This window comes from Theobroma cacao, chromosome 7 (genome assembly GCF_053813885.1).
Source record: "Theobroma cacao isolate CCN51 chromosome 7, ASM5381388v1, whole genome shotgun sequence".
Classification (NCBI taxonomy): domain Eukaryota; kingdom Viridiplantae; phylum Streptophyta; class Magnoliopsida; order Malvales; family Malvaceae; genus Theobroma; species Theobroma cacao.
In genome coordinates, this window is record NC_142645.1 from 4,150,452 (window position 1) to 4,220,787 (window position 70,336).

A 70,336-nucleotide genomic window follows, 5' to 3' on the forward strand; every position below is an offset into this window, starting at 1 on the left:
AGGCAGATTATGTTGTATTATAAATCCCTCCCCATAACGATGATTGACTATATATATATATATATATTGTAATCTAATTTGAAATGAACAAGCCTCAGTTCCCCTATGACTTGCAAGGAAATATTAGACTCAGCTTATTATTTGGGAAAAACTAATATTCACTTACTTTGTTCTTCTAGTTCAGCTTAACAATTGGATATGGTGTGTTGAGCTGATTTTTACCAAAAATCCAACAAAAAGACTAAATAGTCACTTAACTTAGTCTAGCAATGCCAGATAAATATTTAGAGAACTATAAAGGTATGTTAGCGTTAGTTTGAAAGCACAACATAGCTTATCAGTCTAAAATCATGGCTGAGCTGAGACAAACTTGATCTAAACACATCAAATATTACAATCACAATCAAAGAATAAGTTTTCCCAATTATGAACTAAACAGATATTTTCACCTCGAATATATGTAACTGAACAAACGATCCAAATAACTTAGCAAAATTGAAAAAATACCATCTTTCACATTATGTTTCAGAAACAAAACATTGATATAATAAAAACTAAAGATATAGTCAAAATGAAATCCAAACTAAGTAGCTCTACATGTACTTCATCATGTACTTCAACTATCGGAATTTAAAGCACAAGAAAGTGAGTAGCTAAAAATGGATTTGATGCTGAGACTATGTTCTCAACATGGTGGTAGCCTTATCACTTTAAGCTTACATGTTTTTAATTCTTCTTTTCTCTTTAAGCTTACAAGTTTTTAGTTCTTCTTTTCTATTATCCTCTTTTTATGCTTAGCCTATAACCTTATGAGCACTTTTACTAACTATTTGCTACATACTTGTAAGCTACTATAAGTAAATGCTTTGATAACTCTATTATATGGAGTTATCTTATGCATCTTTGGAACCTAAAATTGATCTAAGTCCTCTAGTTTTAAGTAATCCATAGGTAATTTTATGCTTAGTAGTAGTAATTTAATATATGTCATGGCATTTATCATTTATGCAATTTCAATGAATTTCTTGTTAAAATCCCTCATTCCAGCCTCTAATTAATTGATTTTCTGATATTGAAGGATGTGCAAGGACTTGGAACTCAAATGGCAAAGGATGGTGCAAGTAGCTTAAGAAAGGCCTCCAACCATGCTGCAATGTTTTGAGTATAACTCAAGCTACAGAAATCCAATTGATACAATTATTAGACTTACAGAAAGCTAAGAGGAAGAGCTACAACTTTTATGTTTAGCATTTCACCCAGTTCAGAATGGATCATAGTAAAAAATGCAAAGGAAGTTGACTAACTGGAACAGACTGCAGTCAGAACATGTTGACAGAAGCATGGGCACCTAGCCGTCAAATGCTCTGTCCAGCATGTTAAAACAAGCCACAAAACAGAACCTTGGGCGCCTAGGCTCCGACACATAATTTTGCACATTTTTGGCCATTCGATTTCACATCAAAAGGGGTATAAATACAATCATTTTTTAGGGCTGAAAGGGTGGACTTTTGAGGAGCAACTTTAGAGGCAAAAAGGAGCTTTCCACAAGGAGAAAAGAAGAGGAAAAATCTTGAAGAAAAGCTTAACAATGCTGCACCAAAAGAGTTTTCTCTCACTAGTTTTATTTCTCTCTCTCTAAATCTCCTTGTATAAATACTTAGTTTTGCTGAAATTTTGTTGTGGGCTATTGAAATGTTAAACTAAACTTTCATTGCAAGGATTATGGTAGACATTAATGTATAGTTTGGATGTTTGATTAACTATTAATTGTGTTTGTGGAATATTTAGGGTTTATTCAAATCTACACTTATTTCCCATTTTATTGATTGATCACCAATAAGATGTGTATGGGTTTTCAGATAATACTTGACAAAGTTTATCTAAAAAGACCATGGTTTGAGTACTATATGATCCTTGCAATTAGGAATTAATTAGGTGATTTGTTACTAGGGTAGATATACATCTAGTAACCATATACAGTCAATTATAGGACTTACACTTAAGGAACTTAGCTTAATTAATTAGCTATAGATATGTAGAGAATTAAATTAAGTTAAGCCATTGTACGATATCTCAATGGAGAATCGTACATGCTTAAGGATCCTAGGCTAGCATTAGTTTTTCGTAAAAATAGGTAATTAGTTAATCTTAAGTCCAAATGAAACATTAATTGAAATCATAATCCTAGGCACTTCCCAACTGTTTTCCAACTCAATTTACTAGCATTTTTTTTAGCTTAGTTCACTAGTTTAGCCTTGTTACTTTAATTTTCATTTTCAATTAATTTCCATACTAGATTTCCTTGAATAAGATTAGATTGCCCAATATTAGTAATTAGCAAGAATTTAGATACAATTCCTGGTGTAGACGATAACTCACTCAATACTATATTACTTGTTGACCATGTGCACTTGCATGATGTTTTGCTAATTTGATAAAAGTTTTAAAGCAAATTGCCTTGATAAATTAGCAAGCAACATGCTTAGCACTCTATTTGTATCCTTTACTGCATTGAGCAGATTACTAATAAAAACCACTTTATTAGCTGAGCAAAAAAAAAAAAAAAGGTGAGAGTAAGTTTAGGCTACTTACTAAGTTCTAACAACTTTATTTGTGTTTGCCTTACTTTGATCACCGCAAATTGTTCTTGTCATTCCAAAGTCTGAAATCTCGGGGTTCATATCATTGTCTAGTAAGACATTGTTAGCTTTGAGATCTCTATGTATAATCCTTTGTCTAGAGTCTTGATGAAGACAAAGAAAACCTCGAGCAATTCCACCAATGGCATGCATATGCATTTTCCAATTTAGTAGTTTGCTTTTGTTTGATCTGATTATGTCTGAACAATGTGAGTGCATTGTCTAATTGAATCTTACAGAAAAACTGTAAAAGAAAAAAAAAGAAACGAATGCTATGATTTGAGGATCAAACCAAAAATCAAGTAGTCCAAGCTTTTGTTGGGCATGTGCTCATAGATCAGCATCTTGCCATCTCCTTGAATGCTATAGCCAAGAAGCCTCACAAGGTTTCATTAAAAAATTTTGGAAGGTTGGTCATTTGATGTTAGATATTTAGCGTGGACTTACATTATTTAATTTTTTTTTCTATAAATTACTTATATATAAAATTTTATCATTACAGCTTTTGACAACTTTGTTAGCAAATTGACCTTATTTGCAATAATGCTTAGAAAATCAAAAGACCTCTCCTTCACACTATGTATCTTTCTGATACATATATAGAACCAAGGCCAAGAAGCCTCACAAGGTTTCATTAAAAAATTTTGGAAGGTTGGTCATTTTTATGTTAGATATTTAGCGTGGACTTATATTATTTAATTTGTTTTTGTATAAATTACTTATATATAAAATTTTATCATTTCAGCTTTTGACAACTTTGTTAGCAAACTGACCTTATTTACAATAATGCTTAGAGAATCAAAAGACCTCTCCTTCACACTATGTATCTTTTTGATACATATATAGAACCAAGGAATCATCATACAATGCTCAAAAACTGCTATATGTTAAGCCTCTTTACTTGGAAAGTAAGCAATTTATCTTTTAAATTGAAGTATATGGGATACTTGAGGATAACATGTGGGTGCTTGTTAAAAAACAAGTTCACTGAACATGACTTGCTATGAAAACTCCAATTGGTATTTCATTCAAGTGTCTATAGAATATATTCTCATTTGATAATTATGCAATTAGTCCTCAGACTTGAAACATCAAGTCATCTTGTATGAGGAATGATATATTTTCATTTCATCCTTATGGGTCTAGAAATGACCAGATGCCTAAACAGGGTGGTTTTGGATATGTCATGAAGCATGCGAATGTAAATGCGTAGTCAAGAGAGGATTCATCACCCTAAGTGATATGAGGAGATGTATCTCATTTGTTATTAATTCTTGATTAACTTGTATAAAGTTTTTGGCCAAAGTATGATGAATTTGAGGAAAGTTAGTTTCCTAAATTCAATAGGTTAGTCATGAATTATGATAACCAATATGGAATGTTATAAGTAGACACTAAACCATGCTTTGTGTTATATCCGGGATATTTAATGAAACGACCGTATCACACTGAAAAGCTTATCACTAAAGGGCTTTGTCAAATTCTTTAATTAATTCTTTAACATTTAGGTGGTCATGATACATTACCAGATGTAGCTCATGATCTATAAATATAAATTAATTATCAAATTGATATTTGATTATAATTTATATTTATTGTCAATATGTTAAAAGCCTAATAGGTCACACATATTAAGTGACATGATTAGAATTAAATAAGGATAATTAATTAAGTTGGATTTAATTTAAACATACCAAAATAAAGTGAAAAAATTAATTAAGTTCATAAGGATTTAATTGAATTAAAATATAACTATTGTATCTAGAGTGACAACTTAGTTTAACTATATATATATGTTGTGTTCGTCAACTAAAATTTTAAGCTTTTAGCCACTTCTTAGTCATTTCATAAAAATAAAAAAAGAAAAATAGTTTTCTTTGTTTGATAGAAACAAGATTTGGTAATAATTTTTGGTCTTTTTATTTTAGAAATAAAACTTTTTAGCACAAGTAAAATCTTACTTTTGAGAAGGTCTTATTTGGTCATTGTGTGGATTACTGTTAGAAACTAAACATTTGGGTGGCTGAAGATTTGACAAATCTTAAACGTAAAGAAGCAAAAATTTCGACCGTAGGATTTTAGACTGTCTTATTCTCTTTTCGAGTTACTTGCTTCATCACAAGTGTTTTAAGATTTAATTGACTATTGATTACGATATTTAAAGTAGGGTATATAACTCTTAAACTTATAAGAGTTCATAATTAATATGAAAATTACATGAAAAATACAAACATTGATCTTATAGGATTTGGTTGTTTCTCTGATTAAATGTATAGTTTATTTTTTCCACTGCGTTATATTTTAATTTCAATTAAAATTTAGAAGTGTTGGGGTATTTTATCCAAAATTTTATCATTTCAGCCGTTGACAACTTTGTTAGCAAACTGACCCCTTTGCAATAATGCTTAAAGAATCAAGAGACCTCACCTTCACACTATATATCTTTCTGATACAGATATAGAACCAAGGAATCATCATACAATTTGAAATACAACTAAGAAACAGAAAAATATCATCTTACTTCAGTTACTGAGATATTATGGAAAAATGAATTAAAGATCATAATAGGAAGATTAAAAACTTTAGCGAGCTTCCAAGACTAAGAATTTTACATCATTTAGAGAGCAGATTGTTAAGGATAAAGTAGGATCATACTCTCATTGTTAAGGTTGAAACAATCTCAGTCATGGTTGGTCTATCATATCTCATTGCCAAATGTGTATGTACTTCCTCCAGCAATGGATCAATCAAGTTTGATGCACAAATCACATGCCTACAGTAGCAGGAAACATTAAAAATAAGAGCAATCCGTTTGTAAATTTATTGAACAAATCAGACCTATAAAAACCAGTTGACTTAAGAATGTAATGCAATATTGCACATTTTCAAACAATCAGTAACGTGTGTGGAACAAACCTTGTTTTCTTTTGTTTGATCATAGAAAATCAAGGATAATGCCCCGTATGCTTGATATAGAACATATCCACCGGCTGAAAATATAGGATAAGAAACCTTTCCCTTGGTACATTGTTTACGACATTAGTTCATATTGAGTTCTTTCCTTCTGGCTCTTTCATAGAAATGGGTGAAGTTATTATTTATGCCTAACACGTAAAGTTTAATTGTTTTTTCTAGTTGACTTCAAGTCTTCGTCCAAAAAAAAAAAACACACATAAAAGTTTAACTGTTTTCCCATTGCCTCGTATTTTCCAGGGAGCGGGCGGGGCAGTAGCTTTTTGACCGTTAAAACTGCTAAGCCAGTGGCCTATATGATCCAACCCGCACAATTCACCTGCCCAGCCCTTGCATACTTTGCTAATTAATGGGACATTTTCAAGTAGATAATGATAATAGGGACTCTCTTTACAAGTTCGATGGTTTGGGTAATGTAATGATGGAGAGGTCAATAAGCATCAAGAACGGTGATTCCGATTATAAACTGCATGGAACAGTTCAAATAACAGAGCCCACCATAAAGCACCATAAATTGGTGATGTCGCTTTCTCCAAAGCCCGTTGGTGAACTTGATGCTGCTGCAACTACGATACAAAAAGTCTACAAAAGTTATAGGACAAGGAGGAGTCTGGCAGATCTGGCAGTTGAGGCCGAGGAGCTCTGGCTTGTCTCCTAGTGATATCAATTTCCTGCTACCTTTTTGTTGGTTGCTTTCTGGTTTGTATAATTTGGTTTTTATATTCACTCAAACATTGTAGGTGGAACTTGATGGAAACAGAAACTGCATCTAATTACAATTTGTCGTCGAAACCGAATGAAACCATTGTTCCTAATGGCCATATCTTGCCGAGTCCAACAGGAAAGATACTGATGGTTGATGAAATTGATTTCCAAATGAAAGGTTCTCGACAGGAAATATCACTGAAACCAGAAACTTCCACACCACGGCTGCCACCTGCTGAAAGTGCCAAGGTGCATTATGAAGCTGTTACTAGTCTTTAACATGTGGTCTCCTTGGGAAGTGATAGAAAATCCTTTTGTGTTTGTAGGTTCGGAAAGGTTTGTCTAAGAAGGATCAAAACCACATCAGACATTGGCTCCAAGATGTAAGTATATGATTCTTCCAAATCCTCCCTGTTTCAATTTGTACGCTAGCACACATTAGGTTGCTTAGAAGTAATTGTTTTGCTAATTCAAGTTTTATGTAAGAACTCAAAACTTGGAAGAGTTTTCCATTCTTTCCTTTTCTGTAAATTCCAGAAACAAGAAAACTGAAATAATACATTTATATTCTCTGGAGTCTCACTGTAAACCCTCCGTAATTGAACCTGGTTCATGAACCTGTTGATTTTGATATACATCAGTCTGTGCTTTCAGAAAATTTGGGTCTTGAACTGTAGCAGATAGCAAATCAGATTTTGACGAACAAATTAACGGGACTACATTTTTGCAAGCTTTTAATTCTAGATTTAATTTTGAATACAAAAATGGTGAATTTGGGTTGGATGCATAGGTCTTCCTTGACACCAAATTGATACTGCCTTCATTGATATCTTTTCAGTGCAAGATTGTTTCTAAATTAGAATAATGTCCATTAGTAACTGTTCTTTTTTTATGTTCTTGCAGGTTGACCCGCGCCATCGTAATGGACACGATTCATGGCCCCAATATGACGCCTGGTATGAAAGCCAGAGCACAGAACCTTTCTTCTACTGGTAATGCACTCCTTAAAACTGATCTTTTTTCTTTTCTTTTTGGGCCAAGCATAAAACTGACTTGAAAAAGTTGGAAATTACAAAAAAGAAGCCTTGTTTAGTGCTATGCTGATTCAAAATTTTAATTTCCACCCTGGAATTGAAGGTTGGATATTGGTGAGGGCAGAAAACTTAATCATGGGAAGTCTCTGAAATGCATTAAATATGCTGGACCTGTAAGTTTCATTAATCAATACTCAATCCCATGTGAAATTCACAATTCTTTTTCTTTAAAGTTTTTTTACATTAGGTATCTTACCGCATGCTGGAAGTGCCAAGTTACATTATTAAGCTGTTACTGGTCTCGAACATGTAGTTTTCTTGGAAAGTGAGTATAAAATCCTTTGGTTTGTAGATTTGGAAGCTTTTTGCTGTGTTTGAGAAGGATCCCTTAAAAGTAGCCCTCCAATGTTGGCTCAAAACTGTAAGTATATGCCCCTTCCATTAGAATTCTCCCAATTTGATTTGTTGCAACTCCAGCACACAGTAGGTTGCTTAGAAATAATTGTTTTGCTAATTCAAGGTTTATCCAAGAACTCAAAACTTAGAAGCATCCCTTCTTTTCTTTCTGTAAATTCCAGAACCAAGAAAACTGATATGATATTCATATCCACTAGAGTCCCACTTTAACCCTCTGTAATTGAACCTGGTTCATGAACCTTTTTTTTGAGTTTTGATATGCATCAGTCTGTTCTTTTTAAAGATTTGGATTGGAACTATATATTGCAGATAGAAACGCAAACCTATTTTTGAGTTTTTACTTCTAGATTTAATTTTGAAGACAAAAGTGGTGACTCTTATCGAAATTTCCATGGTTTGGTTGGATGCATAGGTCTTTCATTGACACCAAATTCATATTAGCTTGATTGTTATCTTTTCAATGCAAGATTGTTATTTTGTTGGTCGTACTAAATTAGAAAAATGTGCATTCGTAACTGTTCTTGAGACATGATAAGCACATTTGGTCTAAAAATACAGCAGCTGCTACGAGAGCTTAGCCACTCAAACCCTTTTATTTCAATTTTGTAGGTCAATTCGGAATGTAGCTTTATGCTCATTAATATAATTTTAGAGATTTTGTTGGTGGCTTTGGAGCAATGTGCCTCCCCAAGGAAACTTCATTATTCACTAATCGCCATGGTTGTGTCTCTTGTTGCCATGTTCATTTGCATCATGGAGCTCTTTGACAGGGGAAGTAAAGCAAAACTTGTTTTTAAGCGGCAGGGCATGAGATGTTGGTTTCAGCCCCCATCTTCAACCGCCAAGCCTCTCTATTCCTTCATCGACATGTTTGCTTTGATTTGTGCCATTGTTCAATATATTTTCTCAGTTGTTGCATATAGTTTTCATCGGCAGCACCGTGAGAATCCCATCAAAGTATCTATTGTTTCTGTCATCTTCATCATATGCATGGCCTTCATCATAATAGTGGAGATGGTGTAGCACTTCCCATTGAAGGGAACGGTAATGTATAATTATTCTTCAAAGTAAAACAGTATCATGACACTTGATTTTGTAAAATTTACTTGTCTTTTTTCAAAAATTGAAAAGAAACAAATACTGTCCTGGTCAAAAGAACCTGGAACGTATGTATCGAGAGTGAGACTTGGATGACAGACCCTCATGCACCCTTGCACATGCTTGTGTCGGTCATTTTTTTGGTTTACTTGTTGCCTTTGTTTTGTGACAGTGACATGCAGCGTATGCATGCACAGACAGGATTTATGCCTTCTGCATTCTGTTAAAGAGTATACCAGAAGAACTAATGATGCTTTGTTTGAATTAAGTCTTCTGTTGCATACTGCTTATGCAGAGATGTATACATGCTTTCAATTAATGAAATTTAATTGAGTTAGTTCCCTTTTCTCAGTTCTTCTTTCTGTTCTTTCTGTTAGCTTACTGCCTTTAAACGTTTAATGTACTTCATTTTTCGAAATATAACTGATATTTAATATCATTGACTGCTCAACAGAATGCCAAAACCAAAGAACTGACAGGACTGCAGTAACAAGAAGACAATTGACAGGATTTTAACTTAATGTGGTTGTATTTGTTTGTGAAGCTAAACCAAAAAGAATGACAGGATTGACACTTCAATGTCAAGATGCCAGTTTAAGAAAGGAAAATCCGAAAAGTAGGCAAGTGCCAAAGGGTCAAGTTTATCACAAAAAGCACTGCAGACTGCCCTACCAATTCAAGCTGCAACTACTTATACAAACAAAACTAACTCTCTTTCAAAATGAAGGATTTTAGCATGTTTGATTGAAATTCTTTTGGCAAGGATATTACAGTTTCTGCAGCATACTAATGCTCCTATTGTTCTTAATGTCATCTGACAACAAGCAAATCCTCAACATCAATTATTATCCTAATAAACCGTTTAACATTCTAACATAACTTTTTTTTCATTAGTATTATCTTTTGTTGGATACCACCACACTGAAATGTCAAATACCCTCTGCTCTAGATAAGAAACCTGCAATGGAAGCTCTGATGTGAATACTACTAGTATTAGGCATCCCAATTCCCAATCAGAAGGAAATTCGAGTAAACAGGATCCTACTCCAACTTTCTACTGAAAATTTATTTGATAACAAGATATCTGAGTTCCTTCCAAGTCTTTTGAATTTTCAGAATTATTTTAGAAGTGTTCATTGAGTAATTTCTTAACTACAACTTACTGGAAACCAAATTGATGATCTAAGCTAAAAAAGCTTAGGTTTGTTCATTTCCCTATAATGCTCACTTGGCTACAGGGAAGAAGGAATTAATCCTTTATTAGTTTTATTATGCTTTACTGAGACATGGATCAGAACACTTCCTGCGTCAAACCACGTTATCAAACTTTGTTGGTCGATTCTATAAAAATCTATCTTTTACTTATGCAATATAAATATGCTCAAGTTGAATGCAAATTGTAAGCAAAGATTTCATGCAAGCGTACACGGTCGCAACAAGTAGTAAGTGATGAGTGAGTTGACGATCCTCAAGGAGTTGGTCTAATAATTGATGCTAACTACCAAAATTAACACAAGCTAACCTTATCCAAGCAACTAATTTTGAACTATGATAAAAAAAAAATGTAATCTAAGTAACTAAGTCTACTCTAAGTGATGCAATTGATAAATTGAAATGGGATCAATGGTCTAATATTCTAGGATTATGGTGTCCTCTAATACTTCATTTGGAATTTGGCTTGGTTAGTTACTTAATCTCAATAGAATTTGATATTAGTTTAGGATCTTAAGTTAGGTGTAATCCTCCATCGAGGTATTACACACTTGCTTAACCTATTTGCATCCTTATATGTCTATAGGAGACAAATAATTTAAGCTCTTTTAAGCTAAGGAATTCCAAATTAACTAAGTGTGGCAATTAGTTGTATTTCTAACCTAACTACACATCAAAGTACTAAAATTCATTTTTTCAGTGTTTTGAACAGACCTTACTCAAGTTTAGGTCTAAGTTAGGTTAACTTTTTCAAGTGTCATCTAAATATTTAAACACATTTAATCTGTGATCAATCAATTAAATGGACAATGAATTCCAACTTTGAGTAAACATCAAAATTTGCATTAAGACTAAGCAACCAACCCAACAATATCCAAATTACATAATAGAGTTAACCACAATCCTAGATTACTGAGTTTAGCTCAACATTTCACAAGGAAGAGTACACAATACAGCAAACAAGAGCATTGCTTACAAAATGAGATAGAGAGAGAAAGATTCAAATCTAGAGAAAAAGAAATGTGTTGTTGTAGCTTTACAAGCTCCAACCCTTGAATCTTTTTATCTTTCACGTTTTTGCTTCAGCCTCTTCTTGCCCAAAGTGACTCATCCGAATCTCCTCTTTTTCTGTGCAAAAAATTCTATTTATAATCCCCCTTTATTCAGCCCAGGTTGTGCACAAAAAGTGCCTCATCTTCTTTCCCTTACTATATCGAAAATATAATTGTATCTAATTTGAGGTAGGTTAATCCCTCTTTCTAGAATTGGGGATTTATGTAGCAAAGATTGTGTGTGTCGGTGTAAAGCCTCTGCTAACACAAATTTTGTCCTATCAAACCCCACACTACCTATCCTAACTCTCTTGGAGGCCATGGTATTCTTCCAAATTCTCACTTCGTAATTCCTAATTTGAACTATCACTACCTAATACCCACTAATCAACAAATGTTGATCATAATTGAAACCAATCAAAAACTCAATCAAAATCCCCTTCCAACAACCTTAGAGTCTCACCAATTCAAATAATTCTTTAACAACCTAAAATGTGTAGCACCTTGAAATTAACTAATCCCAATCAACAAACCTAAAATGACAGAACTCCCAATCAACAAACCTCAAAATTAACTAATCCTATCACAAAAACTCCATCAATTCCTACCAATTGTACCACTACTCATAGAGTTAAGCCAAACCCAATAGAATCAATCACCAAAATTTCCAACACAAGTAATTTCTTCTAAACTGAAAAATGTAGGCAAAAACTTACCCAAACCTTTATTTTTTATGAAGAACTTTGCCTAAAACCTCAAAAATTGGATTTGGTGACAAGAATTTGGTGTTTTGTGAGGATTTGAGCAATGGGTGAGAGGGAGATTTGAGAGTGTGAGAGAGGGTGCCAGGAGGATTTAGGGTTAGGGCTGAAAATTGGGAGAAAATGGAAGAAAGGGGAATAATCGGGCCTTTTATAGTGGGGGAGGCCCGACATCTCACTATAGCAAAAAAGGGTTCTCGCTGTTGCGAGAATTTCAGGGGTCAAAGGGGGCACAATCTCGCTACAACAAACTAGAGTTCTCGCTGTAGTGAGAAAGTTTTTGGAATTAGGGGTAGAATCTTGCTGCAGCGAATTTGGGATCTCGTTGCAGCGAAAAAGTCTTTGGAAAAAGGTCAAAATCTCGTTGCAGCGAACTCTAGTTCTTGCTGCAACAAAAAAGTTTCTGGAATTTTGGTTTCACACAAGCCAAATCTTGTTGCAACGAGTTTGGAATCTCGCTGCAATGAGAAACTTTTTGGAAAATGGGACCAAATCTCGCTTCAGCGAGCTAGAAATCTCGTTGCAGTACGAAACTTTTTGGAAATGGGGTTCAAACTCGCTGTAGCGAATTTGAAGTCTTGATGCAGCGAAAAACCTTCTAGAATTTTAGTCCCAATCTTGCTGCAGTGAGCTTGAACTCTCACTGCAACGAGAAACTTTCTGTTTCTCGCCTTTTGCTCCCATTTTTCTCGCTAGAGTGAGTTTGGGTTTTTGCTACAGCGAGAAACTTTCTGTTTCTCATTCTTTTCTCTGCCTTAATTTCCTTTGATGCCCCCCTTCTATCTGTCAAACAAAATTTAAAAAGAACTCAATTAAACTATAGTGTTTTGTATGAAAATGGTAAGTAAATGAGACTAAAAATGGTAACATCAGTGTAAAAATGTAAGAAAGAAAGTATATAAATGTAAAGTATTCTATAACCTAATGATTAAATCTTAAAAACAAGAGACTAAGGAGTAAAAAACTTGGGTTGCCTCCTAAGAAATGCTTGCTTTAAAGTCTTCAGTCAGACTTTTTGAGAGCTTAGTGAGGGTCAGCTAAGTGGATTGATGAGCATTGACGATCAACGTTCCCTCCAAAATAGTGCTTCAAACGTTATCCATTAACCTTAAATGTTTCATTTGTCTTGATGTCCATCACTTCCACAACACCGTGTGGAGAAACCTTTGAAACAACGAATGGCCCTGACCACCTCGACTTTAGCTTTCTCAAGAATAATTTCAAGCGAGAGTTAAATAGCAGCACCAATTGACAGGGCTCAAAGCTTCGTTCCACTATCTTCCTATCATGCCATTGCTTTGTCTTCTCTTTATACAATTTGGCATTCTCGTAGGCTTAAAGGCGAAACTCATCAAGCTCATTCAATTGCAACAACCTCTTCTCCCCCACTGCTTGTAGATCCAAATTTAATTTCTTCATTGCTTAATATGCCTTATACTCATGTTCCACCAGTAAATGGCAAGCTTTTTCAAAGACTAACTTGTATGGAGACATGCCAATTGATCAATGTAGCAATAGGATTCACCTAATCGGTGATCAATAGGTTAAATGGACAATGAATTCCAACTTTGAGTAAACATTGAAATTTGCATTAAGACTAAGCAACCAACCCAACAATATCCAAATTACATAATAGAGTTAACCATAATCCTAGATTACTGAGTTTAGCTCAACATTTCACAAGGAAGAGTACACAATACAGCAAACAAAAACATTGTTTACAAAATCAGGTAGAGAGAGAGAGATTCAAATCTAGAGAAAAAGAGATGTGCTGTTGCAGCTTTACAAGCTCCAGCCCTTGAATCTTCTTCTCTTTCAAGTTTTGCTTCAACCTCTTCTTGCCCAAAGTGACTCCCCCGAATCTCCTCTTTTTCTGTGCAAAAAAATTCTATTTATAGTCTCCCGTTATTCTACCTTGACCTAGGATCTCGAGCCCAGAATATTCCTCTTTTCTGAAATATTCTCTCTGCAGCGAGTTCGGATTCTTGCTACAGCGAGCTAAAAGCTAACCTGGTGTTGAACTGTCTTCATTTTTGCTGCAGCGAGATTGGATTCTCGCTGCAGTGAAAATCCTTCTGTCTCTTGGTGCCCCTATTCTTGCTGCAGCGAGAAAGTTTCTGCGAGGACCATTTGTTGCTGCCACCTTGAGCTTTTTGCTGCCCTATTTTCCTCCTTCAAGCCACCTAGTGCAGAGTTGTTGAGGTCCATTCTTTAGCTTCACTTTCAGCCACCATTCCTTCAAAATTCAAAAAGGTTAAATGATCAAAAGTTGTATTGAGGGGATTTTTGACAAAAGAAATGCATCTAAAAGTAGCTAAAGGACACTAGACACCCTAAGAGTTAACTTATCCTAAAAAAAAATGAAAATTTTCTAAGGACTATGCTAAATACTAAAAGAAAAAGTAGAATTTATGCTCCACAGAACTGTATGATAACTCTATGTAATAGGGTTATCAAACTTTGCTTAGGATGTTACTTAAGTCTCAGTCTCAAACAATTTTTTGTAAAGGTCATAAACAATTAAGACAGAGTTGAAAGGCAATTCAGAAAATAGCCAAACAACAGAAGTCAGAGTCAGTTTTACTGTAAAAAGTCCATTGACGAAGCAACTGAGTAGCTCTATATGTTCTTCATCATCGTATAATCTAAGCAGGTACAGATATCCTCGGAGGGTTGGTGAGCACAAGAATTCTGCTAGAATTCCAACATCATATTCTTCATAAACATTTTATTGCAAATCCTAGCTAGCTCACTGAGATGTGGTGTAGACTAATAATGCAGCTGATAGCGCTCTGATTAATAGGCTTTATTTTGATCAGGTTCGACTCTGATGTACTGTGGGCAAGTTTTTAGTGTTTCAGTAAAGAGAATGGAGTCATTGTACTTTTGCAACTTAAAAACAGTAGTAGACAACTGAAGAGCTTGTAGAGAAAGAGATAAACGGATATCAACTAAATCAGGTAACACATTTCTTAGCTCATTATTGCCAAGAAAATTGCATATCTTCAGCCCATCATGGGGTGAGTGCAGTTATATATCTACAAACCTGCTTAATTAAAATCACTATAGCTCTTTAGATAGACAACAGACAGGGACAATATTCTACCCCGGAAGTTTGTAGGCTATTCATGTCTTCTTATCCATTTAAACCATGCAATGCTTCATTCCTTTTGTCAAGGATCTATCTTCTATCGTGCCTGTACCTCTGAGATGGTAACTTCATTTACTGAAGCTGATTCGTGATGGCTTGATGAGTAAGATTCTGATTCAGGCAGATTCCTTTCAGTGAAAAAACCAGGCTGTTTTGGTGTAGGTAATGGATTCTCACTACCTAACATTAGAACTACGGATGACATGTTTGGCCTATTCTCTGGTCGTGTTTGGACACATAGCAGAGCCACATGAATACATCGCAGAACTTCAGACACCGCAAAACAATCACCCAAGTTGCTGTCAATCAACTGCAATGGCCTCTCTTCCGTCCACAGTTTCCATGCCTGCAACATTAGGATCACATGTGAAATGGTTTTTTAACAGTAAATTCTAAAGAATATTTTGTTCCTTCCTGCTTACATGTCCAAGAAGATTATGGCTGTGATCTGGGTGGAAGAATCCTCTGTTCTTCTTCCCACTTATAATCTCAAGTACTAACACACCGAAGCTAAAGACATCAGATTTTATTGAGAAGAGTCCATCTACAGCGTACTCAGGAGGCATATAACCACTGAAAGAAAAAGAACAACGGAAACAAAGTAAAAGTTTAGAAATAACAGACGATGGTTATAGCACGGTCTGGTATTGGCTCAAGGCTTCCAAAAGCAAGGCAAAACTAAAATTTAAGTGCAACTCAGAGTATGTTTAGGCTGCTTACTAAGTTCCAACAACTTTATTTGTGTTTGCCTCAGTTTGATCACCCCAAACTGTTCTTGCCATGCCAAAGTCTGAAATCTTGGGGTTCATATCATTGTCTAGTAAGACATTGCTGGCTTTGAGATCTCTATGTATAATCCTTAGTCTAGAGTCTTGATGGAGATAAAGAAGTCCTCGAGCAATTCCACCAATGATATGCATCCGCCTTTTCCAATCTAGCACTTTGCTTTTTGTTTGATCTAATTAATGTCTAAACCATGTTAGTGCATTGTCTAATTGAATCTCAGAGAAAACATGGAAAAGAACAAAAAGAAAAGAATGCTGTGATTCGAGGATCAAACCAAAAATAAAGTAGTCCAAGCTTTTGTTGGGCATGTACTCATAGATCAACATCTTTTCATCTCCTTGAATGCTAAAGCCAAGAAGCCTCACAAGATTGCGGTGCTGAAGCTTTGCAATCAATCCAACTTCATTTTTGAACTCTTCCAATCCTTGCCCAGAACTTTTGGAAAGTCTCTTTACTGCTATCTCTTGCCCCTCTGGCAATGTACCCTGCAAATCATTGCTTACAAAAGTTGACATTCCTATTTTTCTCATCTGAAAAGCATAGCTAATCCAGTTAGCATTTTCTTAAATTTACCTTGTAAACAGGTCCAAAACCTCCTTGTCCTAGCTTATTGTTGTTTGAAAAGTTATCTGTGGCTTTCACTATAGTGTTTAAATCAAATATTGGTAACTCCATGCCGTCCTTTCCACCTTCAATGTTGTAACTGTTTCTCCTATTGTGTTCTTTTCATAAGACAGTAGGAGAATACTTTAAGAGTTAGTCAAAATGAAATGATAATTCTATGATGAGCAACTACCTTGTTTGAAAATAACATAATATCCACAAAACTTTGGTAGAGTTTCATTTCTATTGATCAAAAACCATTGGTCATGATCAGTAAAGTTAGTAATTACCTTGCTTTCTGAGTTTCTTCCACATCATCCAGAAGATCAATCCTCCCAAAATCACTCCAACTAATATTACTGGGATGACAATAACTGCCACTTTCTTCTTCTCACTCGAGTTTTTGCTTAGAACAAGGGGACCTGCAACATCAAAAATGCTTTTAGTTTATGAATCCCCCTCTTTCCTTCACACTGTCTTTTCATTTCCTTCAGGAAAACAACAATATCAGAATAACTAAACAATTAGCTTCTTGGAAAGTTCAGATGAAAAAGTAAGTGATCGATTTAAATTCCCTGCTTCATTATATAATTGCTAGGGAGATACCTGATGTTGAATTGGCCATCCGTATGTAGAGATCTTGTCCACCACTGGTGAATACTCTCATATCATTAAGGTCGTCAAACCAAAGCAAGCATCCACTCCCTCCTTGTCGGATATCTGAATTTGCGTACCCCATGCAAGAGCAGTTCCTTAAGCACTCTTCTTGGCATTCTGCAAGGCTCATGCTTGTGTTAAAAAAAGAATGTGATGTGTCTGGCAATTTCAACCCGGGGCGCTTTGTAAACACAGAACTTCTGCAATCAAATGGAGTCCTTCGAACGCACCCACCAGACCATTTTGAATTGTTCCAATCCATAGGGGACTTTGGTTCAAAGTCATCCAAGCAAGCACATAATGGGGAGTTACCGGTGATGCAGATAGCATATACACCACATACTGCATAATAGTCACATTCATCACGAGGCGCAGAATAGATCCCAGCCCATAAGTTTGATTGTTTCGTTCTTACAAAGCGCTCCAGAAAGCCTGATTGATTCACAACTAACCTTGACAGCAGTGAACTATAGGGCTCACCTTTGTAGTACACCTCATTCTTATTCAATTCAAATTCAAATTTGAACAAATTAGAAGATTCAACCTGTTCCAGGTCGGGAGTCCCCGTGAAACGTTTTCCATTCCATGACCCTCCTCTATAAAGTATTACACTTCCATTTCTAACAACTAGCTGAGGAAACCCCTGAGGATCTATCAACGCCGAAAACTGACCTCGAGCAGGATCATTTGGGCTCTTCCATGATGTTAGAGACCAGTTCCTGCCAGTAACAAAATTTTTTCCAAGCTTCATTGCAGGCAGTAAGGTGTCACAAGGATAATCAAAACTTTGCCATAAGAAGTTTTCTGAGCCACTATCATTTCCATCTTTTACAACAAGATTTCCGGAGTCCAAGAGCTGCACAACTGGGTTTTCAGCTGTTCTTATTCCACTGGATGACCAAATAATGCTAGGTTTTTTATCCAGGATAATAATAGTACCCTGGTTAGTGACATTTAAAACTCCAAAATGATTGGCAAGAGGAGCCTCCCGGTTGGCTACCCAAACTACTGTCTCAGGAGAAACTTTGTACCATATTCCTAGGTAACGCTTTGTTGAATTACCTGGACTGAAAAATCCCAATTCGAAACTTCCATCACCTGAAACTAGAGTTTCATTGTCTCGGATAGATTGGTTTGGAGTAATATTGTCTGCTGCAGCAGAGGCTCCCAAGATAAACAGTAGCATACAAGCGCACAAAAAACACATTCGGAAGCCTTTAGTTGATTTTCTCTCCATGATTCAATTTGGAATGTTTCAGGAAATCAGGAAAACCTAAGCGTGTCTCAACTTGAAGGTACAACGTCAACAATACTTGACACTGAGGTTGACTGTACTGGAATTGATATTCATTGTGGACAGTATCAACTTGTGGGAGTTAGGTGATATGGCATTTAATAAATTTCTCAATCTGCATATCCAAATCAGTATTAGTTTTGCACTCCTTACAGCTAAGCTAACCACATGGACTTGACTCATTCTTGAGCAACTTTTTCAGTCCAATTAATGAACCCTAGCATGCAAGGAATTTTCATAAGAATAAAACCACTCTTGGAGATTTACACAGTGTGTTTTATCATTCATGTAACAACTCAATTAAGCTTATGAGAGTGTTAATTATTCATGGTAATCAAGTAAATTGTCAACAAAAGAAAAATTAATATTTGATGTACTGATAATGTATAACTTCTATACATTGTCACGTCATTAAATCCTAACACCTTGTTTAAAGGGGTAAAAAATAAATATTATTTTGAAAATAATAATAATAATAATAATAATAATAAAGTATCAAAACGGTACTAGATTTTCATATTTAACCTTTTATTTTTTTCAAAATAATATCCACTTTTTACCTCATTAATAAAGTGTCGGGATTTAGTAACTTGATAATATACACGGTCAATCCATCAATATTAATTAAAAAAAAGTCATGATAACTAGCCTTCGTTAGCACAAACCATTCAATTCCTTGAACAAAACAAGATAAATTTGTTTTTTGCTTTTAACTTTTGATGTCAAAGCTTTGCCAATCATACAAACATGCAAACTGAACCAATAATGGGCAATGGGGGGCTTATAAAGGACAAGGAAGTAGGAAAATAGAATCCGAAACCAGTCTATTTTGCTGTTAAATGGATTCTGTAGATGGTTGCAAGACTTGACTAGATACCATAAGTCCTTGACCTGGCCTATGCAGAAGTCAATTCCATCGGCTAACAAGATCTCAGATTTGTAAAGTAATTGCTGTAAATAATAATGTGGGGTAGATGTTGCAAAAAGTAACATAGTCTAATAAGGTAATTGTCATGCCCCAAATTCAAGGTTTAGGAATCTTCCAGACATCACATACTCATGAGATGAATTTTATAAACATGTAAGGCAATAAAATCATAATAAATCGAATGTAATATCTCCAAAGTCTCCAAATTTTACACTTTACAAAATTTCAAATCTCTAAATATAAAATATATATAATTCACCAAAAGATACAAAATTTTCATCTAACTAACATCTTTTTACAAACTAAAATCAAATACTCACATCAAAACATATAAATATCCAAAAGCATATGCTAATTTTGCTAACCAAAATTCTCACCAAGCCAATCCAATTAATTCCCAAACATGCAAAAATGTCAAAATCAGTAAAAATGATAAAAATTAAAAGAATGAGTATAATCACTTAGCAAGTAATTGACATCCTTTCAGTTAAATTAAGCATGCTCAAAACATTTGGTCAAAATTATCATTAATTATATAGATATCAAAACATAGTTTTGGGTAATCTTATTCATAAACATGTTCAAAATCATATTTTCATATAATAGAAGTCAATACAATTTTACTTCAAATAATAGAGCGAACAAAATTTCAAAACTTTTAGGTAACATAACAAAACATAATTTCACAATACATTTTAAATTTTATTGGTCTCCTGTAACATACTACAATCACACTTAACTCTTGTGGTATAAATCAAAAATAAAATCACAATTAAACCTAGTGTCATGGGTCAGAATTCGAACCACAATTAGCCCTAGTGACATGGGTTAAAAGTATATCAGAAACAGTCATTGGCTACATTGAACAAAGATAACCAAAATTGCTATTTTATAATCGATAGTGCGATCTAAACAAATATCACAAATACCACTATTCTATAACCAAATGTACGGTTGAGAGATCGATCTCTAATCACAAAATACATGTTAACATGATTAAAATTTAACCCTCATTGGCAAAGTCAAAACAAAGCCATACTAGAAGATAAAACAAAACATATTTTTAAATTACCTAATTTCACAAAACAATCTATCACTTCCCAAAACACATTTCGTGCACATTAAAGCATATTCATTTCAGATTAAAATATTTTATGTTTTTGTTTACAAACACATATATGCATACATTGAACAAAAATCACATTTCAAACAAAAATCAAGATTGTATTCCAAAAATCAAAATAGAAATCATATATATATATATATATATATATATATATATATTAGTATGTTCACCTAATTTAACAAATCATAGGATAAAATATCATATATCATACAAATTTACATAGAGGTTAATTTTTAGGGTGTAAAAACACTAAAGGAATATCAGACACTTGTCTGATTCGCTAAACCAAAACCAAATGACAAAGAATCAGAATCTTCTTCAAGCATTATTAATTCAAAATACTCAAAATTAGAAAGCTAACACTGTTAACTTATCAAAACAAACCATGACTCCATGCTTATCATTATAAGGTATTTAGGGTATAGCACCCTTTTTGCTAACCGAAACTAATTTTGATTCAAAATTAAAATTAATATTTTTTAATAATTTACATAAAACATTCAAAACTTAAAAACTCATATACAAAATCAGTAACAATGTGAGATTGGATGAAAATATTTTAAAAACAAATCAAAATTTAGATTTGAAGATTTCTAATAAATTTTGCCAACACTTGCTAATTTAAAAATAATTTATTAGATAAATATTTTTTCATAGAAAAATTTGGTAAAATTCAAATAGCTTAAATTTTTGAAGTTTTTATCAAAATAGGTTGACTATAGGCCCAGAATAATTTTTGAAATAATTAAAAATAAAATTTGAAATTATAAATTTTCATGGCCATTTAGCTTATTTTGAACTTTTATAACTCTTAGCCCAAATTGTTTCCTTTGATAAACTCAAAACAAATTTGAATTATTCATGTCATACTATAACATTAGAGTTTGTTTTGGTGAAAAAGACTGAAAAATTCACAAGTTACCAAAGCCAAAAATTTAAAAATAATCACAAATATACTTAGATTTCTAAGTTTCTAGTATCAATGAACCAATTTTGAACTTTTGATTCCCCTAACACAAAAAGTCCCTAACAGAGCCATTGGCACCAAATTAATATCACATTTCATTCTACAAAAAATTCTAAATAAACAACTCAATACATTACCGGAATGTGGAGCTCCGATAACTCAAAGTTGAGTCGACAAAATTGTTAAAAATGAGTTTTTCAATCAACTACAGGAATTCATATCTCTTAATTTACATAGTCAAATGAGATGCTACAAAAACCATTAGTAAAATTTTTTTAAGACATTTTCATTGGTACCCATCATACTGCTGGAAAGCTATTTTAATAATATCAATCTTAAACGAAAATTGAAAAAATACAAACTAAACTTAAGATTTTTATTTCGAACTATGCAAAAATACAATTTTCATAAATTAAAGCCTAATAATCTTAACCACTATTTTCTTGAATAGATTTTTCATTTTTTTGCCTTTCTCCTTCTTATCCAAAATTAGTTTCTTACAACCTTTTTTTTAAGCTAGATAATTTTTAAACATGATAATGTAAAACGTTTGATAATATAAGCGAAACTACAAAACTACTCTATTTGTTAAAAGACCGTTCTTCTATTATCTTTTTACTAGTGAATCCAAAGTCATAAATACAATTGTAAAAGATTAAATTCTTTTTTTTGTGTAATTGAGAAAAAGATATTTGAATTTTATTTTTTTAAGTAAAAAGATTATATATTAATCAATAAGTCAAATATTCAAGTGTTATTTAAATTTATATTATTATTTTATTTAATATAGACTATAATCTAATAAATATTAATTTTTTATAACATAATTAATTAAATAAAATATTTTTGAGGAATATTACGGTAATAAAAGAAAAACAGGCTATACGTGAGACAACTTGACTGTCTGTCAATTTCAATCAACTATAGCAAGAAATCGAAAAGTCATGACCTGTCAGGCCCACCACCAGTAACATTAGGACACGCATTCAATTGATTAAAAAGATAGTGTTAGTCAAGTCTAACTTTGTTTTATTTTTCGAGAAGCAGCAATGATAATGCATCTTTCGGCGTTGGGTGGATGCATGGAGACACTGTCATGTCAGGCTCCATGATCTGGGGCTTATGTCCAAATTTGAGTGAAAGTGTAACACGTTTCTCACGTAAAATGGGAAAACAATCTTACATGGAAATAATTAGAATGAGATAAAGTCCTAAGTGAGGCTTGAACCTTTCAAAAATTTTTCAAAAAATGCCCTCAATTCAAAATAAAAAATTCATTAATATTTAATATCAATTTCGAATTAAAATTAAATAAAAAAGACTCAAGTTTAAAATTCTTTGTCTTGAGTCCAATCCGAAGTAGACGTGGCTTGCCACCTTGGACAGACCAACATACTCCTAGTCTAATCCGTAGCCTACGCCCAGTATGATGAGCCCATGTCACTTTGATCTTAAGAAGTCTGTGCACTTAGCCGTATTTAATCGAGTTAAGTTGGATGTACTCGACTATTTAATTTATTAATTAATATATTATTTTTTATTTAAAGAACATAATTTAAATTTTTTGTTCTTTAATTATAAAAAAAAAAATTAAATCAAGCTAGCTAGTTTACTTTTCAACATATTTTTAATTACTATTTGTATATATAATTTTCATAATTCGTATGTATATAATGGTGATTAAAAATGTATTGAAAAATACTGAACAAATTAATAATTGAGATCAGATCAATCCATGTGTTGACCATCTCCACAGGGTTGTACGGATCGTTTCTCTCTTATCTTTTTCTTCATGTGGTGGCCATTTCTTTTATTGGTGTTTTGCACGTGGTTCAACAGGACGAGCTAGCGAGGAGATACCAAGGGGCAGCTAAGCTTATGCTACAGATTTCCCCACCTCAGCGGCTGACACTATCATCTCCTCCATCAAGCGGAAGGCCTATGCTCTGGATCCCTTCGATGTTGGCTTTCCCGTCTTTCCTTCAAGGTTTTGGTGGATCTTGTTTATTCTTCTTGTCGATTGTTAGGTGACTCTGATTTGTGAGCGGCAGAACTTTGTTTTGTGTCTGCCATGAGGGGGTTTTTGTGCTTACTTTCTTGAGTTTTTTGATTGAGTTTGCTCATCTAGAACCCTTGACTATGATGTTACCTTTTTTTTTGTAAGTGGCTGGATCCTTTTGACAATTGTATAATTACTTTCATACTCACGTGTTATCAGAGTTTTCTACTATTCGATACATAAATGACATGATGGTGGTGATGAGATTAATAAAAACAGCTTTTTTTAAAAAAAGAAAATCAATCTGTAAGTGCATGGCAACTCCGGTTCTAGTACGAGAAGGAAAAAGGAAAAATTGCACGGAGGTATGCAGTCCTCTTGATCTAGTTACCATGTACCACGTATCTAAGTCAATTTTTTTAAATAAAACGAAAAAAAGAAAACAAATACTTACATGCTCAGCTGTACGTTCTATCTGCAACGTCAAACTTAGATGTTTCGAAAATTGTTGCAATCTATGAGCTAACAGTATAACATTCAATCACTTGATAGATATGATAGGCATCAGTATTGTATCCGAAGTGCAGCATTTAGACATCCTTTTATCTAGCTTCCAACATTGTTATAGTCACTGAATTTTTAGTGCAACAGATTCTATCATCAGTCGATGTATCTGTATCACGGGCACGCCTTTCTGTGAAAAAACCAGGCTCTTTCGGTTCAGGCAATGTGACCTCTTCGTTGCCCAACATGACTGCTACATCTGACATAATTGGCCTATTCTCTGCAAGTTTTTGAGCACAAAGCAAACCCACTTGTATACACCTAAGCACCTGAGATTCAACACATGAATGCCTCAAGCATGGATCCAGTAGCTCTAAAGCCCTGTTGTCATTCCACAGCAGCCATGCCTATAACAAATGTCAATTTTGCATAAAATGTTGAAAGTTGAAATTTCAAGAAAAGAGAAGTGCTTAACAATGTCTCCTTACATGTCCCAAAAGATTATGCTGATGATCTTGGTGATTAAACCTTCTGTTACATTTGCCACTCACTATCTCTAGCAAAAGAACCCCAAAACCAAACACATCTGATTTTACTGAAAATTTTCCATTGATTGCATACTCCGGGGACATATAACCACTACAAGAAATTATTGAACATAAATAATTTTAAATTTAAAGATTTTCTGATTCTTCTGAAGTTTTAATATATCAACTTACCATGTCCCTGCCACTTGCTTTGTTTCTGCTTCAAGTTGGTCACCTTCAACAATTTTAGCTATGCCAAAGTCTGAAATTTTGGGGTTCAAATCATTGTCTAGTAAGATATTGCTGGACTTTAGATCCCTATGAATGATTCGCAAACTTGAATCATGATGGAGGTAGAGAAGTCCTTGAACAATTCCCATTACAATGTCAAATCGCTTTGGCCAATTCAGGAATGTTCTTTTATCCTGATCTGCAAAAGAGTTCCACCCACTTACAATTTAGGACTCTATTTAGAAACGTAAATTTCATTTCAGATTGAAACTTAGGCAAAATCAAGTGGAGATTCACAGAAACATACCAAAAATAAAGTAGTCCAAGCTTTTGTTTGGCATGTACTCATAGATTAGCACCCTTTCATTTTCTTCAATGCAACACCCTAGAAGTCTGATAAGGTTCGTATGTTGAAGCTTAGCTAATATTATAACTTCATTCTCAAACACTTCAAGACCTTGCCTAGAATTACGTGAAAGTCTCTTGGCTGCCATATCTTGTCCCTTAAATAGCACACCCTGCTAATCATTAGATGTAAGCATTGCTGTACACCCTATACTTCAATAAAATATGTGGCGTCTTACCTTGTAAACTCGACCAAAACCACCTTCTCCTAGTTTGTTTGATTCAGAGAAGTTACCCGTAGCAGATGCAACAGCTACAAAATCAAATAATGGCAACTCATGGTATTTTTTATCCATTTTTGATCCTGTGAAATGAAAATGTATGTCAATCTACTAAAATTGGAAGAAAGGAATGAGTCAAAAGGATTAACTATCTGCTTTGCTTGCCTCACAAGTCACAGCAAACTAAGAGCATATGGTTATGGAGTTCTAGCTTAAACAAATAAAAATCACAGCACGTCCTCAGGCTTAAAATATACCAGACACTGCTTTGCAGAATCGCAGCAAGGATAGATGAGTAAGTTCACCTCTTTTCTTTCTCCAGTTCTTCAGTATCATATACCAACATACGAAACAATGAATAAGCATTGCGGATACTGTCGACAGGATTTCTATAATCACTACTTTTAAATGCTTCCAACTTGAATTGCCTGTTGACTCCAAAAACCAACAAATTGATCAGTCGAAAAATTTTCATGCTGCAATGGTTATTGATCCAGTATGTTACATTTAAGTTAATCACAAATCCCTAAGATTAGTCATAAACAATCTTCGGCCTGTAGAAACTAAGATGATGGATTCATCAGTTGCAATTAATTATCTGCAGTAGAAGAGAAAACTGAAAAGGAAACTAGAAAGAGAAAGAAGACCAAAGCAAGACTCTTCATATGCATTTGTCAAGGGGAAGGCTAGAGAGTAAATGAATTAACCTCGCATTCTAGCAAATACAGCAGCATCAATCAGTGGAAAATTTAGATAACATCCGGAAACAGATTGTAATACAAACTGAAAACATCAGTTTAAAAACCATAAAAATGGTTCCTGTTGCTGATGTCAACATACGTTTCGACATGTCAGCTGCAACTAGTGACTCAGACTTCTGGGGAGATTACTCACAAACTACACGGTATGTTTTCACTTGCAGTAATGAATATAGCAAGAATCACATGACAAAGACTCGTTTGATTGTTGAGGAATATACATGTGAAACGGAGGGCCGCATATGCATCTATGCATTTGGTCATTGAAATGCATCTACCAAAGTCTTGGTACCCACAGATTTTGAAACTAGTCGTTTCTGGTTTGCTTGGCAAAAGGGTGATCAAATAGTCAAGAATTTGACACAAAAACCAGGTATAGATAAGTGATTGTTTTGGTTCCAATACAAAGATTTCCTGATGAAAGAGGGGGAACAAAGTTAAAGTACAAGGAAATTATAATTTTTAATTTGAAATATTAATTAATTATGAGAAAATTATTAGTTTGTATATGTCAGCTACCAATGGAGTTTTTAGATTTTTAAATTGCGTTGGATGATTATCATATGTTTATTTACAAATTAAAATTAAGTTATTATTTTAAAAAAGTCTCTTAAATTATTTTAAATAATCAATAAACGTTTATTATTTTATTGTATTCAATTAAGGTTTTATATTTTTCTTTTGAGTCAAATAAGCTCTTTGTCACGCTCCAGACCCTAGGCATAACAGACGTCGCACACCTGCAAGATAAACCCTACAAGCATGCAAGGCTCAAAACTAATATCTTAACCAACTAACTAAAATGGGTCAAATATATTTATGAAATATAATAATTCTCAAATCTATGGTACTGAGATAAAATCCTGAATAAACAATTTAAGGTCACAAAAGGTTCATAACATCTAAACAATGTTGAAGCGAACTAACACCATATGCTAGCCTATGAAACGTCACTCCCCGAAGTTTCTCACGTGTTTGATCAAATCACAACCTGAAAAAAAAAAGGTGAAGGAAGGAGTGAGTCCAACAGCTCAGCAAGTGACTAACATCCCTTCAACCGGATTAAACATGCACAAAACATTTAGGCCAAAAACTTTTATTCTCATATAAAAATCAAAAACAAAATTTTGAATAATCTAATTCAAATAACAAAAATATCTTAATTCCAAAATTTTAAAATAATGGATAAAATATGATTTCACAACTATTGTAGATTTTTAATGTCTCCTGTAACATACTATGGCCATATTTAACTCCTATGGCATAGGTTATAATCATAACAGAAATCACAATTAACCCTAATGGCATGGGTCATAAAAATCACAATTAACCCCAGTGGCATGGGTCATAAGTATATCGGAAGCAACCATTGGCTACTCTGAATAGATATCACAAGTACTACTATTCTGTAACCGATGGTGCGGTTGGGAGATCAATCTCTAATCACATAATACATATCGACATGGCCAACGTTTAACCCCCATTGGCAGGATCATAACATAGTGGTATTAGGAGACAAAACAAAATATATTTTCTGATTGCCCAGTTCATAAAACGATAATATTCACTTTCACAAAACTCATATCATGCACATTAAAAGCATATTTATTTCAAACTAAGTACTTATATATATAATCATAAAGATAATCATGTATTCACAAGTTAGATAAAATCATATTTATATTTCAAAATCAGAAATCGTAGTTCACAAAAATTCACATTCTAAAATCCAACATACGAAAATCATATATATACATTTTGCATGCTCAACTTGAATTTTACAAATCATAGGACAAAACATAAGACAAAACATATTACACATAATATATGAAATTCAACTTCACATTGAGGCTAATTTTTAGAGTGTGAAAACACCAAAGGGATATCAATCACTTACCTGATTTTGTCAATTTCACTTTCAAGTAGTAAATCAGAAAATCCTCTTAGTAGCCTAATATTTCAAGAAATACATATAAAAATCAGAACTAAATTTGTAAACAAATCCTACAAGGTGACTTTTCGTTGACCATCCTAAACACTTAGGGTGTATAGCAACCTCTATTGCAATTTAAAAATATTTTCAATTAAATAAGTAACATATTATTATTATTATTATTATTATTATTATTTAAATTAATAAAGATCAAATAAAATTTGAAAATTAAATTTAAATCATAGAATTAGTAAAGATTTTAATTTCTGATATAAGATAACACTAATTTCAATCATAAAAATCATATTTAAAATTTTTCATAAATTTTTGATATTTTAGGAAAATTTATTAATTTAATAAATAAATTTATAAAATATTAATATATGTACTTTTAGATATAAAAAATACAGTAAAAATCACATATCCAATATTTATGAAGTTTACAACAGAATTTATCATATATTAATTAAAATCGAATTTTTAAAAGAATTAAAAAGGAATTTTCTATTTTCTGGAATTTTCAGAATCTAGATGGCCATTTGGCCTACTTTGAGCACTTGTAACTTTTAACTCGAAAATTTTCCAGTGATGAAATCAATACCAATATGAAGTATTGTCTTAAATAATCACATATTTGTTGCTGAGAATTCTATGCATCCCTACAAAACCTGAAAGCTTTCAACTAGATGTACATGGGATCTTTGTCTTCCACTAGCTAGTTTATTAACTAGGATGAGTGCATAACCCTCGGGCTAGGGCAGGCTACTCCAAAAAATGAATTAATTTAATCAAAAATGAATATCCTGAAAAATCGTCACGCTGGCCTTTTTCATGTCTTCAGCTTCTTTAGGGGTTAATCAGAATCCTCACCGCATCCAACTCTAGAACGTGTCGTCCCCTGATTTGCAGTGGGAGCCTCCCTATCCTGGAGCATCATAAATACCGCAGAATTAGGTTGTATTCCTTGGTTTTACAAGATGAAAATTAAATAAGATGCTAACAGTTATTGTGAATTCCTAAATGATTAAACAACTAGAACAATGCAACGGCAAGTTGCAATGCCAAACAACCTTAAGTGTGGATGCTGAAGCAGTAGGCCTACTACTGGATCGCTTCCCAAGCTCAATTTGCACTGAGATGCTGGCATGTGACAAATCCACTCCAGAAGTCTGCAGTGCTTGTGTTAGAGTATTCAACAACCTGTCAAACACCATGATCAATTAATAAATCATGTATTCCTTAAAGATGGACTACAACACCAAAAATTTTTCCGATTAAAAAGAGCACAAAATTCCCAAGTTTCGAAAGCCAAAATTCTCAAAATCGTCACAAAAATACCCAGATTTCTGAGTTTTCAGTATCAACAAGCCTACTTAAGGCTTCAATTCTCTTAACACAGGAAGCTTCTAACCGAGCCATTGACGCCAAATTAAACACCTAACTTCATACTACAAAAGCCCTCAAAGAAACGACCAAAAACGTTGCCGGAATATGGAGTTCTGGTGACTCAAAGTCGGGCTGTCAAAACTGTTAAAAATAAGATTTCTAATTAACTTCAAAAATTCATACATTCCTAACCACAAGGCCAAACGAGATGCTACAAAAGCCATTGGAAAGATCTTTTCAAGACCTTTCCATTGGTTCCCATCATGCCGCTGGAAAGTCATAGAAAAATCAATGCACATACGCCATGTTCCATCTTTTTTTGGAACTAATAAAGTAGGAACAGCACAAGGGCTAACGCTTTCTCTTACTAGGTCTTTTTCCAAAAGTTGTTTGACTTGATGTTGTAACTCCTTATGCTCTTGCAAACTCATGCGATAAGCAGGCTTGTTTGGAATTATAGAACCAAGGATGAAATCAATGGCATGCTGAATATCTCGCATTGGTGGTAGTCCATGGGGTATCTCTTCAGGTACAACATCACAAAACTCTTCAATTATGGGTTTGACATCTTTGGACAAGGGTGAAGATACTTCATTCTCCTCACAAACTAATAAGAGGTATAAAAGACTTGACTTACGAAAAGCTTTGTTTAAACCAGACATAGTGATGAGTGCTTTATCTTTCTCTTGTTTCTTTGGGCAATCTTTTGGCTTTAATGGAGTCAACATAATTTTTGCTCCATCCTTAATGAATGAATAAGTATTTTTGTATCCATCATGGTGAGCTCGACGATCATATTGCCATGGGCGTCCTAACAACAAGTGGCATGCGTCCATTGGAATAACATCGCACCAAACTTCGTCTTCATACTTATTTCCAATAGAGAATTGAACACAACAGCGCTTTGTTACCTTAACTTCGTTTCCTTTTCTCAGCCATTGTAGCTTGTAAGGATGAGGATGTACTTCAGTTTGAAGTTTCAACTTTTCCACCATGTAGTTGGCAATAATATTTTCACAGCTTCCACTATCAATAATGACATTACAAACCTTCCCTTGGGATGTGCACCTTGTATGGAATATATTATGACGGAGCCAACTTTCATTTTCTGTCATCATAGCAGTGTTAGGGTTACGACGTACAACCAGAGCTTCTCCATGGTTAGCAGAGACTTCTTCTATCTCTTCGCTGTTGAATATTTCTAGCTCATCATCTACTTCTTCAAGGCTAGGTTCTTCCATGACTTCTTCTTCAACTAAAGAGATAATTCTTCGATTTGGACAATCAGAAGCAATATGCCCAAATCCTTGGCATTTGAAGCACTTTTTGTTGACATTAGGAGCACGAGTAGAAATAGTCTCTTTATGATTTAGAGTTTTGGAAGAGTTTACCTTTGGAGGTGGAATGGTTGCCGAACTCTGTCTCCCACGGTTTGAAGTGGAATCTTTCTGTCTAGATGAACTCATTGAGCTTTTTCGTAATTGTTGTTTCTCAACCTTTAATGCTAATCTGATGACATCATTTAGGTTCCAATATGGTTGCAGTTGAACAACATCTGTAATTCCAACATTAAGACCCCCAAGATAACAAGCTACAGTTTGTTCTTCAAGCTCATGGACATCGCACTTCATGTGAAGTTGCTCGAACTCCATTGTATATTCTTCCACCATCATTGTTTTTTGCCTCAAGTTATGAAATTTGATAAAAATTTCTTGTCGATAATGCTCAGGAAGGAACTTACGCTTGAGTTCTCTACGCATCTTATCCCATATTCTGATATTGTAGCGGCATTCTCTTTCTCGTTGTTTTTTGAGATTTTCCCACCAAATAGAAGCGTGTTTCTTCAATTTAATTGCCGCAAGCTTCACACGTTTTTCATCGGGAATATCTTTGAGCTCAAAAACTCTTTCTACTGTGTAGAGCTAGTCAAGGAAGTCATCAGGATGAAGTCTTCCTTCAAACTCAGGAATGTCGACTTTGATTCCCAAATCTCTGGCAGCAGCAGTTCTCAGGCGACGAATAGGTACTTCTTCATCAGAGGACAAATTTTGATGAAATGGGTTGGTGTCATTCTCTTCATCACTAGAGTTGCTATTGTTTATTTAAGCATCACGTCTTGCGAGTTACTCTTGTAATTCTTGAATTTGCTGACGTAATTTTGCAATCTCAATCTAGTGATCATCTCTTTGACGATTTTGACGTCTTGGCGGCATTTTATTTTATTATGGTGATGTAGAAAAAAAAAATGATGATATAACTATAAAGAAATAAAATTACCCGTACAAGGAGTATCGAAACTTGACAGTGAATCTGAACTTATACAGCGAATAATAATCCTCTCGCTTTGATACCAAACTGACGTCGGAGCGTTGTAAAGACACCTAGGCGTTGAAAACCCCACTAAGGTGAATCACCAATCTTGGCAAGGTTGAAAACCCCACTAAGGTGAAAAATAACCAAAATCCCACTTTGGTTGGCTAGGCCAAAGATAGTAAAACCTCTTACTCTTTAAAAGAGCCTAGAGAAATAAGCACTCATACTTAAGAAAATATTATTTATTAACTCTCAATTCTGAATGTCTCATAACTAACCCTAAGGGTCCTATTTATAGTATTATAGGCCCAAATCTTAATAAAACTCTACTCCTAGTTATCTAATACAATTAGAATAATTAATAAGAGATTTAAATAAAATAGGTGTTCTATTCCTAAATAGAATATGACTAGCTTAAAATCCTAACACAAGTAAATGAAGAATTTTAATATACCTATAATTCCTAAATCAACTAAAATTAACAAAAATTAAATTAAATAAAATATAATCCTAAACGCTCCTATGTCAATAATTTTTTTAGTTAAAATGATATGATTTAATTAAGTGCATATATATAATGTATTTAAAAAATTATAAAACTAAGTTTTTTTATGATATAAATGACAATTTAAATTGTACGATTTAATCTGTTCACATTGAATATTCCATGGAAATTTATAATATAATAATAAACTCCACGCCGACTTCATTGATAAATTTTATATCTAAAAAAGTAAGGATGGCCCAATTAGAAAACAATTAATATTGACCACACATATGATTGGATGAATGAAAATTTTGTCAGCAATTTTGGTTGGCAGAGTGTGTACACATGTTATGATACAAAAGATGTTGTTTGACGTATAGTGTGTTTCACAATTTCCACACACGACACACCTACGTGGATCCTTCCACACGCTGGGTTTCATTTCATCTGTTTGGTTTGAAAGTAGGAAACACCATGTGAACTTGTCAAGATATCAACTTCAATTAGATCAGAACATAAAGACCAAAGACAGGCATACCCTTAGCAGAAAGCAAAAAGGGTCCTCTTCTTTTTGAGGCCTTGCAAGAGAATCTATGGTCATCGATCCAGGGGCCATGTTAAGAAAACATTGATATCGACAGCTTTGTCCATGTTAGTTATGGCAATAATTAGTTAATTTGTTATAAGTGGGAATTCCACGGGACAAGGTTTTACACCTGTTACCTGTTTTTTTTTTTTTTTTAAGTCAATTATAAAAATTTTATTAATAGTCATTTAAATTCCAACATGGAATACTTGTGAGATCTCTTGGGCAAAGGAGAGTACCTCCAAAGTCACCCGGAGTGCCATACATTCTTACGTGAAAAAAGCACAAGCATCCATAACATGATCACAAATAAGGACTATCATACATTATAGCACAAAGACTCAAACAAAACAGTGCATACATATCACCACCACATCGAAAACATAGATGCTTTATCCACACTAGATTTCACTAGTTGATCTGTGAAAAAGTTGATCTCTTTCAAAGTATGCACAAATGTGACCATATTTATAATTTGTTTTAAAACATCTATCTTATTGAAAATGAGCCATTTATCCCATGGTCTCTAATCAATACTGTTTGTTCAAGATAAAACCACCATAGAGTTAGATTCAACAATTAAATTAATTTTTATAAAAAAAGGGAATTGAAAAAATCTAAAAACATGCAATGCAAGATTGTTATAATCTCTGCATAGTTTCATGCTTATTTGATTGCATATGTTAACTTAATAATAATTTTGTGATAATTTTCATATTTATAATCAAATAAAGATTTTGAAATTTGGACTTGCTGGGAAAGCCCAAAATTAACCAAAGATCCTAATAAATTTACAAACCAACTCAAACCAAAATATCAAAACTGAAGTTTCCATTTTGGTTTAAGAACCTTGTCCAATTTGAACCAAATTACATAGAATTATGGACATATAGTACCAGTTGATATGAAACATGCAGAGGGGTTAGACTTCAAGCCATAATCCCTGTATATGCATTGTCGTATTTTTAAAAATAAAAATCCTCAACAAAGAAGCTGAATAAGATAGCAGGAATTGTCTATCTAGCTTCTAGCACGGTTATGGTAACTGCATTTCCTGTCATTGATTCTTCTTTAGTAGTTGTTGTACCACTAAAATTTGTGGAGCTTTTCCTTTGAATAAAGAAACCAGGCGGTTTGGGTTGAGGCAATGTTGCTGCTGATTCATTTGTCAGCATGAGAAGAACGGATGACATTGCTGGCCTGTCTTCTGGGAATTCTTGAACACACAACAAACCAACCTGAATACACCTAACCACTTCAGGCCTAACACATGATTCTTCCAAGCTGGTGTCAATTAGTTCCAAAGCTCTATCTTCATTCCAAAGCAGCCATGCCTACAGGGATGGTGCTTAGTCAGTTATACTCAGTAGAATAGCTAGAGGGAGATCAGGGAGGAGGGGGAGAAGAAATGAGATTTCATTGTTATGACTTACATGACCAAGAAGATTGTGGCGGTGATCAGGATGAGAATATCCTCTATTCTTTTTACCACTTACTATTTCTAACAGAAGCACACCAAAGCCGAAAACATCAGATTTGACTGAAAATGTTCCATCAATTGCATACTCCGGAGCCATGTAACCACTGCAATTACAGCATATTATATAACATAGCCTCTTTTAGTTTAAAAGATGATGAAAAGAGGTAGTAGTAACTTACTATGTCCCAACAACTCTATTTGTTTTTGTTTCCTCATCATTGTCTCCAAAAATTCTTGCCAAGCCAAAATCTGAAATTTTGGGGATCAGGTTGCTGTCTAGTAATATGTTGCTTGCTTTGAGATCCCTGTGGATAATCTGAAGTTTCGAATCTTGGTGGAGATAGAGGAGCCCTCTTGTGATCCCTAGAACAATATCAAACCGCTTTTGCCATGATAGTTGTGCTTTTTTTCTATGGTCTGCACACATAATTTCTTGTAAATCTCAAAATTCTATTTGATATATCGGTTTGACCTCAAATATAATGTGTTGGAAATTAATTCAACTGATAATAGATAAAAGGTCAAGAGTCTCAAACCAAAGATGAAGTGATCCAAGCTACTGTTGGACATAAACTCATAGATTAACATCCTTTCATCTCCTTGAATGCAGCAACCAAGCAGTCCAACAAGATTCCTGTGTTGAAGTTTGGCTATCAAACCTACTTCATTGCTGAACTGTTCAATACCCTGCCCTGAGTCCTTTGACAGCCTCTTTACTGCTATTTCCTGTCCTGTTGGAAGATTGCCCTGCATATTGTCAAAGCACATCAGTATAGTTTTTGCTATGTTCTAGTAGTCGCCAGCAACATTACCTATTCCATGTTTCCTTATCTTGTAAACAGAGCCAAAGCCACCCCCTCCAATTACATTGGCATAACAGAAATTATTAGTGGCATTTTCCATGCTAGAGAAGTCGAATAAAGGTACTTCTGCTTCCTCTTTCCCACTTTCCGCTCTTGTTAAATGAAGTAATCCATCTGCAATTCATTGAGTTTTAATCTCTACATTACAGCCTTCTGTTTGAAGAAAATCAGTAAGGTTGGATGAGTATGCTTACCTCTTTTCTTTGATTTCTTCCAAATTATGCAGGACACCAGCCCCAAAATAATCGTGCTAGAAATGATTGACACCAGTAGGATAACCTTTGATCTGTTCTTTGTACTTGAATCATGGGTGGATCCTAGAACAGACAGAGTCAATAATCTGGTTTCTTAACCAGCATTTGTCTAATTTGTACTAGTACAAATTCAATTTTTTAAAATAATCTTTTCAAGGGCAAAAATGGATAAACAATTGTGGTGAATATAGATAAAAAAATTGAGTAACTCAATTCAATTTCTGCATTATTTTGCTTTGTGTTATAATTCCCTATTTCTTCCTTTCTACCCTCTTTTCAATCTCCATGATGGGTCCATAACAAGTAAAATGCCCTAAAACAGTATGAAAACTGAACATTTAAAAGGTAATGCGCTTAAACAGTATGAAAAATGAACCTTTAAAAGGTATGCTTCAATGAATCTGGATTTACCATTCTGAGGATATATTGTCAATGGATTTCTAAATAGTTTTGAAGTGAAAGGAGGAAGTTTTATGAGAAAGTTGCACCTACCTAGACTTGAAGCCGGCAATCTTATATAGACCTCTTCTCCTCTGTACACTTCGGAAAGTTCTCTGATGTCAATGAGATCACCAAACCACATCAAACAGCTACCGCCTCCAGTTATATTCAAATTAGCATAAGCTGCGCAAGAACAGTTCTTCAAGCATTCAGCCTCACATTTCTTGAGGCTCATACTCTTATTCAGCTGAACTTTTAACAAGTCCGGCAATTTAACCCCCACAAGCCTTAGAAAGCCTTGTCCATTTTGACAGTCTAGTGGTGATTCTCCTGCACAGTTCAGAGACAAAGACTTGTTTGTGCCTCTTTCTTGTTGTGATTTGGGAATGAATCCGGTTAAACACTCACAGGTATCTGTTCTCCGAATGCTACATATACTATTAGCACCACAGAGTCCATAGCTGTCACACTGATCAAATGGAGCTGAGTACAAAATACCCCATTCGCTTCTCCCCTCATTCAATATAAAACGCTGTAAAAAACCTGACTGATTCAACCATAATCTCATGGTAATAGCATTGCTGACAGCCTCATAAGAGTAATATAACTCGTTATCATTGCAGACAACAGTCGGTTTGAAGACTAAATTTGGGACTGCTGGAGCACCTCCAAATCCAATTCCATTCCATGGTCCTGTACGGTACATTTTCATTGATCCTCTGTCAATGGCTAACTGAGGTAACCAATTTATGTCAAGTCTGTAAGTGAAGAGTCCGGGGGATGGATCGTCAGTACTTTTCCATGATGTTAAATATCTTTCCTGACCTGTCTTTTAAGTTCCATCCTATCTTCATGCCAGCCAAAAGTGTGTCAAACGGGTAATCAAAGCTTTGCCACAGATAGCTTTGAGACTGTAATACCCCTCACAAAGTATTTATTATAAAAAAAAATTAAATTAAAATTATTAAGTTATAGTTTTATAAAGATAATAAGTAAATATTATTTTAATATTTTATTTATTTACAATTATGATATTGGGTGTCTTAATAATTGAAATAGAAGAAGGGGTTTTTAAATAAAAGAAGAAGTTTAATTAAGTCAGTTTTATTATCACGTTTAAGTTAGTGGGATTAAGGATCAGTTTATTTATCTCATTTAAGTTAATGGGGTTAGGTAGTTTATAAGTTTTAAAAGAACAGACAACAACTTACGTTAGTTCATTCATTAGATTCAAACAACAGACAGTTAGAAAAGCTTAATATCGGGGAAGAAGAAAGACAGAGGAGAGGGAAAGAGATTGCTGATTAAGGTATGTTTGGGAATTATATTTTCATAATTTGGGTACAAAAACTCTAAATTAGATATATTTTCTTATTTTTTATTTAAATCCGGCACTTTTCTGTTGACTTTCCGGTAGCATGATGGGTACCAATGGAAAGGTCTTGAAAAGATCTTTCCAATGGTTTTTGTAGCATCTTGTTTGGCCTTATGGTTAGGAATATATGAATTTTTGAAGTTAATTAAAAATTCGGTTTTCAACAGTTTTGACAGCCGGACTTTGGGTCACCGGAACTCCATATTCCGGTGACATTTTTGGTCGTTTCTTTGAGGGCTTTTGAAGTATGAAATTAGATGTTTAATTTGGCATCAATGTCTTAGTTAGAGGCTTCTTGTGTTAAGAGAATTAAAGCCTCAAAATAGGCTCATTGATACTGGAAACCCAGAAATCTGGGTATTTCTGTGACGATTTTTTGAATTTTGGCTTTCGAAACTTAGGAATCTTGTGGTCTTTTTAATCGAAAAAAATTTTGGTCTTGTAGTATGATATGCATACTTTAAATTGGTGTTGATTTCATCACTGGAAATAATTCGGGTTAAAAGATATGAGAGCTCGAAGTAAGCCAAATGGCCATCCAGAGTCTGAAAATTTCAGAAAACAGAAAATTTCTTTTTTTAAATTTATTTTAAAATTTAATTTTAATTATTATGTGATAAATTCTATTGTAAATTTCATAAATATTGGATATGTGATTTCCACTGTATTTTTATGTCAAGAATTATGTATCTTTATATTTTATAAATTTATTTCTTAAATTAGTAGATTTTATTAAAATATCAAAATTTTTGAAATTAATTACAAATATGATTTTTACAAGTGAAATTAGTATTATTTCTCTATCTGAAATTTAAAGTCCTTACTGATTTTATAATTTAAGTTTAATTCTCAACCTTATTGGAAATTTTGTTTAATTCAAAAATATAAATAATAATAATATATTACCTTATTAACAAAAAAAAAAGTTCATAAATTGTAATAGGAGTCGCTACACACCCTAAGTGCTTAGGATGGTCAACGAAAAGTCGCCTTATAGGATCTGTTTGCAAATTTAGTTCTGATTTTTTTGTGTTTTCGAAATACTAGGCTATTAAGAGGATTTTCGGATTTGCTACTTGAAAGTAAAATTTACGAGATAAAGTAAGTGACTGATATCCCTTCGGTATTTTCACACCTTAAAAATTAGCTTCAATCTGAATTTGTACATGAGATATAATATTTTGTCCTATGATTTATTAAAATTGGGTTGAGCATGCAAAAATGTATATGTATATAAGTTTATATGTTAAATTTAGAATGTGGTTTATGCAAAACGTGATTTCTGAATTGAAAATTTGTTCATGACTTGGTATAATGTATACGTATATGTTTTTGTGAATATAAATATAAATATTTAGTTTGAAACGAATATGCTTTTGAGGTGTACGAGATATGTTTGAGAAATTTGATATATTGTTTTATGAACTTTGGGTAATCTAAAAATATATATTTCTGTTTTGTCTCCTAGTATGACTATGCTCTGACCCTGCCAATGGGGGTTAAATGTTGGCCATGTCGACATGTATTCTGTGATTAGAGATCGATCTCCCAACCGCACCACCGGTTACAGAATAGTGGTATCTGTGATATCTGTTCAGTGCAGCCAATGGTTGCTTCTTCTGACCCATGCCACTGGGGTTAATTGTGGTTCTATTTCTGACCTATGCCACAGGGGTTAAGTGTGGTCGTAGCATGTTACAGGAGACCATTAAAAGTTAAATATTGTGAATATATTTGTTCTGTTATTTGAATGCGTAAATTTTGAAGTATGTGATTCCAAATAAGATTACCCAATATATTTGTCTTGGCATTTGTAAATGATATTTTGCCATAAATGTTTTAAGTATGCTTAATCCGACTGAAGGGATGTTAGTTACTTGCTGAGTAGTTGGACTCACCCCTTCCTTCAAATTTTTTCAGGTTGTGATTTGGTCAACCACGCGGGAACTTTGGGGAGTGATGTTTAATTTAGTAGCACTTAAATTATCTAGGATTTATTTAAATATTATGAATATCGTACTATCTTAATTAGTATTCAAACTTTTATCTTGACTTAGTAGCTTTATGGTTTTGGAGATTTAATTTTGAATATTGTCGAATTATGATATTTGGAAATTCTGTCAACAGATATAGTTTATAAATCACTAAATTCTTCAGGTATATCAGTCTCTTTTAGTAATGGTTTAAGATATATATTTTAGAGCCTTGCATGTCTGTAGGATTATACCTTACAGGTATGCGGCGTCTGTCATGTCTCGAGTCTGGGGCGTGACAGAGACATGCTTTTATTGTCCTTGAGAACAAGGTTTCCACTATCTAACAGCTGTGCCACAGGATTTTCCGCTGGCCCTGACACATTGGAAGACCAGATGACATTCTTTGCCTGGTTCAGAAGGACAAGATTTCCACGGTCGCTTACGGTTAAGACCCCTTTCCCATCAGCAATTGGATTTTTTCTGTTTGCAACCCAAACAACTGCTCCAGGGCTGTTCTTGAACCATATTCCCAAGTACCTGTTTTCTGATTTTCCAGGTGAAAAGAAGCCTAGTTCAAAGCTTTGGAATGAGGAAACCAGTGTCTCACCATCACTAATAGACCCTTCCACAGTTAAAATATCTGCTTCCTCTGACAAATCCAGGATGAACAAAATTATCAAAGAGCAAAACAAAGTGATTAGAGGAGCCCTCTCCATGTTTAAGTCTAGCTTTATTCCTCTAAACAAGTTCCCTCATGGCTTGCATAGAATGCAATGGTGTCATGAAAAAGCCTAACATTGACTTGAACTGTTGAAACTATAGATTTAGGTTGTTTACAGTAGTAATTCAACATGTTTTAGAGTTTTATGGAAAAATAAAAGGGGTGCCTGAAATCTTGTTAATAATCTCATTCACTATAGCTGAAAATCAATTGTAATAATATGACAGTTCATGTATGACAGTCAATGCCAGAATATTGTCTTACTAAAATTACCAATGGCATTAGAATAGAGAAAATTCTGTTGATTAACTACAGTACATTTCCTTTTTTATTGATGCCTCAAAGATATATATTTTAAGTTCATTATTAAGACCAGGAAATCTTGCAATTACTGGGAAAACATTGGAAGTCTACCACGTAAATGCAAAGAGAAAATAATTCTTACTTCCCATAACTGCAGTTGTGACTTGTGAGTAAATGCCAAATTAAAAGCCATTTTTTTGACTATTTCAGACACTTGTCTGCGTCACCTTGAAAGGAAAATTAGACTTTTTCTTGCTTCCAAGAACATTACAATTCTTCCTTCACAGCCATGTGATGCTTGACTTCCATGTCTTGCAAATTTTTTACGTCTATTCTCTCAGACTGATTCTTCATAGTCTCCTTCTCCAGCCGGCACTTGGAAAACGAGGTTTTAATTATCAATAGCTGTTTACTCCGACATGTTAGCCTCACATTCATTTCTTCTAGAATGCCTTGTTGTCACATTTACTGACCTAATAGCAACTTCTGTATTCATCCATACGGCATGAGAGTTAAAGCTGGTTGTTAGTGTTAGAAAGGTGATCTTTATTTGGTTAATGAAAAGCTGTGAGCTGTGGAAGAAGAGAGGATCAGCTGGCGGGCTGCAACGACAAATTGAAGTAGCTGCTGGAGTCAAAACGCAGCAAGCAGGAGTCGTTTTGTTTTACTGATTTGTTTGTTAGTGAAACGGTGCAGGAGTCTGTCGTTTCACTTAGTTTTCTTTTATGTTTTATTATTACGGTGTCGTTTATATTTCTTGTAAGCCTTTAAGCCAAGTCTGTTTCAGTTTGTTGTTCCGGTTGCTTGGGACTGGTTTTCATGGCGAATGTGAAGCTGAGTTCAGGCTCGATTCATTTGCTTGAAAGCCGTCGCTATATTTTAGGATCTAGGCAGTTTTTGAATTTCAAATTTCTCATATAAATACTGAAAAATGTACCAAGCAATGTGATGAATTCCAGAACAAATTTTCACTACTCTGTTTAAGAGCTTTTATTCTCCTTCCTCTGCTTCTTCTTCCTTATTTTCTGGAATTCATAAACACTTACAAATTTGAACAGTTAGATCTTCAAAGCTTCAACGAGTCATCTATGTGAGCCTTAGATCAGAGATGTCAATGGATAGGATTATGTTTTCAATGTCCTAACTCAGAACCCTATATTACCCGATTAAATTTTTGAATTTCTTTCCAAACCCGTATCTTAATATTCAAAACATTACTCAATGAATACCCAGTTAAGACATATCTCATTGTCTGCATATTAATTTCCCAGGTTATTCTCCTTGATTTTTATACTTTTCTAATGAAATCATATCATGGACATATTTTTTTAAAGAGGGAGTTTTTCCAAAAAAAAAATTTTTAAAGAGGGAGTAATTAATGTGGAAAGAAAGTGATTAGCAATCTCAGCACAATTGAGATGAGAAAAACAGGCTGATGTCTTAGAATTTGAGAAAAGATGATATGTTCTGAAAGAATAACTACACAAGTTTAAAGTTTCATCGAGCATTCAAAACTGATAGTGTTAGCTCATTTGCAGAGCAGATTTCTGGCTTGCTCGGACTTGAATTCGGGTCTACCATACTTCTGACATTTGAGAAAGCTGGTTTCATCGGAGAAGGTAAGACGGTAAGTTCATTGCTCAGCATCGAGACCACATCAGACATGGTTGGTCTGTCCTCAGCACGTTCTTGAACACAAAGAAGTGCAATGTTGATGTATCTAATTGCTGCAGTGGTAAAAGAACTGTCTTGTATGACAGATTCCATCAACTCCAGAGGCCAGCTGCTCGTCCAAAGATCCCATGCCTGAAAAGGTACGATGACATGAAATAAAAGGACAACACTTTTATGAATGATTATATCTCGGTTCAGTTACTGGGGGATCACTCACATATCCAAGAAGACTGAAAGAATTGCTCTGATAGAAACCAGTGTTCTTCTTGCCACTTAAAACCTCTAACATCAAAACTCCGAAGCTGAAGACGTCTGACTTAACAGAGAAGACGCCTTCCAAAGCATACTCGGGAGCCATGTAGCCACTGCATTTCCATAATAAATCAAATTATTTACTAGCTTCATGATTAAGAATAGTTGCAGTATTGATTTAATCATTTTAATATGGCAATCAGGAAATGCAATACATTCTGGGAAACCCTCAGCTCAGGCACCAAGTGAAAGAACATGGATAAAACTACACCAACAACATAGCAATTGGCAAATGCAGCTTGCCCTTATGACCTTATGTGCCCTGATGCTTTGCATAAGAGGATCCATATACATGCTAACTACTTACTAAGTCCCAACAATTCGATCAGTTGCTCGTGGTTTACTGCCTTCGAAAATTCTTGCCATCCCAAAGTCCGAAATTTTTGGGTTCATCTCTTCATCCAACAAAATGTTACTGGCCTTCAAATCCCGATGAATAATTTGTACCCTGGAAAACTCGTGGAGATAAAGAAGACCTTGAGCAATCCCTTCAATGATGCGAACACGAGTTCCCCAAGCTAGTATAAAATTTTTTTTGTTACCTTCATGGATTTAAAACAGAGCAAAAAAAAAAAAAAAACAATTAATGAAACTTATACTACTCATGAAATAACAATGAAGTGACAAACATGAGAAGTTTATATTGCTCTGAAATGACGAGAAGTTACCAAAGAGGAAAAAGTCTAAGCTCTTGTTGGGCAAATACTCGTAGACAAGAATCTTTTCATCTCCTTCAATGCAGCAACCGAGAAGTTTCACAAGATTCTTGTGTTGGAGTTTGGCTATGAGCATTGCCTCATTTTTTAACTCATTCCAACCTTGTCCAGATTTTCTCGAGAGCCTTTTTACAGCTACTTCATGCCCTTTTAATAATCTTCCCTGAAACAGACAATCCTTCCTGAGTTTCTCACAGAGAAGTTATTAATTTGAATTTTCCTTCATGAGGCTTACTGCATCCAACATTGAACTTTACCTTGTATACAGGTCCAAAACCACCCTCTCCAAGTTTATTTGAGGCAGAGAAGTTATTGGTAGCGGCAGAAATGCTAGAAAAGCTGAATAGCGGAATCTCCACTTCCTTCTTCTGTTTTCCTTGTCCTTTTACTTCAGATTGTTCATTTTTGGTAGGTGCTGGGCTAACACTAAGTTCAAATAATAACAAGTTCTCCCCTGCTTGGCGACAAATTGGTGAAGCATGAGGGTAAACATAAGGATTCTGGCATTTGAGTGCATATGCATTGACAGATTCATGCACTCAAAAACAAATAGTGAAATTCTAACAATCTATTACTCTCTATAATTTGAGAGACCATGCACAAATAAATTTAATCCTACTGCTATATAAACGGGAAAACTGCAGACCCCTATTGGTAGTGCTAGTCCAATGGAAAGACCATTTGCATCTAAGTTTGGTCCAATGAACTCATATGACAATTCAAACTTGCAATTTCGGATTATGACCTTGTACCCTTTTTGCAGGTATTGAAGCAAACTTAGACAGGCTGGACTCACTGCTACGTTGGGAGGTGCACTTGTTGCATTGGTAAATTAAAATTTGACCCAATTAACGCAGAAGCAATTCAAGATGGCACTTTTGGTTGATGAGGCCGAAAAATCATGCACGGTTTCTTGTATGTTGGTAGAGAGAACTTTCACCTTTTCTTTTTTGCTTTTTCTTCCTCACTTGCCAAATGAGCAGAGCTGAAGTAAAAATTGTCACAGAAATGGTCGCCGATATAATAATTGATCGCTTCCTCTTGTTTCCTGTGCCTTCTGCATATGCCAGAAACACATAAGTTAATCCTGTGTATATTAACGCAAAAATATCTACTCAGAACAAAAAATATATTATGGTTATGAAGGAATGAGGATATGAAAAATGTATGTTTAACAGGAAAGTTGGAAGAGATTAGTTCCATTGTTCTTACTTCTAGTTTCCAAATCAGCAGCAGCAAGTTTGAGGAAAAAATCTCTTCCAGAAATGTCATCAGCTGGAAGTTGCTGCAAATTAATAAGAGCTGTGGTCCAGATGGAGCAATTTTGATCGATATAAGAAAAACCAGTACAGGAGCAGTTGCTCAAGCAGGATGACCTGCACTCACCAATACTCTGAACCTCTAGAGTAAGCTGTTTCTTTGGTAGTACTACATTAGACAGCTTAAGAAATCCATCCCCTGCTGCCTTGATATTAGTGTCATTGCCACATTGCAAATCAGTTTTCCTTGAGCACCCACGGGAATAATCTCCTTTATTCCAACCCTCAAGGGAGATTGGTTGAAATCCGGGTAAGCAGCTACAATATGGTAATGACACATTGGTGCAGCTGGCATTGGCTCCACAATAAGCATAAACGTCACATAGTTGTCTAGGTTGGGAGTTGAACAGAGTCCACTCATTTTCTAACCATAAAAATTGCTTGAACTGTCCCGTGACATCAATTGCGAATCTACTAATGATGTCTTTCCTATAGATGTAGTAAGTGAGATAATTCATGTTCAATTCAGAAACAATAGTAAAGTTGTAGAGGAACGATTCAGTAGTGAAGTCAGACACGTTGGCATCGTCTGTCCAGGGCCCAGCTTTCCAGTATATTTCACCACTGCTCAAGATCTGAACGCGTTTTTCTCTAGGATCCAATTCCAAGGTGAAATTTCCAGGACTAGGGTCATCAGCACTTTTCCAAGAGACATATGACCAAGATTTTCCTTTCTCTCTATCGTATCCAAGTTTCATCCCAGGCAAAAAAGTATGCGAAGGGAAGTCAAAGCTCTGCCATAAGATATTAGATTTTTCATTTCTCACGACAAGATTTCCTGAATCCAACAGTGTAGCACTCACATTTGCATCAGAAGTTATGTCTGTCACCATGTAAATTATTTTACGATGTCTAATCACTAGATTTCCATCAAGACTAATACTGAGAACTGCAGAATCAGTGAGTGGATAATCTCGGTTTGCTAACCAAACAACTGTTTGTTCCGAGATATTCTTGTACCATATACCCACATAGTAATTCCCTGAATTGCCAGGGATAAAAAATCCTAGTTCAAACATTTTCCCAGCTGATACTATAGTTTCTGAGCTATTGAGGTGTTGCCCTGGTGAGATTGTGTCCGTTGCAGCATGAGGGTATTTCAAGATGTGGCAGGAGAATATCAGCAGGAGAACAGGATAAATGAATTGCCATTTTGAAATCATTTTGTTACCTATAAGTAATCCAAATGCTCCGACCAAAGCTGGATCTAATTTCATGATGGAGACAATTATGAGATATGATATCTGTTTGATCCCAACTAATTCGTTTACTCTTAGCTCAAACGTTTAGCTGTCATAGTGTCAAGAGTTCAGAGTTTGTATCATGTGGACACAACATTTTACTTTAAATAAAGATGCAGTTTCAACCTCCCACAAGCATGTAAATGAAGAACCTTCAACTTCAACCTGAATTCTTTTATTTCTAAGAATTAGATATCATTCAGATTTTGAATCCTTTCACCCCAACATTATAGTATGAATAAAAATGAACGGCCTTCAACTTCAATCCGGCTATACTGCTATATATTTAAATGAATGCTAAGAATCAATTTGGTGAAGAGAAATACCTGCAGAAAGCCGAACTCATATAGCCACTGCAGCAGATGGAAATCAATATTATAGCCTGTTGTATCAATGTCTATAAACATGTGTATTACCAAAGTTGAGTTAACTGATCAGATACCATAGGACCACCGCAGAAAGAGATAATTACCTGATGGTGTCAATATGTTTCCTTAGCTCCTGCAGTCAAGTTTCTGATTTGAGCAGTGTTTTTCAAGGAAACTGCTTTATCCTTAGGTTGAGTTTCTGAGTTTTTTGCTTGACGACTTCCGTATGTCTGCTATCCCACATCTCTTTTTGTGTAGATTAGGCTGTTGTCGTGGGAGGGTTGTCTAGCCTTGACGGGTGCATAGGGTGATAAGGTTTCGTTTGTCTACAGGGATCTTTTGTCTCTCTGAATGATTTTGCAGTGTATACCCCTGGTTTCTGTTAGGGGCATAATCTGCAAAATGGTTGTAAAGTGGTGAACCATGTTCCCCTGTTTCTCTCATTTATATATATTGAAATTAAAAAAAAAAAAAAACACTAATCAGATACTATTCTTATTAGTCAGGTATGAAATTATTACCAAGAAAAGCCCTCTGAATAATATTAACAAGAATATTATTCTTGGTCAAAGAGCGAAATTCAAAAGAAGAATGGTCTTGTTGTAGACTCTTATGCAAAAACACCAACATTTCAAACGATGTTGACAACTGAAATTTCATTCAGCTATAGTTTCCACCTTTGTTAAGTTTCCTAGAAAAAATGAAGGAACTGAGGCTAGCTTTTATCAAGAAAACAAGCATAATCGGAGGACTAAATAGAATTAGCAATAACATAAGAAGTCACGTGCTCAACAGATGGCATATCAAGAGAACAGACACTGTATGCATCAGACGTCCCCTTCTTTGCGCTAAGTGGTTAGAACCTTTCTTGTCCATTTTGTAAATACAAGCTTGACAGCTCAATACTTGTACACAGCAGCTCATTACCTGTACATTTTTCCTTTTTTCTTTCCGATTCTTTCTTGTGCATATATCCACCGTTTTGTGGAACAATTAATGGATGATGATTCTTTATTCTCTTACTCACTCTCGAGCAGCTTTCAATAACAAAGGAAGAAGAGAATCGCGGGGAAGAAAGAGAAAATAAAGCAACAAGAAAATATGGCAATTCCTTTAAATAGTTGGTTATACAGGAAAGAGAAAATATCAAGCAGCTAATAAGCATTTGTAGACTAATCGGTTCTTGGAATATTGCACTGGTCTAAACGACACAGCTTCGAGGAGAGACAGATACAATTCTTAACAACCAACTTCGTAGAGTCGAGTGAAAACGTAAATGGCAAAAAGTAACAAAGGTAAGATAAAGAAAAGTATCCATCAAACGGTAAAATGCTATTTAAACTAGCACGTGTTGCCTGCATGGGCTATCGTCTTGTTCTCCCTTCAAACTTAAATAAGGCGCGAATCCTCCATTAAAGCTTACTGTAACAGCTTCGCTGCAAGATAACAGACCAGCTTTCAACAATCTTCATGTATAGTTTATTGATGTTCGTTTCTTTGGGTGAATTACATTTAAGGGACTGAAACAGCCACTTAACTTAGTCTAGCAATGCCAGATACATTAGAGAAAAGTAAAAGGTATATCAGCATGAGCTCGAGAGCCCAAGGTAGCTTGTCAGCTTTAAGCCATGGCTGAGACGGGGAACTCGAAATTAACAAATAGCAGGAGCTTTGCAAGCCTAATTTTGACATATTAAAAAATTACTTTTTTTATAAAATAAATAGAGAAATTAAATATAATTCAATTGTAATCACAACAGAAAATTGTATATAAGTATCACTGTGTTCAAACCAAAACAATGTAATGGTCAAAAGTCATTGAAAATAACATACTCTGATGGATTTTTCTTTAGGGTATTTTTATATCTAAAGGTTCATCGAGCTTGCATCATTGAGACTGTTACTTCATTGACAGACCAAATCTCCGGCTTGGTCATACATGAAACAGTGTCTACTGTTGGAGTTCTTAAGAAAGAGAAAGAACATGAAAACAAAGACAAACTTCATTACTATTCTTCATTGATAACTGATACATATTTATATTATATAGCAATCCACTTAAATTAAACTAAATCTAGTTACAACTTAATTAGTCATTACCAAACTAAAAACCATGGTGGTAATTATGATTTTGTTTACAAAATGACAAAAAACAGCAGACATATTTTGACAGAATTGCGGTTGTGACATCCCAAAGCCTGCTCACTTCTTTCATACTCAAAAGTCCACCTTCTATTTATGGTGTCAAAAATATCTACAACCTTTACTGCCAAAGTATCTTCAATATGATCTCAATAGTCTAACATCTACCATACTTCTTTCACTTGAGGAAGCTGGTTGTTTTGGAGAAGGTAGGACGGTAAGTTCATTACTCAGCATCAAGACGACATCAGACATGGTTGGTCTGTCCACTGCGTGTTCTTGAACGCAAGGAAGTGCAATGTAAACATATCTAATCAGTGCATTGGCTGAATAACTGTTCTTGGAGTGTTGGATCCAAAAGGCTAGGACTGCAAACTGTTGTTTCTATGTGAAAAGATCCAATTAACTTAGCAAAATTGAAAAAGACATCTTTCACCTAATTTTTCAGAAACAGAAAGTTGATATAATAAAATCCAAGAGGATTCGGTCATAATGAAATACAGAATACAGCTGATAGACATAAAAGATACAATCTTCGATTCATTGATGCTTAGGTAATATGACAAAAACTTATGACTAAGGAAACTTTAAAAATGTTACCGAGCCTCCAAGACTGAAAATGTTACATCGTTTACAGAGCAAATCTCTGACCCGTTCTCTACCAAGTTCTGGTTCACCATACTTCTTGCATTTAAGAAAGCTGGCTGCTTAGGAGAAGGCAGGGCCATGGTTTCATTGTTAAGCATCGAGACTACAGAAGACATGGTCGGTCTATCATCTGCATTGTCCTGGACGCAAAGTAGCCCTATGTTTACATATCTCAATGCCAAATGTGTAGGCACTTCCTCCAGCATTGGATCAATTAAGTCCAATGCCCTGTCTCTTGTCCACAAATCCCATGCCTTCAGTCACAAGGAAAAAACAAAACAAAATAAATCAGGGCTACAAGAACAAAAGTAGATAACTTCATGATGCAACTCTATTGTTTAAACCATTAGACATCTTTAAACCCTGTTTTGAACGGTAAAACAATTTGAATTCATTAACTTAACACTGTTAAAGCAGTTTAGAAACTCACGTAGCCAAGAAGATGGAGAGATTTAGACTGATAAAAACCAGTATTCTTTTTCCCTCTCACAATCTCCAGTAGCAAGACCCCAAAGCTGAAGACATCCGATTTTACGGAAAAGAGGCCTTCCAAAGCATATTCAGGGGACATGTAACCACTGAAAGTGAATATTAACTCCTATTGTTAATAAGTGCAAAATTAAGAATGCAAAGCATTGGTTAAATATTGAACTGGATTTTGATTACATGCAGCGAGCTCATAATATTGGGAGGTTCCATTTATTTTTTACTTACTAAGTCCCAACAATTCGATTTGTATTTGCTTTTAATTCCCCCCCTCCAAAAATTCTTGCCATTCCAAAATCTGAAATTTTGGGATTCATGTTGCTGTCCAACAGAATATTACTAGCCTTCAAATCTCTGTGAATAATTGGCAATCTAGAATATTGATGAAGATAAAGAAGCCCTTGAGCAATCCCTTCAGTGATCCGAGCACGTATAGGCCAATCTAGTATCTTACGTTTGATTGAATCTGTTGTACATCAGGAAGGAGATGTTAGTTAATATTACCCTAATCTTGGTAAAAGGATCGAAAATAGATTCAAACATCTGAGAAGGTACCAACCAAAAAGAAGAAAATCCAAGCTTTTATTTTCCATGTACTCATATATTAGTATCTTCTCATCTCGTTCGATGCAGCAGCCTAAAAGCCTGACAAGGTTCTTGTGCTGGAGCTTTGCTATGAGAAGTGCTTCATTTTTCAACTCCTCCCATCCTTGTCCAGATCTTCTTGATAGCCTTTTAACAGCTATCTCATCACCTTTCAGTAATATTCCCTGAAATGATAAGTCCTACATCGGTTTTCAATTCATCTTTAACAAAGTTATTCCACCTAACATGAGAACCCTGCAACAGTATGGCTAATTTGATGTGGCAGCAGTGCGTTTCGGAATTGGAAGGATCATGTTGTTGTACATTTATACGTTCCTTCTGCTAAGAATAGTGATTAAGAAAAACATTCATACCTTGTAGACAGGTCCAAAACCACCCTCACCAAGCTTATTTGTGACTGAAAAATTATCGGTGGCGGCAGAAACGCTTGCAAAACTAAAAAATGGGAGTTTTGATTCGTTTTTCCTGTGTATTCCCGGCTTACTTGCCTCCTTCAAGTCTGTGTCATCAGCTTTTAGGCTCATAGCCAAATCAAATTTTAACAAATCCTCCCCTGAATGTTGCAGAGAAATGAACAGTGTTGTGGACAACTCTATTCATTGCCTTACTAGAAATAAAAAGGGATAAAGTTTTACCTTTGGATTGAAGCTTTTTGCTGACAAAATAAATACAGAAGCCCAAAACAAGCATTGATAGAGATAAGGATAGTATGACAATTGTCCAAAGCTGCCTCTTGTCACTTTTTTCCTTTTGGTCTTCTGTAATTCCGTTTGTTGAGCTTGTATCTATGAAACAAAATCAAATATGACAGTATGAAAAGAAGAAAACAAATCAAATATGAAGTTAATGTATAGTTGCACTTGCATTTCATCCTAAAATAGAAGGAAAAAAAGCTGATACTTTGCTAGAATATCCAGTCAGAGTCAAATTTTTTCCTACCACTTGTAATTAGCTCAGAAGCCGCAAGCTTGAGATAAAAATTTTTTCCATCAATATCCTTTTCTGGAAGTTGCTTTAGATCGAACAAATCTCCATACCACACCAAGCACCCAAGCTTGATATCATAAGCATAAGCATTGCAAGCACAGTTGCTCAAGCACTCTAACCTGCAGTCTGCTGCACTTCTCGTGAGATTTAACACATGTTCATCACTTGGATAATCTACAAATTGTTTCCGAAAAAAGCCATCATTCTGAACATGACCTCCATTGTTGGTGCACTGCAAGTTGGTTTTTCTCACACAACTTTTATTAGTCCCATTCTCTTTCGAAGTAGGGGCAGAAATAGGTTTGAAACCTTCCAAACAGCTACATGGTGTGTCGGAAGTGATGTTGCAAATGTTGAAAACACCACATCGATGATATGAACACTTAGAAGACTCTAATGTATACCAACGTTGGTCATCTTCAGACCAGGACTGTAGCTTAAGCTGCCCAAACTCATCCAGTACAATCTGTGCAATCCAGGAAGTATTAAGAAATTCCGAAGTAAAGCCCCGAACAAAATTATTGTACCTCCAAAAGGCATTTCGAGTATCAGTCCAGTATGTTTTGGAACCCTTCTTAATGGTTAAAAAAAATCTGAAATTCAGTTCCCAACCTGCGGCTAGATCCTGCTCTGGTTCCAAATAGAAAGAACCAGGGGCTGGATCCTCTACGCTTCTCCATGACACTATCGACCAATTATTTACAGAGAATCTATCATCATCTTGAACAGTCATTCCTGGTAAAATAGTATTTGTGGTATCATCAAAACTTTGCCACAAAACTTCCAAGGTATTGTTGTTGAGCAATACTAGGTTACCAGAATCTAGAAGCGTGGCATAAGTGTTGCGGCTAGTTTTAACGTTTGTCACCATGTAGAACATTCTACCATCTGAAATCACAAGCTCTCCCTCAGGGTTGATGCTAAGAACCGAAGATTCACTAGGGAAGGGATGCTCTTTGTTTGCCACCCAAACAATGCTTCGGTTAGACGCTTTGTGCCATATTCCAACATAGTACTTGGAGGTGTTTCCTGGAGAAAAGAAACCAAGTTCAAATTTCCCCCCTTCTGATATGATTGTGCTTGGGTATGCAATTTCTTGACCTTGTTCAATAGTATGACTACCATTAATAGCTCGGAAGGCAAGGCATACAAAAACCAGCAAGCTGAGAAGAGAAAACAACCTACTTCTCCTCATGCTTTTGTCTGAAAGAGGTCAGATTGAGGAAATTTTGAGGGGTTTACTTAATGAGATTAAGGAAGAACTCTGAGATGTTCAGAGACTTCTCTAAGGTCACGTGAAATTAGTTGGCTATGAAAATATTACCAAGAAAAGTCCTCTGAAAGTTCTGCTACCAAAAGATTGACAAAATAGACTAACAAGAATTAGAAAAATAATAATAATCTCCATGAAAGACTGATCACTAATCTTACTCCTTGATTTCTTGAGAATGACACTCACTATGGAGAAGAGGGTCCATTGCATATAACAAATTAACACGTCACATTACTGACAAAGGTAGCTCCAATAATTTCTTTGACACTGTAGTTACATCATAATCATTTGGGAGAAAGGAATGTTTTAAAGCATAATGCATCAGGATGAACGAGCTATAGAGCATGCTTTAGGTTAACAACACAATTATCAAATATTACATGCTTGATTTCCACCAGATTGTATTCTGAAAATGGAAGGTACCAACAGGATCCCTGGTAACACTTTCAAATGTTATTCTGACTTCCACCACCTAGATAAAATTTTTTTGGAGTATTTCAGTTTTGTAATCAGCAATCGTTTTAGACCGGAAATGGTAGCTTTTCCAGTCTGTATGGGCATTATCATTGACTGACTTTGAGCTTTAGCACCTCATCTCTCCTCCATTGCTAGCTGCACCAATCTGAAATTTGGTCAATGTCAATTTCTTTCCTCACATTTTATTTATTAGTTTTTCTCCTTTTTGCGTTTAATTGGCTAATAATAGAGTATATAAGAAGCAAATATTAGGTCAGTGCGTCAACTATCCGAGTCTTTTCCAAAACATAGTCTTGGTCTTTCATTAAGAGATTCAATAAAAAAATATTAAATTGACAATCAGTAAACTGTTGTTATATTTAAATATTATAAAGTTTTTTTTTTTTTTTTGACAAGTCACAAGCCAATGAAACATCACTCAACACCTTTTGAGAAGTAACTTTTTGAGTTGCACAAAACAAACAAATTAATGGAACTACATTATTTGAATATTGTAAAAGTAAAGTAATTTTTGAGTTGAGTTAATTATGCATTTATTTCAATTATAATTAAAATTTTAATTTCTATAGTTTTAAAATTAGTAATAGATATTTAAATTTCGCTTTCATCCATCAATTCATACAACGGAATAACATTGTTAGTCAAGTAAATAACGTATATAAAAAATTTAAATAAAAATATGTTAGATGTATCAAAAAGTAAATTTGCTTACATAGACGACTGACTACTAATCTTACTCTTTAATATCTCGACATTGATATGATAAAGAAGAGGGACCATTCTATAGAAAACCAACACCTCACATTATTGACAAAGGTAGCTCCCATTAGTTCTTTCACACTCTAGTTACATCAAAATCAGTAATTTCGAAGAACTTTCTTCTTTCTTTCTGTGTGGAATGAATTTGGAGAAAAGAATTGTCTTAAAGCATAATGCATCAGGATGAACAAGCTATAGAGCTTGCTCTTTTTTCTGCTAACTTCAGATATCATTTAGCTAGCAGAAAACAGAATACCATATCTGACAATCTTCCATTTCCAAACACCTTATATCTTGCAAAAGAACCTCAAAATTTATGAGTGGTTCATAGTATTCCTTGCTACACATGTTTTTCGATAAATAGCATAATTGTATTCAGAAATTGGAAGGTACCAACAAGATCTCTGATAACATTTTCAAAGTAAATGTTACTCTGATTTCCACCACTTAGTTATAATAATTAGTAATATTTATTTGGAGTACTTCCATCATTCTAGTTAACAGTCGTTTTAGAGTGGAAATGGTCAATTTTCTACTCTCTAAGGTCATTGTCATTGACTGACTTAGTGCTTTTATCTTCTGAAAAGTGAGTTTGTGGCTTTTAACCCCTCCCTATCCTTCTTTGCTAGCTGCATCATTCTGAAATTGGTCAATTTCAATTTCTCTCCTTACATTTTATGATTTTTCCCCTTTTGTCCCTTGCAATTGACCAATAATAGAGTAAATAAGAAGTAAAGGTAAATGCATCAATAGAGCACATCCAATATCTGAGTTTTTCCAGAACATAATCCTGGTCTTTTATATTTAAGTACCCAAAATATCCTAAATTAATCAATATAAAGTTATATTTTATGAGATTATATGTTCAAGTCACAATCCAATGAAACTCAACACTACTTATAAAGTAACTCCTATGAAACTACTCACTTATACCGGTCTGTCACCCCTGTTCAGAAATTTCAATGCCTGAACTGTTATCAAGCAGTATCAGGAATCATGAACTTTTAATTGATTATCATTGCTTTTGTCATACATGAAGCTTGGGTGAAGTTAGAAAGAAAGACAAGTTCACCGAAGAAGCTGAATCTCAAGGGCTATTCTTAATTACCCATATTTTTATTCATTGATTCAGAGACCTAAAAGGAAATTTACAGATTTGCTTGTAGCCTACATATAAAACCTGCAGGATTGCTGGTCAAAACAAAATGTAAATATTTCTCTATGTGATTTTTATTTAGAATATTTTAATGTCCTAAGGTTTATCTAGCTTGCATCATTGAGACTGTTACTTCATTGACAGAGCAAATCTCTGGCTTGGTAATAGGTGAATTATTGTCTACCATACTTCTTACACTTGAGAAAGCTGGTTGTTTTGGAGTAGATAGGAATGTGAGCTCATTGCTCAGCATCAAGACAACATCAGACATAGTTGGTCTGTCCACTGCGCGTTCTTGAACACAAAGAAGTGCAATGTTAACATATCTAATCAGTGAATTGGCTGAAGAACTATCTTGGAGTATTGGATCCATCAACTCCAGAGGCCTACTGTTTGTCCAAAGATCCCATGCCTGGAAGGTAAGGTAACAGGACAGGAATTTAAAAGAAAGACAACAGTATATATATCTTGGTTCAGTTACAAATCCGGAGTTTTGTCACTCACATGTCCGAGAAGATTGAGAGAATTGCTCTGATAGAAACCAGTGTTCTTCCTGCCACTTAAGATCTCCAAGAACAAAACTCCAAAGCTGAAGACATCGGATTTTACAGAGAAGATACCTTCCAAAGCATACTCAGGAGCCATGTAGCCACTGTGAAATCAAATATTTCATAGAATTATGGTCAAAGATTTTATGCAAATTTTTTTAGTTCATTCTAATTGTTTATTTTTTTGTAGTGAAGGAAACTCAATCCATTGGACCAGGAAAATCTCTCAGATGCAAACACCCTAGCTCAGGCTCCAATCAATGCAACCCGCGTACAAACCACATTGCTGGCTTTGAAATGAGAATAAGCTATGCAGAAACAGCAGAATCTTATAAGAGGATATATGCAAATTACTTACTATGTCCCAACAATCCGATTGGTTGCTCTGGGTTCACTTCCTCCAAAAATTTTTGCCATCCCAAAGTCTGAAATTTTAGGGTTCATGTATTCATCCAACAAAATGTTGCTTGCCTTCAAATCCCTGTGGATAATTTGTAACCTGGAAAACTGGTGGAGGTAAAGAAGACCTTGAGCAATCCCTTCAATGATGCTGACACGAGTTCTCCAATCAAGTACACTTCTCTTGGTTGAATCTGTTGCGGACTTAAATTAGAGAAACAAAATGTAACAATGAACATGTCCTAGAAGTCTATAATCAAATATTTAAACATTAGGAAGTCAACAGATAGGAAGTTACCAAAGAGAAAAAAGTCCAAGCTCTTATTGGGCAAATACTCATAGATGAGAATCTTTTCATCTCCCTCAATGCAGCAGCCAAGAAGCTTCACGAGATTTTTGTGTTGGAGTTTGGCTATGAGCATTGCCTCATTTTTTAACTCATTCCATCCTTGTCCAGATCTTCTAGAAAGCCTCTTTACAGCTACTTCATGCCCTTTAAGTAATTTTCCCTGAAGCAGAACTCTAGTATTCATATTTCTCATAGAAATAAGAGAAACTAATTTCTAAAGCATGTATGTGAATTTGAAATTTTCTTCTTTAACTGTTACCTTGTATACAGGTCCGAAGCCACCCTCTCCAAGTTTATTCTCGGCACAAAAGTTATTTGTAGCAGCTGATACGCTGGAAAAACTGAATAATGGAATCTCCACCTCATTTTTATCTTCTCTGAGCCTTTTTACCTCAGTCTGTTCATAATTGGTAGCTGATGTGCAAATACTAAAATCAAATGATAACAAGTCCTCCCCTGCTTGGTGAAGAACAGATGAGGAATTTGAGCATACATATATAACAAAACGAGCTATTTTTTACTCAACTGTTTTATTGTGAACTTGATCAGGTTTGACTACATAAGAACTAGATGGCTCATGCACATTATCAACAACAGGTGACATACCAACAATTTATCACTCTATTCTTTGTGCAGAACAATCTACCAACTCATTAAGAATTCTGCAGATAAGAAAATGTTAACATTTCTTTCCAATGAGGAATTCATACCCTTTTTCTTGTGATTTTTCTTCCGCAACCTCCAAATTAGCAGGGCAGCAGTAAGTAATGTCAGAGAAGTGGTTAGAATTAAAATAATTCTCAGCATCCTCTTTTTTTCTGCATTTATCTCGAAAAGTATAAACCTTAATCAGCACATTAGTAGACACAGAATGTGGTTAAAAAGGAGTAAGGTCTGAAAAATTTTGTGTAAGACAGGTTAACTATCTTACTTCCAGTGCTGAATTCAGCAGCAGCCAGTTTGAGATAAATATCTTTTCCAGAAATATAATCAAGTGACAGTACTCGCAGATTGATAAGATCTCCAATCCATATTGAGCAGCCATGCTGAGTATAAGAATAAGCACTGCAGGCGCAGTTATTCAAGCAATATGACTTGCAATCATCAATGCTCTGAACATCAAGAGCTATTGGATTACTAGGTGGTGCTACTTTAGACAGCGGAATAAATCTATCTCCTGCACCCTTTGATGTGGTATTATTGACACATTGCAGAGCGTTTCTCCGTTTGCATCCTCCAGAAAAGCCCAAACTATTCCAATTCTTGATAGAGTCAGGTTCAAATCCTTGCAAACAACTGCAAACAGGCACAGACTTCTCATTGCAGCTTCCAAAAGGCCCACAATAAGAATAAACGTCACATTGGTTTCGTGGTTGTGACCAGATGCGTTTCCATTTCTTTGTTCTTTCCAACCATCTAAATTGTTTAAACTGTCCTGATATATCCATTACAAATCTGCTCTTTACATTTATGTCGTGCACATCATATGTGATGTAGTCGATGCTCCCATTAGAAACACAGGAGAAATTGTACATATTATTATCTCCAATCCCATCACTAGTCCAATATGTTCTAAAACCATTCGTGATAAGAATTCGACGTAGTAAACCATGATCCAAGTCCAAGACAAAATTTCCAAAACTAGGATCATCAGCACTTTTCCAAGACACATACGACCAATATTTTCCTGCCTCCTTATCATAACCAAGCTTCATTCCTGGCAGGATAGTATCTGTAGGGAAGTCGAAGCTCTGCCATAAGGTATTGTTATTTTCATCTCTCACAACAAGGTTTCCTGAATCCAATAGTGTAGCAGTCACATTTCCATTAGATGATATGTCTGTCACTAGGTAAACAACCTTGCCTTGCCGAATCACAAGGTTGCCATCGTTATTGATAGTGAGATTTGCAGAAGCAGTGACTGCATAATCTCTGTTTGCCACCCATACAAAAGTTTGTTCCCGGATCTCTTTATACCATATTCCCAAATAGTAACTCGAAGAGTTCCCAAGGTTAAAAAATCCTAGTTCAAACTTTTGATCAGCTGATATGACAATTTGAGGGTTTCTGATGTATTGTCCCGGTGAGATGGTGTCCATTGCAGCACGAGGGAATGTGAGGATATGGCAAGACAATATCAGCAGGAAAACAGGATAAACGAATTGGCTTGTTGAAATATTTTTTCTAGCCATGAGCAATTATACTTCTGCTGACTGATTTTTTCCTGAACCGCACTAGTCTGCAATTAATAATTTGTTACTGAAAACATTCCGTTTCAACCTTCCAGGAAGACAAAAACATATTATAATAATAAAACCTGGGCAACAAAACTTATGTCTGAATTCACTACTTATTTGATATAGTGGACTAGTAAGAAATATTGTCCAAACAACCATGTATTAAGGGAACAGATCCTGTAATGTAAATACAAACTAAGGAAAGGACTGTGAGGAGAATTACCTGGAGCAGAAACCCAACTTGCAAGCTATGCCTTGTAGAATTTCAGGACATAAATGAAGCAGAAAAGCAGCGATTGATTCTGGTAAACCCAAAAAAAAGAAAGAAAAAAAGACCTAATTTATTCAGCAGCAGAAGGAGTTGGTGTTATTGTGTGCTTATCGAATTGATGCATTGATCAGATAAAGATTAGCCAGTCAGATAGTAAAGTACTTAGAAAGTTCCACGAAAATGTTGCAACCAAAAAGTATATTTGCTTACAGAGACTGACCACTAATCTTACTCTTCAATATCTCGACAATGATATGATAAAGAAGAGGGCCCATTGCATACAAAAATCAACCCCAATTATTTCGTTCACAGTGTAGTTAAATCATAATTATTTCGAAGTACTTTCTTTTTCTCTTTTTGTGTGGACTGAATTTGGAGAAAAGAATGTCTTAAAGCATAATGCATCAGGATGAACGAGCTATAGAGCTTGCTCTTTTTTCTGATAACTTTAGATATCAGCTAGCTAGCAGAAAACAGAATACCATATCTAATCCATTTCCACGCACCTTAGATCTTGCAAAAGAATCTCAAAATTTATGAGTGGTTCATAGTATTCCTTGCTACAAATGTTTTTGGAGACATAGCATAATTGTATTCAGAAAATGGAAGGTACCAACAAAGATCTCTGATAACACTTTCCAAGTAAAAGTTACATATAATAATTAGTCATATTTTATTCGGAGTACTTGAATCATTGTGGTCAGCAGTCGTTGTAGACTGGAAATGGTCAATTTTCTACTCCCTACGGGCACTGTCATTGACTGACTTTTGTGGCTTTAACACCTCATATCCTTCATTGCTAGCTGCGTTTATCTGAAATTCGTCAATGTCAATTTCTTTCCTCACATTTTATTATTTTTCCTCTTCTGTCTCTTGTAATAGACCAATAATAGAGTACATATGCATAAAAGGTTAATGCAACAATAGAGTATATCCAACATCCGAGATTTTTCCAGAACATAATTATGGTCTTTTATATTTAAGTCTCCAAAGTATCCTAAATTTAATCAATATAAAGCTATATTTTAAGAGATTATAAGTTCAAGTCACAATCCACTGAAACTCAACACTACTTATAAAGTAGCTCAACGCACTCACTTATACCGGTCTTCCACGCCTGTTCAGAATTTCCAAAGCCTGAACTATTATAAGGCAGTAACAGGAATTATGAACTTTTAATTGATTATCATTGCTTTTGTTATACATGAAGCTTGGGTGAAGTTAGAAAGAAAGACAAGTTCAGGAAAGAAGCTAAATCTCAAGGGCTGTTCTTAATTAGCCATATTTTTATTAATTGATTCAGAGACAAAAAGAAAATTTACAGATTAGCTTCTAGCCTGCTCATAAAATCTGCAGGATTGGTAGTAATACCTAGTAAGCTTAATTGGTCAAGCTTAACTTTCACTAACATATCAACTCTCCAAGTAAATTACTGAATTATGAAAGAAAAAAAATGAAAACAGAAGTGAACTATTTAAGGAATTTCTATCTGCCTCCCAGCATTGGTATAGTAGCTACATTTACTTTAGGTAACTCTTCCTCCCATGAAGCTATTTCTGTCCTGGAACTTTTTCCTGTGAAGAAACCTGGGAACGAGGCAAAATTCCTTTCTTTGTCAACATAAAATTTACAGATTGACAATGTTAGTCTATCTTCAGGAAAATTCTAAAGACATAATAAGCCCACCTCTACGCATCTTATTACTTTGGGACTCAACAATTGAATCCTTGAAGCATGTATCAACCACCTTGTCATTCAAATCATATCAAAAAAGAGAACTGAAATCATTTTATAAATGAACTTGCATAGACCAATAGAGTATAGTGGTTATAATAGCAGATCCAAAGGATCATCTTGTACCATGTAATTTATATAGCAACTGTTTAATCTTTTGGTTCAATCATGAACATATTCTTGTAATCTTGTTGGACATACTTTAAAGGCTGCCCAACAACATTATAGGCTTAAAGTTTGTAACCCAATAAGCTTTAAAATCCTGCTGACCCGACTCATTTTCATATTTTAATGCCCTGTATATTGACTCATTTTCTCCACTTTTTCTTCAGCAATGCAGCTGCTCTTCCAACCAACTTTGTTGTTTGCAGGTTCTTATTTTGTAGTATAATCTTCAGCATTGCCTCGTATTTTCCAGGTAGATGTGGCAACATTTTGACCTTTAGAACTGCCAGGCGGTGGCCTATGCATCAATCCGTCTTTTAAAAATTTGGATTTGAAGTATTGAAGATGCAAATCAGGTTATGACAAACAAATTAATGGACCTATAACACTATATTATTTGAATATTGAAAAACCAAACTGATTTTTTGAGTTGAGTTAATTATGCATTTAGTATTCAAATTATAATTAAATTTTCAATTCTTACTGTTTTTAAATTTACAATTAGATATTTAGATTTTCTTTTATCCATCAATTTACACGAGAAAATAACATTGTTAGTCAAACAGATAATGTGTATAAAATGGTTGAATAAAATGTCACATGTTTCAAAATATCAAGTCAACATGCCACCATCTTATAATTTTATAAGTAAAATACTCAGACATCTTTAAGTATTTATCAAAATTACATAGAAGTCTATCAATTTTCATAATGAACACTTTGTTAAAAAAAATTTTCATTGGACACATAAATCCTGTCGTTACTTACTGTCAATATTTCAATTAGTTTGATGACATAACAATATTTTTAAAACAATTTTTTTCTTTATTAATTTTAAAAATTATCATTAAATAAATTATAATTTTTAATTTTTTCAAAAGAAAATTTTTGACCACCCGCTATCGACGATTGGGCTTCCCAAGGGAACACCAGATCTGTTGCTCCCCTAAGAGCCCCAACGATCGAGGCTTCCAAGGGAGCACCGGATCTGGTGCTCCCTAGGAGCATCGTTCTGGTGCTCTCTAGGAGAGCACAAGGTGGAGAAGGGTGGTCGACCGGTGTAAGAAGCTGTCGGCCGACCTAAGAGAAAGAAATGGTCTGTTCATGTGCTCTTCATTGGTGTTTGTCTTTCCTGATTGCCTAGTTTTTGTTTAAAGGCACTTTGGATACTACTTATTCTTGTCAAGCAGTTTGGATGTAATAACTCTTTTCCACCCAAAGCTGTCTTTATGTTGTGAGCAGTTTTCTTCCAAATCAGTTTAAGACTCATTTTGGCGTTCATGCTTCAGTGCATCAATAAAAATCACTTTTCAAAAAAACTATTTACTATTTAACATTAACATCGTTTTATACTTGAATATTTGACTCATTAGTTGGTGTATGATCCTTTAATTGGTGCATGATCCCTCGTCTAAAGAGCAGAGTTCGAATCCCTATTCTCTTAATTAAAAATAAAAAAAAATATTAACGTTGTTTAGACATTTGGGGCAGAATGTCTACTTTATTGGACATTTTCAACAATATGCCTGAGACACAATCTCACATCAATAATTAAGTCAGTTGAAAACATACAGTCATATTTATTGAAAAAACAATAATTATAATTGTTGGAAATAGATAATTGTGTTTGTTGAGAATAGATCTATCACTAAATGACACACAAAAAATAACAAACAAAAATTTCTCACTTTTTTCTTAATATTTTTCAGATTTCTTATCATTTTGTTATAGAAAATTTTATAAAAAGTTTGATAATCTTGCCATACATCTGTGGCTTGTCAATAGATTGATTTCATCAATATAAAACACAGTCAATCACTATATTTCATTATATCCTTGAGGTTTATCACCCGTAACTTTTTTACACAATATCAGTAAGGACAAATAAAAGTTTGTGTACCATAACATTGATACATGCTTTCAAGTCATTTCATTATGTTTTCGATTTTGTGTTTTATCACATTTGTTGTATAATCTTTACTTGCCATTTTTTTTCAAAAGAAAGAAGAAAAACCATATTGGTCAGAAAAACCTGCAACAAATGCCAAACCCTTGAATTGATAGGATTGCAATAATAGGTTGAAATTGATGTGACTGCCTCTGATTGTGAAGCAAAAATTACAAGATGACAAGACTGAAACTTCAATTCAAGATTTTCTTTTTAATAGCGAACTTCAAGTTCAAGATGCTAGCTTAAGAAGGAAAAATCTAACAAGTAAAGGGAAGTGCAAAATGGTCAAGTCAATCAAAATAGAGGTATAAATTTCTTATAAAAATCATGGGAGACTGCCTAGTTCAAGTTTTTTTCTAGCTGCAACTACTCCATTCAAACAAAACTATATGCCTCTTTTTGGAATGAAAAATTTTAATGTCCCAAAAACAAAAAAGAAATGAAGGATTTTAATGTGTTCTATTGAAAAAATTTGAGCAAGGCAATTATAGTTTCCCCAGCATTCTGAATCCTTCTTTTCCCCTAATCTCTAATTAAGAAAATAGAAGTTGTTAGAAGAAAAGAAACACTTAGCAATTTGGCCTAGAGAGTTTGTTTTTACCTGGATGAAGATACACCAAATACATATGTTATTGCATAATTATCGGTTGCTGTTAGGTTGAACCTAGCTCAAGCATATACAAGGAAATGATAGAACTTGATATCAGTTCAGGAACGATTTTAACAGTGCCAAATATTCATAAAATTCATAACATTTCTACCTAATCAATAGCTTTTGATATATTTTTTTGTTATCTGATCAATGTAGTAGGGCTTTTATTTTTCCCAAAAAAGCAAAACACTAGGGATTAAGCTTAAAATCTGTCTCCCAACCTCAACTTGTAATATACTAGTGTTGACCTAGCAACTCTTCAAGCTGACTCGCAAAAGTTCAAGCTCAAATTACTAGTAATAATGGATTTAGATTATTATTCAAGTTGAACAATCACATTCAGATCTAACACGATATGTGAGGTATCACAAAACTTTTGAAGTTTCACGCATTTTTCAATATGTATCCCTTGCCTAACCAATTGGTTCTAGGGCATACACTTACAATATAAAGGCATCAAGTTGATAACTAATCAAGTTTTTGAAATACTTCACTTTCATCATCCTATCTGTCATGCCCCAAACCCAAGGTTTTGAGACCTAACAGATGCCACATACTCATGAGATAAATCCCATAAGCATGTAAAACAATATCTTACTAAACTAAATGTAATAACTACAAAATCTCTTTAAATTTTTAGATTTTACTGAATGTCAAATCTCTAAATAATACAATATATATATAATGCTCTAACGTGTACAAATTTCTCATCTAGTTATCATATCTTAACAAATTTAAAACCGAATACTTACATCAAAACTTATAAATATCAAAACACATGTACAAATCTTGCTAACCAAAGCTCTCATCGAACAAGTCTAATCCCCACATATGAATATGTGTTGAAATCTATAAAAATGATAAGGATTATAAGAATGAGTACAACTACTCAGCAAGTAACTGACATCTCTTTAGCCGGATTAAGCATGCTAAAAAACATTTAGGCTGAAATTATTAATACATATATAAGTATCAAAACAAAATTTTGGATAATCTCATTCAAAGTCATATATTTCAAAATATCTACTTTCAGATAACAAAACAAATATATTTCATAGATATTTAAATTTTAATGGTGTCCTGTAACATGCTACAACCACATTTAACTCCTGTGACATAGGTAAAAAATAGAACCACAATTAACCTCTGTGGCATGGGTCAGAAGTATATCAAAAGCAACAATTGGCTATACTAAACAGATATCACAAATACCACTATTTTGTAACCGATGGTACGATTGGGAGATCAATCTCCAATCACAAAATACATGTCGACATGGCCAACATTTAACCCTCATTGGCAGGGTCAAAGCATAGCCATACTAGGAGACAAAACAAAAATATATATTTTTAGATTACCCAAATTTTATAAAATAGTATATCAAATTTCTCAAACATATCTCATACACCTCAAAAGCATATTCGTTTCAGACTAAATATTTATGTTTATATTAGCGAAATCATATATGCGTACATTACACAAAGTCATATATAAATTTCAAAATCAGAAATCACGCTTTGCATAAGCCACATTCTAAATTTAACATAGAAACTCATATACATATACATTTTGCATGCTCAACCCGATTTTAATAAATTATAGGACAAAATATCATATATCATGCACAAATTCACATTGAGGCTAATTTTTTTAGGATGTGAAAACATCGAAGAGATATCAGTCACTTACCTGATTCTCTAAACCAAACTCAAAGGATAAAAAATAAAAAACCTCTTGAGGCCTCTTAATTCAAAGTACTCGGAATTAGAAACCAACATTGCAATCTTATCAAAAGGAATTTTAACTTTCTGCTGGTCATTTTAGGGCATTTAAGGTGTAACACCTCTTTCGTTAACCAAAAATCAATTTAATTCATTTAATAAACATAAAACATTCAGAATTTAGAAACTCATAGATTATAGTACAAAATCAGTAACAATATGTTGGTCCCAATAAATGTGTTAGAAAGAGGGTGAATAACACTTTTTGGCTCTTTACAAAGGTTACCTTTAAATTGGGGACAAAAGCAAGATAAAAGAGAAATTTAAAAATGAAAGATAAACTAAAACAAAGAAAACAATACACAAATATTTATAGTGGTTCGGTCCAAGACTTACATCTACTACCTTGATTGTTCAACCAAGGATTTTTCAATCTACTAAGAATGGTGAAATTCACAAGCTTTCACCAAACTTTTACAATGGCTTTTACCAGGTTTAGCCAAAACCTTTCACAATAGTTTTCACCGGGATTAACTAAAACCTAACACCTAACTTTTCATGACTAAGTTAGAACCTATACTCAATCAAGCAATCATAGCTTGAATCAATCCCTTAGAGTGACCCATTCACTCTAAGAATACAAGGAGAAAAGTGATAAGAGTGTACCTATGATCACAAGATTGATCTAAGTGGTACAAAGTGAAGTGCAGATCATAATTACAAAGATAGGAGTTGAGTGCAGTAAATGAGCAGAGAGTATTTGTTGGTTTTTGAGCTCTTGTTGGATTTGGAAGCCTTGATTTCATTTCTAGCCATTGAGAGCCTTTTAAATACTTGAAAAATCAGCTCTTAAAGGTGTTAGGTAGTTTTTGATCGTTGGAAATAGTTTGGTGGCAGTTTTGGCCGTTAATCTGTCTTCTAGTGCTCAATTCAAATTTTCTGACAGAATGATCTTAGTCGACTAACTGCATTCTTAGTTGACTAAGTTGTCTCTGTCTTCTAATCTCAGTTTTTGGCAATGAGCTCTTAGTCGATTAAGTTGTTTCTGTCTTGAAGTCCAGATTTTTAGCAATAGACTCTTAGTCGACTAACTTACTTCTTGGTCGACTAAGTCTTCTCTGTTTTGCAATCTACTCTTGAACCAACCAACTTCATTTTTAAATTTTAGCTAACTAACTCTCATCATCATCTGGCTAAGAGGCTTCTATTTTGTGACTCAATTGTAGCTCTTTCTTCTTTGCTTGTTTAACCAATTAACCCATCTTGTAACTGAACAAGTATCTTGACTTGCTTACAAATACCAAATTTATTAATGAATTTAAGCTTTCTTCTGCACACTTAAACAATAAAATTAGACATCAATAAATGAGAATATTTTGTTATTATAAAAAACATATAAAGTCAACATTCTCTCTCTCTTATTTTTTATAATCACGAAACACTCCTAAATTAAGAATGTAATGTCTATATTCAACATGAATGCTTCAAATCTTTATGCATAATGAGGTGTTTCCCCTTAGTCAATGCATCTACTTTTCTTTACATAATATTCAACAAAGGCAAAACTAAGTATCACACACATAAATTAAACATGAATACCTATTTAACTCTATTTGATTTAGTCTTCATTCTCTTTTTTTTTCTTTTTCATCACTAAACAAGATATTCAAAACTCCCCCTTAATGAATGCATCTAGATTTTCTTTTAATCTTTAAATCAGACTTTAATGAATAAGAATCATAAACACTCATATACTAAAATCATACAAGCTTATAGATATAGTTCAACAACTTCAAGAGTCAAGCTTGTGTCTATGTAGAAACAAATGTATTGGAGTTAAATCATTTCAACAAATTGTCAAAGACTACTCAAATAATGTTCAAGCAAATTTGATCATTTTGTCATAATCAAAACTATAATAATTTTAAAGTTAACAAATATGAGCTTGGGTGAATCTGCTTTAAATACAAATCAAAATTTAAATTGAATATTTTTAATAAAATTTTTTAAAATATTTTAATTTGAAAATAATTTATCAAATAAATATTTATTATACAAAAATTCACTAAAATTTAAATTGCTTAATTTTCTGAAGTTTCTAGCAAAATAGGTTGAATATAAGTCAAGAATAATTTTTAAAATATTTAAAAATAAATTTTTATAAATTCTGAAATTTCAGATTTTTATGACCATTTGGCTTAGTTTGATCACTTATAACTCTTAACCCGAATTATTTTCAATAATAAAATCAACATCAATTTGAAGTATTCATATCATACTACAACACCAGAATTTGTTTTGATTAAAAAGAATACAAAATTCTCAAGTTTCGAAAACCAAAATTCTAGAAATCATCACAAAAATACCTAGATTTTTGAGTTTCCACTATCAACAAGCCTATTTTGAAGCTTTAATTCTTTTAACACAGGAAGCTTCTAATCGAGCCATTGATGCCAACTTAAACATCTCATTTCATACTACAAAAGCGCTCAAAGAAATGATCAAAAATGTTACCGGAATATAGAGTTCCGGCGACTCAAAGTTGGGTTGTTAAAACTATTGAAAATCAGGTTCCTAATTAAATTTAAAAATTCGTATCTTCCAAACTATAAAGCCAAACGAGATGTTACAAAAATCATCGAAAAGAACTTTTCAAAACCTTTCCATTGGTGCCCATCATGCCACCAGAAAGTCATAGGAAGAATACCAAGTTTAAATAAAAGTAAAGAAAATATGAATAATTTAAAACATTTGTGCCTAAATTATGAAAATACAACCCCAAACATACCTTAATCAGTAATCTCTTGAATACTTTTTCCTTTTCTTTGTCTTGCTTCTTCCCTGATGTTTAAGCACTTCTGACTGTCTATCGTTTAGTTATGATGAAATAAACTGATCTCTACTATTTTTTTTTAAACGTGATTTAGTGAGTTGTTATTAAGTAATATAAACTGACTTTAATCTCATTAACTTAAACATGATAATTAAAACTGACATTAATTAAACTTTTTTATTTACTTAAAGATCCTTATTTTATTCTCTTTTTATTAATAAACTTAAAATTATAACTGCAATTATAAAAAATTGAATTTATATTATATTTATTTGTTTAATATAGATTATAACTTTTTATATAATTAATTAAGTAGGATATTTTTTAGGGTATTACACTGTCGTCTTGACAATGGAAACTATGAGCAGGCGTGAGAGACCGAAGTTTTTTTAGTTTAAGGTCAACCATGTCATATATCACGGACCATTGCAGAAACAATTATGAAAATGACATTGTTTTGCTGCTACTTTGAACACAAACAAAAAAGGAAGACATTTTAATATCTTTTCATTGACATTTGATGATTCGATCAGGTCTGTCATTATAGGTATTGCCTTAAGCAGACTGCTACACAACGAAGCTTCCTTTCATCTTGGAATTATTTCGTTTGTATAAACCATGGAAAAAGAAAGATCAAATTTAAAAAAAATTCTAAAAATATTAAATTGTGATGAAGAGAATAGGGATGAAGGTGTAAATGATGGTGCTAATTTTGTCAAATTAATTTACCTTTTTTTCTACATTGGTAGGCTGAAAGTGGTAAGTATGATGCAAATTAGGTCTTTCTCTAAGACCCCCTTTTACCTAAGTAGGCACCCTGACACTTACTGTTTATCATCTTTCCTTCTTTTCATTAAATTCGTTGTTCAAAATCATTACTTAGAACTGAGATAAAATCTCTTTGATTAACCCAGAACCAAATATGGATGAAGATGGACTTTGTTTGCATCATTAATTTATTGATTCTTTTGTTCTTTTTTTTATGTTCTTAATTGGGAGGTCAGTCTTTCATGAGTTCTATGAGATTTTCTCCTTTTTGAAATTTTATTCTATTCAGTTCTGTCAAATATAAAATTTAACAAGTAATTTTTTTACTTTTAGTTTTCCTTTGACAAGTAGATTCACATGGGCAAGTGGGATAAAATGACCTTCCACTCTATTTCTAGTTCTTGCAAGTCAACCTTGGCAGCTCTGTTATTCTTATGTGTTCAATGCTGAAAATACCTATAGAAGGCAGCAGTGGGCTACCGTTTCATTTTAATAGTTAAATGAAGAGATCTCTGGCAAGCATTTTCTTTTCCATTTTGATGATTAATCAATATGGAGTTCTCATTTGCAGCTAATATGATAACTCCGGCATGTGGGAAAAGTAAATAATCACAACAAATGGACAAAGTGAAAGAAAAGTCAAACAGTCTAAAGACACCAAACGACAAAGGTAAAGAAATAAAACAGCAGCTAAAGTCTTCTTCTATTTGAACTTATCGAGATTCATCACCTCTGTTGCTGCAAAATAAAGCACCAGATTTCAATAATACTTCATTGTCATCAGTATGTGGTCACAATGGAAACTATGAACACGCGTGATACACCGAAATTTTCAGGAGTTTGAGGTCAACTATGGCATATATCATGGACCATTGCAGAAACAATTATAAAAATGACATTGTTTTGCTGCTTCTTCGAAGAGAAAAAAGAAAGAAATATTTTAATGCTTTTTCATTGGCATTTACGTGATACTCAACATTTCACATTTGATGTAAATGTGATTGTTAAGATCTATGTAACAATCCAAGTCCACCACTATTAACAAAATTTAAGTTTTTGAGGGTCATGTGGTTTACACTCAAAAAAGCTGCTGGGTAATAATTGGACTTAGATCGTTATAAATAGTATCAGAGCCTACTCCTGTCCAATGTGAGCTTTCACATTACTCTGGTGAGATCTTGATCTTGTGGATGTGCAATGTGAGATCTTAATCTTATGGATGTGATGTGTGGCCTTGATGAAGACATTAAGGATTTGAGTGGGTGGAATTGTGATACTCAACATTCCACATCTGATGTGAATGCGATTGTTAAGATCTATAAACAATCCAATCCCATCATTACTAGTAACTTGAACTTAAACTGTAGTTTAGGCTCAAAAAAGCTACTGAGCCACTGGTTTGACTTGAATCGTTATAATTTGACTATTCGATTAGGCAGACTACTACACAAAGAAGCTTCCTTTCATTTTGGAATTATTTTTTGTATGTACAAACCATTGAAAAGAAAGATTGAATTTAAAACATGCTAAAACTATTGGAATTATTTTGTATGTACAAACCGTTGAAAAGAAAGATTGAATTTAAAACATGCTAAAACTATTAAATTGTGATGAACCTGTAAATAATGGTGAAAAGAAAGATTGAATTTAAAACATGCTAAAACTATTAAATTGTGATGAACCTGTAAATAATGGTGCTAATTTTGCCAAATTAATTTACCCCTTTTCTGCATTGGTAGGATGGAAATGGAAAGTATGATGCAAATTAGGTCTTTCTCTAAGACCCCTTTCACCGAAGAGGCACCCTGGCACTAGTTTATTATCTTTCTTTGTTTTCATTAAATTCGTTGTTCAAAATCATTGCATAGAATTGGGATAAAAACTTATCTGGATTGGTGGACAACTAGTAAACTCTTTTTGATTAACCCAGAACCAAATATATGGATGAAGATGGACTTTGTTTGCAAAATAGTACTCATTAATTTCTTGCTTCTCTGTTTTTTTGTTTTCTTAAGTAGCAGGAAAAGCTTGTTTGGTAGGTCGATCTCTCATGATTACTATGAGATTTTCCTTTTATTGAAATCCTATTATATACAGTTTTGTCAAATACAAATTTTGACATTTAATGTTTTTTATTTTTAGTTTTCTTTTCATACGTATATTCAAATGATCAAGTGGGATAAAATGACCTTCCACTCTATTTCAAATCCTTGCAAGTCAACCTTGGCAGGCCTGTTCTACTTCTGTGTTCAATACTGAAAATACCTATAGAAGGCAGCAATTGGCTACCGTTTCATCTTACTAGTTAAATGACGAGATCTCTGGCAAGCATCTTCTTTCCCATTTTGATGGTTTTATCAATCATGGAGTATTCATTT

General features: G+C 34.1%; 7 protein-coding genes and 1 pseudogene across 11 annotated transcripts in view; 2 read left to right on the forward strand and 6 right to left on the reverse strand.

Moving 5' to 3' along the window:
- Positions 1 to 6,250: 6,250 nt before the first annotated feature.
- Positions 6,251 to 9,212, forward strand: LOC18593782 (uncharacterized). The gene is made up of 6 exons (XM_088808102.1): positions 6,251 to 6,566; positions 6,644 to 6,700; positions 7,221 to 7,309; positions 7,455 to 7,524; positions 7,704 to 7,772; positions 8,378 to 9,212. The coding sequence occupies exons 1-6, from the start codon at positions 6,363 to 6,365 to the stop codon at positions 8,789 to 8,791; spliced, it is 903 nt and encodes a 300-aa protein (XP_088664228.1). The 5' UTR covers positions 6,251 to 6,362; the 3' UTR covers positions 8,792 to 9,212.
- A 5,601-nt stretch (positions 9,213 to 14,813) lies between these two features.
- Positions 14,814 to 18,396, reverse strand: LOC18593774 (G-type lectin S-receptor-like serine/threonine-protein kinase SD1-1). Its single transcript, XM_018129814.2, has 7 exons — positions 17,038 to 18,396; positions 16,722 to 16,853; positions 16,402 to 16,550; positions 16,103 to 16,313; positions 15,763 to 16,000; positions 15,465 to 15,615; positions 14,814 to 15,388 (listed from the first exon to the last, which is right to left on the reverse strand). Exons 1-7 carry the CDS (start codon positions 18,323 to 18,325, stop codon positions 15,080 to 15,082), a joined length of 2,478 nt encoding a protein of 825 aa, XP_017985303.2. The 5' UTR covers positions 18,326 to 18,396; the 3' UTR covers positions 14,814 to 15,079.
- A 5,608-nt stretch (positions 18,397 to 24,004) lies between these two features.
- Positions 24,005 to 25,365, reverse strand: LOC18593783 (receptor-like serine/threonine-protein kinase SD1-6). Its single transcript, XM_018129812.2, has 5 exons — positions 25,249 to 25,365; positions 24,972 to 25,182; positions 24,626 to 24,863; positions 24,458 to 24,545; positions 24,005 to 24,313 (listed from the first exon to the last, which is right to left on the reverse strand). The coding sequence occupies exons 1-5, from the start codon at positions 25,363 to 25,365 to the stop codon at positions 24,005 to 24,007; spliced, it is 963 nt and encodes a 320-aa protein (XP_017985301.2).
- Positions 25,366 to 33,567: 8,202 nt separating this feature from the next.
- LOC18593786 (G-type lectin S-receptor-like serine/threonine-protein kinase At4g27290) lies at positions 33,568 to 40,034 on the reverse strand (annotated as a pseudogene). Its single transcript, XR_016027487.1, has 9 exons — positions 39,446 to 40,034; position 38,652; positions 35,843 to 36,702; positions 35,291 to 35,413; positions 35,041 to 35,210; positions 34,770 to 34,980; positions 34,413 to 34,650; positions 34,187 to 34,337; positions 33,568 to 34,087 (listed from the first exon to the last, which is right to left on the reverse strand). The product of XR_016027487.1 is annotated as a G-type lectin S-receptor-like serine/threonine-protein kinase At4g27290 (transcript).
- A 1,578-nt stretch (positions 40,035 to 41,612) lies between these two features.
- LOC108663915 (G-type lectin S-receptor-like serine/threonine-protein kinase At1g11300) lies at positions 41,613 to 46,207 on the reverse strand. 2 transcript variants are annotated; one of them, XM_088808241.1, is made up of 8 exons: positions 45,901 to 46,207; positions 44,081 to 45,781; positions 43,809 to 43,925; positions 43,126 to 43,322; positions 42,821 to 43,031; positions 42,460 to 42,670; positions 42,058 to 42,205; positions 41,613 to 41,972 (listed from the first exon to the last, which is right to left on the reverse strand). In XM_088808241.1, the coding sequence occupies exons 2-8, from the start codon at positions 45,402 to 45,404 to the stop codon at positions 41,664 to 41,666; spliced, it is 2,517 nt and encodes an 838-aa protein (XP_088664367.1). In that variant the 5' UTR covers positions 45,405 to 45,781; positions 45,901 to 46,207; the 3' UTR covers positions 41,613 to 41,663. The 2 variants fall into 2 exon arrangements, with proteins under 2 accessions (XP_088664367.1, XP_017985300.2); XM_018129811.2 differs by having other exon boundaries at positions 42,460 to 42,694.
- A 2,147-nt stretch (positions 46,208 to 48,354) lies between these two features.
- On the reverse strand, positions 48,355 to 52,491 carry LOC18593787 (G-type lectin S-receptor-like serine/threonine-protein kinase At1g11300). Its single transcript, XM_018129813.2, has 7 exons — positions 50,618 to 52,491; positions 50,314 to 50,463; positions 50,032 to 50,231; positions 49,632 to 49,842; positions 49,301 to 49,538; positions 49,017 to 49,164; positions 48,355 to 48,840 (listed from the first exon to the last, which is right to left on the reverse strand). Exons 1-7 carry the CDS (start codon positions 51,858 to 51,860, stop codon positions 48,535 to 48,537), a joined length of 2,496 nt encoding a protein of 831 aa, XP_017985302.2. The 5' UTR covers positions 51,861 to 52,491; the 3' UTR covers positions 48,355 to 48,534.
- Positions 52,492 to 54,250: 1,759 nt separating this feature from the next.
- On the reverse strand, positions 54,251 to 58,333 carry LOC18593788 (G-type lectin S-receptor-like serine/threonine-protein kinase B120). 3 transcript variants are annotated; one of them, XM_088808510.1, is made up of 8 exons: positions 58,087 to 58,333; positions 56,558 to 57,860; positions 56,337 to 56,444; positions 55,886 to 56,082; positions 55,576 to 55,786; positions 55,237 to 55,471; positions 54,835 to 54,982; positions 54,251 to 54,742 (listed from the first exon to the last, which is right to left on the reverse strand). In XM_088808510.1, the coding sequence occupies exons 2-8, from the start codon at positions 57,816 to 57,818 to the stop codon at positions 54,434 to 54,436; spliced, it is 2,469 nt and encodes an 822-aa protein (XP_088664636.1). In that variant the 5' UTR covers positions 57,819 to 57,860; positions 58,087 to 58,333; the 3' UTR covers positions 54,251 to 54,433. The 3 variants fall into 3 exon arrangements, with proteins under 3 accessions (XP_088664636.1, XP_088664635.1, XP_017980497.2); XM_088808509.1 differs by having other exon boundaries at positions 56,558 to 57,906; XM_018125008.2 differs by having other exon boundaries at positions 56,558 to 57,865; positions 58,087 to 58,332.
- An 11,852-nt stretch (positions 58,334 to 70,185) lies between these two features.
- The window catches only part of LOC18593789 (G-type lectin S-receptor-like serine/threonine-protein kinase At4g27290), a 3,748-nt gene continuing 3,597 nt past the window's right edge, over positions 70,186 to 70,336 (forward strand). The window contains exon 1 of the mRNA XM_018124217.2: positions 70,186 to 70,336. This exon is cut by the window's right edge and continues 1,213 nt beyond it. Within this exon, the coding sequence (XP_017979706.2) occupies positions 70,268 to 70,336 (69 nt within the window). The 5' untranslated portion in view covers positions 70,186 to 70,267.

Excerpts from the sequence above, each read along its gene's own strand:
- LOC18593787 (XM_018129813.2), bottom strand. The coding sequence starts at position 51,860 with ATGAGGAGAAGTAGGTTGTTTTCTCTTCTCAGCTTGCTGGTTTTTGTA. Across the intron at positions 50,232-50,313 it reads CAAAAAGCTTCAATCCAAAG|GGGAGGATTTGTTAAAATTT; the intron begins GTAAAACTTTAT and ends TGCAACATTCAG. Across the intron at positions 49,539-49,631 it reads CTTGGATTTTCTTCTTTTTG|ATTCAATCAAACGTAAGATA; the intron begins GTTGGTACCTTC and ends GATGTACAACAG.
- LOC18593782 (XM_088808102.1), top strand. The coding sequence starts at position 6,363 with ATGGAAACAGAAACTGCATCTAATTACAATTTGTCGTCGAAACCGAAT. Across the intron at positions 6,567-6,643 it reads CACCTGCTGAAAGTGCCAAG|GTTCGGAAAGGTTTGTCTAA; the intron begins GTGCATTATGAA and ends TTGTGTTTGTAG. Across the intron at positions 6,701-7,220 it reads TCAGACATTGGCTCCAAGAT|GTTGACCCGCGCCATCGTAA; the intron begins GTAAGTATATGA and ends ATGTTCTTGCAG.
- LOC18593788 (XM_088808510.1), bottom strand. The coding sequence starts at position 57,818 with ATGGCTAGAAAAAATATTTCAACAAGCCAATTCGTTTATCCTGTTTTC. Across the intron at positions 55,787-55,885 it reads GCTTCGGACCTGTATACAAG|GGAAAATTACTTAAAGGGCA; the intron begins GTAACAGTTAAA and ends GTTCTGCTTCAG. Across the intron at positions 54,983-55,236 it reads AATCGGATTGTTGGGACATA|TGGCTACATGGCTCCTGAGT; the intron begins GTAAGTAATTTG and ends TTGATTTCACAG.
- LOC18593783 (XM_018129812.2), bottom strand. The coding sequence starts at position 25,365 with ATGGATAAAAAATACCATGAGTTGCCATTATTTGATTTTGTAGCTGTT. Across the intron at positions 25,183-25,248 it reads GTTTTGGTCGAGTTTACAAG|GGTGTGCTATTTAAGGGACA; the intron begins GTAAGACGCCAC and ends AATGATTAGCAG. Across the intron at positions 24,314-24,457 it reads GGGTTCTTTTGCTAGAGATA|GCATGGCTGCTGTGGAATGA; the intron begins GTGAGTGGCAAA and ends CATTTGTTATAG.
- LOC18593774 (XM_018129814.2), bottom strand. The coding sequence starts at position 18,325 with ATGGAGAGAAAATCAACTAAAGGCTTCCGAATGTGTTTTTTGTGCGCT. Across the intron at positions 16,314-16,401 it reads GTTTTGGACCTGTTTACAAG|GGTACATTGCCAGAGGGGCA; the intron begins GTAAATTTAAGA and ends AATGATTTGCAG. Across the intron at positions 15,616-15,762 it reads AATAAAGTTGTTGGAACTTA|TGGTTATATGCCTCCTGAGT; the intron begins GTAAGCAGCCTA and ends TTTTTCTTTCAG.
- LOC108663915 (XM_018129811.2), bottom strand. The coding sequence starts at position 45,404 with ATGAAATTAGATCCAGCTTTGGTCGGAGCATTTGGATTACTTATAGGT. Across the intron at positions 43,926-44,080 it reads TGCTGATTTGGAAACTAGAA|AAGGCACAGGAAACAAGAGG; the intron begins GTAAGAACAATG and ends TGGCATATGCAG. Across the intron at positions 41,973-42,057 it reads CTTTCAGTCTTCTTGGATAT|GCATGGGATCTTTGGACGAG; the intron begins GTGAGTGATCCC and ends GTACCTTTTCAG.